The sequence below is a fragment of the Marmota flaviventris genome, chromosome 11 (assembly GCF_047511675.1).
Source record: "Marmota flaviventris isolate mMarFla1 chromosome 11, mMarFla1.hap1, whole genome shotgun sequence".
In the NCBI taxonomy this organism is placed as follows: Eukaryota; Metazoa; Chordata; class Mammalia; order Rodentia; family Sciuridae; genus Marmota; species Marmota flaviventris.
In genome coordinates this window covers 3,483,766-3,554,521 of record NC_092508.1, presented here as the reverse complement: position 1 = coordinate 3,554,521, position 70,756 = coordinate 3,483,766, and the positions used below count along the sequence as shown (strand labels likewise).

General features: G+C 50.0%; 1 protein-coding gene across 2 annotated transcripts; it reads left to right on the top strand.

Annotated features, from left to right (window-relative positions):
- Positions 1-23,928: 23,928 nt before the first annotated feature.
- On the top strand, positions 23,929-35,269 carry Cops8 (COP9 signalosome subunit 8). 2 transcript variants are annotated; one of them, XM_027951723.2, is made up of 8 exons: positions 23,929-24,099; positions 24,966-25,036; positions 26,113-26,161; positions 27,122-27,254; positions 31,517-31,624; positions 32,598-32,660; positions 33,567-33,614; positions 34,289-35,269. In XM_027951723.2, exons 1-8 carry the CDS (start codon positions 24,022-24,024, stop codon positions 34,366-34,368), a joined length of 630 nt encoding a protein of 209 aa, XP_027807524.1. In that variant the 5' UTR covers positions 23,929-24,021; the 3' UTR covers positions 34,369-35,269. The 2 variants fall into 2 exon arrangements, with proteins under 2 accessions (XP_027807524.1, XP_071475616.1); XM_071619515.1 differs by lacking the exon at positions 23,929-24,099 and adding an exon at positions 24,654-24,673.
- Positions 35,270-70,756: the final 35,487 nt, after the last annotated feature.

Sequence of the window (70,756 nt, the reverse complement as noted above, 5' to 3'; positions counted from 1 at the left end):
TGTGCAGGTCACTCTGAGGATGCCAGCGTCCCCTATCAGCCACATTCACGTGCTGGACTGCACAATCACCTGGGGACAGCTTTACGAACCAAACTGGAAATACTAGAAAGAGGGAAGGACAGCGTGCCCCGGAAGTCCCACAGGCCTTTGTGTCAACTGGGTTAGGGAGAAGATGGCGTTCCTGGGGCAGGGTCCCTGGATTCTCTTGTGGTGAGCGCCACCTCGTGGCACCTCCTGGACTTCACAAGAGTACAAAGCCACCTTCCCAGGCTCCTGATAAATCTGGCTGTGGGAATCCTGGCGCCCTCCCCTCCTCTCCCCTGCCCCTGTACCTGCAGGACCAGGCACCTCCCACCTGACCACAGCCTCCCCACCCAGAGCTCGGCCACGTCAGACCTGCCCCAGGAGGCCAGGTGTCTGTTTAGGACTGCTGTGCTGCACCTGGACTCTCCCTTCACAGCACCCACCCACTCTGCCCTGTCTGCCCATTTCGTCTCGAAACTCCTTTCTCCCCCTCCAACAGCCCTTTTGGTCATTTGGTGGGTGGCTTGGTTTCGTTTGTCTGTTTGTCTGCTTTGCATAGCAGTGCGTCTGTCCCTCCCCAGCAGCCTGCCGGCCCTTTGACTCCAGGCACCGTCTACCCCAAAGACACTCAGAACAAAGGGCCCAGCACCCCGTCTGACACTCACAAGGTCCTGCTCCTGGGGCAGCCGAGGTGCCTCAGTGAGGACGAGCTGGAAGTGCCCACGGAGCTGCACGGCGCACAGCTCAGGGGCGTCCTGCAGCTCCCTGGGGATCTCTGGGGATCTCAGCTGAGCCAGAGCAGAGCTGTGGATCTTCTCAGAACACAGCAGTCAGGGAACCTGGGGAGGAGCAGGGGAGGGAACTGGGCGAGTGGCTGCAAGGCCAGGCATGGGCAGGGGCTCCTCAGCTTACCTAAGTCATCCCCAGCGGGCATCCCTGGGGTCCCCACCTGAGCTGTCCTCACTAACACCTGTGCACACCGTGCTGTGGCGACCAGCCTCTTCCATCACTGCCCGGGGTGTGTTTGGGGACAGCAGCCTGGACAGACGCAGCAGGCTGGTCTGCTGGGCTCCTCCAGCCTCCTCTATGGGCCTCACTGTGTGGGCAAAAGGTCCTGACACCCCTGGGCGTCACACCTGGGGGGCAGGTCACAGCTGGAACCTGCTCTCTCACGCTCCTCCTGCAGCCTGTCACCTGGGACGTGGACCTGATCACAGACCCAGCTCTGCCCCTCACCTGTGCGCTCCACCAAGGGCTGCTGGGGCCGGTCGCCACACTGCCAGTCCTTCTGCAGGCCCCAGCTTGCCGGGAGCTCGCAGGACTGACGCCTTGGGGTCGCGGCTGTCTGCCTTCCTGGGGCTCCAGGAGAACCACTTCCTGCTCTTTCGGGTGGTTGGGCTCACTGGCTGACTCTGATGACCGTCCCAGTCTCTGGACAACCTGTGTCTTGGCCCCTGGCCCCTCCCTTCCCTCCTCAAGGCGGGCATCTGTGGCCCATCCTTCTCCTGCGGCGTCCCTCTGTACCCTGCTCTGCCTCCTCCCCCTTCTAAGGCCCATGCAGAAAATCCAGGGCAACCTCTCTTTTTAGGGCCACCGTGAGAAACACACCGCCATCTGAAACCTTCATTCCTCTCTCATGAAGGGCACCATGACCATGGGTTCTGGACAGTGGGACATGCACGTTTGGGGCCACCATGCTGCCCACCACACCTGGCCTCTGCCCCTGGGCACTGGGACTAAGTCCACCCCTCCCTGCAGACACTGCTCCAGCCAGGCCCACCCCACAGCTCCCGCTGCCTCAGTCGGGCCTGAGTCCTGGCCAGGGTGGCCCTCACGAGGCATCTCCCCAGGGGCCTCCCTCAGGGAAGAGCAGGCAGGGGCCCGCGTGGCAGAGGGTGTGCTCGGGAGGACGGTGGTCCAAGGCTGGGGTGCACACGGCACATCTCTGGCTCCTGGCCCTCTGCTGCGTCCCTGCTGCTCAAGAGGGCTTCTCCCCACTATGAGAGGGGGCTGCTGCAGGGAGGTCAATTCTGCTGGAATCCAGGTGATGCCCAGAGTCCAGATTAACAGGGTGGACGGGACGGCTGCTAGTGAGGATGGAAGTCAGGGCGGAGCTGGAAGAGCTGACGATGGAGAGACGCGGCAGGCACCCAGGGGCAACACAGAGCTGGCGGCAAGGGCGGGGCCAGCAGCAGGACGGCCCTGGGTCGCCCGGGGTGAGAGCTGCTGTTGGGGTTGAGGGGACAGGAGAGAGGCCCTGCCGCCCCGGGCCTCACCCTGCGGGGCTGGGAGGGGAGGCTGCAGGCTTCCACAGAGCATGTCTGGCCACCTCCTCTCAGAGTCCCTGGGACCGTGGTGCTCCAAGGAGGACGACTCTGTCCTGGACAGGTCCATGTTGGCTGTCCAGACACGAGGCAGATTTCCACCCAAAATGCCAAGAGAAAAGAATCCGAATCAGAGAAATGTCACAAAAGTCATAGAAATGACACTGTGACCACACAGGGCGTGATTCTGATGGGATCGTGGTGTGGTGAGGACTGGGGCAGAACAATGAGACCAGCAGCTCCCCGGGGGAGACTTAAGAGGGCTTCGTGCCAAGTGAGGCGCACACCAGGACGCACCCCAGCTCCTCGATGACACCTCAGACGGGGTGGGGGGGGGCGGCATGGGCACGGTGGCTCCAGTGAGAGCTGGCCTCAGGACGAAGGCTGCTGTGGGTCAAGTGGCTTGAATTCAACCCAACAGAGCGAGACCCCAAAACTGCAGACATAAGTTACTCGTTGTCACTGAGACACTTCGATGGATGGTAGTAGCCAGGTGGTCAGCATCCTGCTCCCATCTGGCCAGCTATCTGAGCAGACGGAGGAGGACACAGACTTGGCCTGTCACTGCTCAATGCTCTGGTTTTGAAGGGTGCCCAGAACATGACCTTCTTCCAGAAGCACACCTGGGCACACCTGGGCACACCTGGGACGTCTCTGAAATGCCAGGCAAAGACGGCAGCGCCTACGCTATCCTCACGGAGCCCGGAGTGACCAGTTCCTTCAGCTTCTGCTTAGATGGTGCTATGGCTTGGATATACGGTTTGTCCCCCAGGACTCCCCCGTCCTGCTGGCCTCCTCGTGAGAGCAGCTTCTCACCATCTGCCCATGATCACAGGCCGGTGGCTCAGGCACAGGACCACAGGAGAGAGACGTGTGGATACAGTCACTGGACTGCAGAGTTCGGCTTTCTCCTGTGACCCCGGCCTCAGCGGAGGCTGCTGAGTGTCATTTATTCTTCTTACCAGAGCAACTTTCTGTGGGAATCCGTCCAGGCTCCAGGTACCCCCAGAGAGCCCTCTCTCCACACGGTTCTCCCACCTGAAGGTAGCTCTGGAAGCTACGTTAACTCTGTGGCTGATGAAATGCTGTTCGTGCTTATGTTCCTGAATGACAGCTCGAAATACAAACGCAGCTTAATGGCGCCTCTGAGTTAAAACCAGGCATCCAGGCCACTGAGAGAATCTAAATAGACCATCTGGATGCTGTAGGTATATGCTCACCTAGCTTCCTGCCATTGGCTGTGGCCATATGTATGCAGCAGGCATCCCTCTTGAAGCAGCATTGTAGAGTGAGCACTAAACTCCAAAGTCAAACTAGCCTGCTTCATGCCTCCACGCCTTCTCTCACCAGCTGTGTGATCTCTGGCAAGTTACATAACCTCTTTGAGCCTTGGTTTCCTCATTTGTCAAATGGAGAAACTAACCACTTCTTGCTGCTGCTGCTGCAGTGAGCACGGTTCCTGGCACCTGCTGGCAGTGGCTGGGTGGCAGGTGCTGTTCCCAGTGCTCTGCCTGCGTTGACTCACTGAGGTTTAACCTCTGCCCCTCTGAGGTTCAACACCACTTTAGGAAGTAACCACTCAACAATGTTGGCCATTTTCCACTGATCTGACACCTAGCATCCTCCCGCTACTTCAGGTGACTCTAACAAGACTTCAGTTGGCAAAGCCCCACCACCACCACCTAGAAGCCACGGGGCTGTGGGCAGCACTGGTCAGGTGACAGTCTAAGCCAACCAAAGCTTCTTGCTGGCATTGCCACATGGCTGGCTGACAGTGCACACGTGACCCGCCAGACCTCTGGGAACAAGACTGTCACTCCTTCGTGCTGGACAAGCCTACAAGGGCAGGTGGCTGGTTCAGCTGCTGCAGGCAAGGGGCTAAGTGAGTGGATAGACCACCACCCATCACTCGAGTCCTGCCCCCTCTCCCCAGAGGGTGGGGCATCCTACCATGGTCAGTCCTTCTGCATGACCAGCACCCATCCTGGTCAGTCATCTCATTAGCATCAAACGTCTAGGGACTCCCATGAGTCCCCTTGTTAGCATAAACTCAGTGTGGTCCCCGGCCACCCGACCACAAAGCCTCTCCTACCACTTGGGGCATTCCCTCCGGGGCCAGGAGAGCCCACTGGGGTCTGAGGTGGGGCGCTTGCCCTGAACCCTGCCTCCAGATGGCGCTTAACCACACGGCAGCATCACCCAATCCAGAATGGCAGGCAGGGCCACTGCCGCCCACCACCCGCTGTGGGGACAGCTTCCCCCGTCCCGGGGCCATATCCCCATCTGGATTAGGGAAGCGGAGCAAAGTGTCAAGGGTCACCCAGCTGGCACACACCGAGCCGCAGGGTTTGCTGGTGGACACCAGGAGAGTCGTCTACCGCGGAGTCCCGCTGGGGGTTTCAACTCCAGCTCTGAAGGGACCACGGTGTTTGTGACAGTGTGAACGCTTCCTCTTCTGCTGCCCGTGACAGCTGGGACAGTGATCTGCTCCCCACCCCAACCGTGTCATCAGGAGGCGAACTTTGCCAAGGATTAGACCACATGGAATGTCCCCAGCACTCCCTGGGAAGGCGGGTGGCATCTGAATGTTGGAGGTTGGAGGTGGTGCGTGGTGGGCCCGATGCCAGCCGAGGGGCAGCTCAGGCCGGGTCACAGCTGTGTGGGGCAGAGAGCCCACGTTGCTGGAGCTCAGAACGACCAGAGCAAAGTGACCCTAAGCAGAGCCTCAAGAAGCTGACGTGGCATCTAAAACACTAACTTTAAAATGAAACGTCGGGTCTCGGGGGGCCAGACGGCTGCCCCGTCCACTCTGTACCTGAGGGGGTTCTGAGAACCACACTCCACCACAAGGTCCCCTCTGGTGGTAAAGTGGGAACACAGGCTTGGGTGACTTTCAAAGTCCCCACCACGTCCTTCGGCCAGAACATCGGGGTCTTCGTGTCTTCCCCAGGTTACACTTGTTGGTAGAGAGGCCCTGGCTACACGGTTCTTTTTTTTTTTTTTTTTTCTTTTTCTCTTGCCTTTGTCCTTAGAGTCACTGGGATAATAGGTGTGCACCACTGCACCTGGCTCCTGCCTGAGTTATTACCACAATGATTATAAAATGGTGATTTTCTAATTCTAAAATTTCTTCAACACTTATTAATTTATTTTTTTTTTTTGTTTTATTGTTGGCTGTTCAAAACATTACATAGTTCTTGATATATCATATTTCACAATTTGATTCAAGTGGGTTATGAGCTCCCATTTTTACCCCATATACAGATTGCAGAATCACATCAGTTACACATCCATTGATTTACATATTGCCATACTAGTGTCTGTTGTATTCTGCTGTCTTTCCTATCCTCTACTATCCCCCCTCCCCTCCCCTCCCCTCCCCTCCCCTCCCCTCCCCTCCCCTCCCCTCCCCTCTTCTCTCTCTGCCCCCTTTACTGACATTCGTTTGTCCCCCTTGTATTATTTTTCCCCTTCCCCTCACTTCCTCTTGTATGTACTTTTGTATACCTCTGAGGGTCTCCTTCCATTTCCATGCATTTTCCCTTCTCTCTCCCTTTCCCTCCCACCTCTCATCCCTGTTTAATGTTAATCTTCTTCTCATGCTCTTCGACCCTACTCTGTTCTTAGCTACTCTCCTTATATCAAAGAAGACATTTGACATTTGTTTTTTAGGGATTGGCTAGCTTCACTTAGCATAATCTGCTCTAATGCCATCCATTTCCCTGTAAATTCTATGATTTTGTCATTTTTTAATGCAGAGTAATACTCCATTGTGTATAAATGCCACATTTTTTTTATCCATTCATCCATTGAAGGGCATCTAGGTTGGTTCCACAGTCTAGCTATTGTGAATTGTGCTGCTATGAACATCGATGTAGCAGTGTCCCTGTAGCATGCTCTTTTTAGGTCTTTAGGGAATAGACCGAGAAGGGGAATAGCTGGGTCAAATGGTGGCTCCATTCCCAGCTTTCCAAGAAATCTCCATACTGCTTTCCAAATTGGCTGCACCAATTTGCAGTCCCACCAGCAATGTACAAGTGTACCCTTTTCCCCACATCCTCGCCAGCACTTGTTGTTGTTTGACTTCATAATGGCTGCCAATCTAACTGGAGTGAGATGGTATCTTAGGGTGGTTTTGATTTGCATTTCTCTGACTGCTAGAGATGGTGAGCATTTTTTCATGTACTTGTTGATTGACTGTATGTCCTCCTCTGAGAAGTGTCTGTTCAGGTCCTTGGCCCATTTGTTGATTGGGTTGTTTGTTCTCTTATTGTCTAATTTTTTGAGCTCTTTGTATACTCTGGATATTAGGGCTCTATCTGAAGTGTGAGGAGTAAAGATTTGTTCCCAGGTTGTAGGCTCTCTATTTACCTCTCTTATTGTATCTTTTGCTGAGAAAAAACTTTTTAGTTTGAGTAAGTCCCATTTGTTGATTCTAGTTATTAACTTTTGTGCTATGGGTGTCCTATTGAGGAATTTGGAGCCCGACCCCACCGACTGTAGATCGTAGCCAACTTTTTCTTCTATCAGACGGCGCGTCTCTGATTTGATATCAAGCTCCTTGATCCATTTTGAATTAACTTTTGTGCATGGCGAGAGAAAGGGATTCAGTTTCATTTTGTTGCATATGGATTTCCAGTTTTCCCAGCACCATTTGTTGAAGATGCTATCCTTCCTCCATTGCATGCTTTTAGACCCTTTATCAAATATAAGATAGTTGTAGTTTTGTGGATTGGTTTCTGTGTCCTCTATTCTGTACCATTGGTCCACCCGCCTGTTTTGGTACCAGTACCATGCTGTTTTTGTTACTATTGCTCTGTAATATAGTTTGAAGTCTGGTATCGCTATACCGCCTGATTCACACTTCCTGCTTAGCATTGTTTTTGCTATTCTGGGTCTTTTATTTTTCCATATGAATTTCATGATTGCTTTCTCTATTTCTACAAGAAATGCCGTTGGGATTTTGATTGGCATTGCATTAAACCTATAGAGAACTTTTGGTAATATCGCCATTTTGATGATGTTAGTTCTGCCTATCCATGAACAGGGTATATTTTTCCATCTTCTAAGATCTTCTTCTATTTCTCTCTTTAGGGTTCTGTAGTTTTCATTGTATAAGTCTTTCACCTCTTTTGTTAGGTTGATTCCTAAGTATTTTATTTTTTTTGAAGATATTGTGAATGGAGTGGTTGTCCTCATTTCCATTTCAGAGGATTTGTCGCTGATATACAGGAATGCCTTTGATTTATGCGTGTTGATTTTATATCCTGCCACTTTGCTGAATTCATTTATTAGCTCTAATAGTTTCTTTGTAGACCCTTTTGGGTCTGCTAGGTATAGAATCATGTCATCTGCAAATAGTGATAATTTAAGTTCTTCTTTTCCTATTTTGATGCCTTTAATTTCTTTCGTCTGTCTAATTGCTCTGGCCAGTGTTTCGAGAACTATGTTGAACAGAAGTGGTGAGAGAGGGCATCCCTGTCTTGTTCCAGATTTTAGAGGGAATGCCTTCAATTTTTCTCCATTCAGAATGATGCTAGCCTGAGGCTTAGCATAGATTGCTTTTACAATATTGAGGTATGTTCCTGTTATCCCTAGTTTTTCTAGAGTTTTGAACATAAAGGGATGCTGTACTTTGTCGAATGCTTTTTCCGCATCTATCGAGATGATCATATGGTTCTTATTTTTAAGTCTATTGATGTGGTGAATAACATTTATTGATTTCCTTATATTGAACCAGCCTTGCATCCCAGGGATGAATCCTACTTGATCATGGTGCACAATTTTTTTGATGTGCCTTTGTATCCGAGTGGCCAGAATTTTATTGAGGATTTTTGCATCCAAGTTCATTAGAGATATTGGTCTGTAGTTTTCTTTCTTTGAAGTGTCTTTGTCTGGTTTAGGTATCAGGGTGATGTTGGCCTCGTAGAATGAATTTGGAAGTTCTCCCTCTTTTTCTATTTCCCGAAGTAGCTTGAAAAGTATTGGTATTAGTTCCTCTTTAAAGGTTTTGTAAAACTCTGCTGTATACCCATCCGGTCCTGGGCTTTTCTTAGTTGGTAGTCTTTTGATGGTTTCTTCTATTTCCTCAATTGATATTGGTCTGTTTAGGTTGTCTATATCCTCCTGACTCAATCTGGGCAGATCATATGACTTAAGAAATTTATCTATGCCTTCACTATCTTCTAATTTATTGGAGTATAAGGATTCAAAATAATTTTTGATTATCTTCTGTATTTCTGAAGTGTCTGTTGTGATATTGCCTCTTTCATCCCGTATGTTAGTGATTTGAGTTCTCTCTCTTCTTCTCTTCGCTAGCATGGCTAAGGGTCTGTCGATTTTGTTTATTTTTTCAAAGAACCAACTTTTAGTTTTGTCAATTTTTTCAATTGTTTCTTTTGTTTCGATTTCATTGATTTCAGCTCTGATTTTAATTATTTCTTGCCTTCTACTTCTTTTGCTGTTGTTTTGCTCTTCTTTTTCTAGGATTTTGAGATGAAGTATGAGATCATTTATTTGTTGGTTTTTTCTTTTTTTAAGGAATGAACTCCAAGCAATGAATTTTCCTCTTAGAACTGCTTTCAATGTGTCCCATAGATTCCGATATGTTGTGTCTGTGTTTTCATTAATCTCTAAGAATTTTTTAATTTCCTCCTTGATGTCTTCTATAACCCATTGATCATTCAGTAACCTATTGTTCATTCTCCAAGTGATATATTCTTTTTCCTTCCTTCTTTTATCGTTGATTTTCAGTTCCATTCCATTATGATCAGATAGGATGCATGGTATTATCTCTACTCCTTTGTATTGTCTAAGAGTTTCCCTGTGACATAATATATGATCTATTTTTGAGAAGGATCCATGTGCTGCTGAGAAAAAAGTGTAACTGTTTGATGTTGGGTGGTATATTCTATATATGTCAATTAAGTCTAGGTTATTAATTGTGTTATTGAGTTCTATAGTTTCCTTATTCAACTTTTGTTTGGAAGATCTGTCCAGTGGTGAGAGAGGTGTGTTGAAGTCTCCCACGATTATTGTATGGTGGTCTATTAGACTCTTGAACTTGAGAAGAGTTTGTTTGATGAACATAGCTGCACCATTGTTTGGGGCATATATATTTATGATTGTTATGTCTTGTTGGTGTATGGTTCCCTTGAGCAGTATGTAGTGTCCCTCTTTATCCCTTTTGATTAACTTTGGCTTAAAATCTATTTTATTTGATATGAGTATGGATACTCCTGCTTGTTTCCGAAGTCCATATGAGTGATATGATTTTCCCCAACCTTTCACCTTCAGCCTATGTATGTCTTTTCCTATCAAATGCGTCTCCTGTAGGCAGCATATTGTTGGGTCTTGTTTTGTGATCCATTCTACTAGCCTGTGTCTCTTGATTGGTGAGTTTAAGCCATTAACATTTAGGGTTATTATTGAGATATGGGTTGTTCTTCCAGCCATATTTGTTTATTTATGTTACTAAACATGGTTTGTTTTCCACTTTGATTATTTTCCCCCCTTTAGTGTCCTACCTCCCACTGTTGGTTTTCATTGTTATTTTCCATTTCCTCTTCCTGTAATGTTTTGCCAAGGATGTTTTGAAGAAATGGTTTTCTAGCTGCAAATTCTTTTAACTTTTGTTTATCGTGGAAGGTTTTAATTTCATCTTCCATCCTGAAGCTTAATTTCGCTGGAAACACAATTCTTGGTTGGAACCCATTTTCTTTCAGTGTTTGAAATATGTTATTCCAGGATCTTCTAGCTTTCAGAGTCTGTGTTGAAAGATCAGCTGTTATCCTGATTGGCTTACCCCTAAATGTGATCTGTTTCCTTTCTCTTGTAGCTTTTAAAATTCTCTCCTTGTTCTGTATGTTGGGCATCTTCATTATAATGTGTCTAGGTGTGGGTCTCTTATGATTTTGCACATTCGGCGTCCTGTAGGCTTCTAGGATTTGGGGTTCTGTCTCATTCTTCAAGTCTGGGAAGTTTTCTCGAATTATTTCATTGAATAGATTGCTCATTCCTTTGGTTTGAAACTCTGTTCCTTCCTGTATCCCAATGACTCTTAAATTTGGTCTCTTGATGTTATCCCATATTTCTTGGATGTTCTGCTCATGGTTTCTTAACAGTCTTGCTGAGCTGTCTATGTTCTTTTCAAGTTGAAATACTTTATCTTCATTGTCTGATGTTCTGTCTTCTAAGTGTTCTACTCTGCTGGTAGTATTCTCAATTGAGTTTTTAAGTTGGCTTATTGCTTCCTGCATTTCTAGGATTTCTGTTTGTTTGTTTTTTATAACCTCTATTTCCCTGTATAGTTGATCTTTTGCTTCTTGGATTTGTTTATGTAATTCATTGTTGAAGTGATCTTTCATTGTCTGATTTTGCTGTCTGATGTCTTCCTTGAGACTCCAGATCATCTGAAGCATGTATATCCTGAATTCTTTATCTGACATTCCATCAGCTGCAGCTATTACCTCTTCTAAAGTTGAGTTGACCTGCAATGCTTGTGGTCCTTTCTTTCCTTGTCTCTTCATACTGTTCGCGTTCCTTTCTTCTTGGTGAAACTGTTGTGCTATTGAATTTTCCCCCTATATATTTATATTGGTCTTGTATAGTTGCAAAGTCTCCCTCGCAGGCACGGGCGGCGGCTCTGCCCCTCCGCCAATTGGGGCAATGTGCCTACCACGCCGGCAGGCCGCTGGGCCTGCTCTGCCAGTCGGTAGCAGGTCCGCCGTCCTTGCAGGCGCGGGCGGCGGCTCTGTCCCTCTGCGGGCCGCTAGGCTTGTTCTGTCGGTGGTCGCCGTTCTGCCTAGTTTGCAGGCGCAGGCAGCGGCACTGCCCCTCTGCAGGCCTCTGGGGCTGTACTGCCAGTGGGTCGCAGGTCCGCCTACTTTGCAGGCGTGGGGGGGGGGCGGCTCTACCCTTCCTCAGGCCACTGGGCCTGTTCTGTCTCTCGGTTGCAGGTCTGACCTGTTCTGATGGTGGTCTCAGTTCCGATTACCTTGCAGGCGCGGGGGGGAGGGGGCGGCTCTGCCTCTCAGCAGGCCGCTGCTCCTCTTCTGCCGGTGGGTCGCAGGCCCGCCTACCTTGCAGGAGTGATTGGAAGCTCTGTCCCGCCGCGGGCCACTGGGCCTTTTCTGTCGGTGGTCACCCTTCCCCTACCTGGCAGGCGAGGGGGGTGGGGGGCGGCTCTGCCCCTCAGCAGGCCGCTGGGCCTGCTCTGTCTTTGGTCCCAGTTCCCTCTACTATGCCAGCGCAGGGGGAGGGGGCGGCTCAGCCTCTCAGCAGGCGGCTGCTCCTCTTCTGCCGGTGGGTCGCAGGCCCGCCTACCTTGCAGGAGTGATTGGAAGCTCTGTCCCGCCGCGGGCCACTGGGCCTTTTCTGTCTGTGGTCACCCTTCCCCTACCTGGCAGGCGAGGGGGGTGGGGGGCGGCTCTGCCCCTCAGCAGGCCGCTGGGCCCGCTCTGTGTTTGGTCCCAGTTCCCTCTACTATGCCGGCGCAGGGGGAGGGGGCGGCTCAGCCTCTCAGCAGGCGGCTGCTCCTCTTCTGCCAGTGGGTCGCAGGCCCGCCTACCTTGCAGGAGTGATTGGAAGCTCTGTCCCGCCGCGGGCCACTGGGCCTTTTCTGTCGGTGGTCACCCTTCCCCTACCTGGCAGGCGAGGGGGGTGGGGGGCGGCTCTGCCCCTCAGCAGGCCGCTGGGCCTGCTCTGTGATTGGTCCCAGTTCCGTCTACTATGCCAGCGCAGGGGGAGGGGGCGGCTCAGCCTCTCAGCAGGCGGCTGCTCCTCTTCTGCCGGTGGGTCGCAGGCCCGCCTACCTTGCAGGAGTGATTGGAAGCTCTGTCCCGCCCTGGGCCACTGGGCCTTTTCTGTCGGTGGTCACCCTTCCCCTACCTGGCAGGCGAGGGGGGTGGGGGGCGGCTCTGCCCCTCAGCAGGCTGCTGGGCCTGCTCTGTGTTTGGTCCCAGTTCTCTCTACTATGCCGGCGCAGGGGGAGGGGGCGGCTCAGCCTCTCAGCAGGCGACTGCTCCTCTTCTGCCGGTGGGTCGCAGGCCCACCTACCTTGCAGGAGTGATTGGAAGCTCTCGGCTACACGGTTCTTGACCGTGACACCCCAACATTATTGTCGCGCTAGTCATATTGCCTGTCTGTCCCAACCGTGGCACGCACCCAGGAGAGGCGCCCCAGGGGCCAGTCGCCTTGAAGACCAGTTCTCTCAAAGGACCGGACTTCACTTCTACAGGCACAAGGCCAGCCCAGACCTGTGGCCAGCCGTGTGTGCACCGGGGAGCAGGAGCCACGGGCACGACCTCCGCCATCAGCCTCCACAGCTCAGAGGACATTCCTCTTCCTCCAGAGCTGAGACCGCGCCACCTTCGCTCAGCTGGTCCTCAGCACCCAGACCGCCCGCGGTCACGCACAAGTGCCGAGTGAGTCAGGCTGCAGTGCCACCTCTCTAGAAGAGGCCATTGGTCAAGGACAAGTAGGTGCATCTGTTTTCTGAGTTTTGTGCTTCAAAAGAACAGACGGCTCCCCACAGTCCTAGGGGCTGAAATCCCCGATCCAGGGGCCAGCAGGGTCCTGCCTCGGGAGGCTCTGGAGAGGACGCCCTCCGCGGTTCCCCTGGCTGGCTGGGGCTCCCTCCAGCTCTGCTTGCCAGCATGCAGCCCTCCGAGACTCTGCCTCCTCTCCTTAAGGGGCACCCGTCACAGTGGGTCTGGGGCCCATCCAGTCCTCCCCAGACCCGACTTCCAGCGAGGTCACATTCACAGCTCATGGGGGACAGGAACGTGGGGCAGGCTCTTCAACCTCCAATCTCCAGCAGTCAGTGTCCCCATAGGGTGCTCACCTGGTGTCAGTTCCCCTGCGGAGCTGCCCTGAATCGCAGCGAGTAGCCGCAGCCTAGCCTGGACATGCAGCCTGGAGCCTGCCCAGCGGCCGTGGGGAAATCAGCATCTTCTTGGCCTCAGTCTTCACGAAGGTCAAGGGCTGTTTTCTCGTGTCTGTATTCTTGGGGGCCTGGCCAGGCCTTCTCCTGCTTCTCTGGTTCTTCTTCTCCTGGTCTTCTCCCCTTGGCTTTTCACCTAGAACTTGCTCGGTGTCCACCCTCAGTTTCCGCTGCGGCTTTCTGGACCTTCTCCTCCCGCCGCGCAGGGCGCCCTCTGCAGGCCGGGCCGGGAAGTGTTCAGCAGTAGGCAGCCTGGCCCCAGAGATCCCCGGGGAATGCTCCTCTGCTCGGAGTTCCCGGATTTCTCGCTGTTTCCCAGTTGCCCCTTTCCTTCAAATTCCTTATCCCAGCACTTCCTCCAGGGCATGGGTAATATTGAGTCCAGAGGGTCCAGACCACCCCAGCCCTTTCGCCTTAACCAGGGACAATGGCAGCGGCGGCCACTGGGGTCCCACAGCCTTTGCTGCTGTGCTCTCACCATCCTGTGGCTCCCTGGGCTCCTCTCCTGGGTTCCAGCAGCTGCTCCGGGGCTTCTCCCTGCTTCTTCCTGCACAGACGCACAGTGGTCAGGCCGCGGACGGCTTGTTCCCATCTGCCCGCAGTCTGAAGTTCCCGAGAGGCCCGTGGCCCAGCCTCACTGTTCGTGGGGCCCGTGGCTGTCCGCTCCTCTGCCCGCTGTGCCTGTCTGCAGAGGGATCCAGAGACTCAGACTCCACCGCCCACAGGCCTTCTCACCTGCCCTTCCTGGGCCTCCGTGACTTCTCTGTGTGCCGGTGAAGGTGCCCCGGGTTTCAGGAGCATAGTGCCAGGTAGCTTCTGCCAGGGCTTTTTAAAAAACAAAACTAAATTGTTTGTGCACATAGATTTCTTTCCCCTATTTTTCCAGTTTTCTTTCATTCATGGCATCTGGATTTTTAAGTCACAATAAAAATGTTCCTCCCTACAGAAGAACTCAGCCTTCTAGAACGCGCATTGCTTCGCTTTCTGTTTACATTCCTGATTCATGGGGTGCCCAGTGATCATCTGCTTGTCACAGTCTGTTTATTAGAAAGCCAATTGTTTTGCCAGCATTTGAAGTGCCACTTTTTTCATATTCTAAATCTCCATATGGACTTGGGCCATTTCTGAACTTTCTATTCTGTCCCGTTGAGCTGTCTGTGTGGTCATTTTTTTTTTTAACACTCATTATGAAATATTGAAAGGAACACAGAAGATTCAAACAGCAGCACCCTGACCTTGCAGGCCCCACCCGGTCCAGGAGAGGCTTGTTACAGTGCCGTGGAACCCCGGCCACCAGCAGTCTCTGCCAGCTTGAACCAGAAGGCACAGGGGTGACAGGAAAGGCAGCACGGCAGCCAGCAGGAGCGCAGCGCCAAGCGGGTGGAACCCACCTCAGGCTGGGACACCCGGCCAGGGCTCCGGGCCTTTGCCTGCAGAGCATCAGCGGCCCCAGGGCTGCCTCTGCCCTTGAACAGGTGTCCTACACCCCTGTCCTACCTGTGGGGAGGGGAGCGAGGTGGACAGGAGCTCCGTCTCCACCAGGCCCACTGACTGGGGGAGTCAGGCTTGCGGGGTACCCTGGAGCACCTTCAGACCCAGGCCTGACGGGGACACAAGGCCTCGACTTGAGTGACTCCATGATGACGGAGCCTGGACCCGGGAGGAGGTGCGAGGACTGTGCACTTGAGAGACGTGGATCTTTGGGGGCCTCGAGGCTGGCCCCCGCGACCCCCAGCTTCTGGCCTTTGTGATGTGTCTGGAGTCCGCAGCTCTTCCACTCAGTGTGGACCAGATCCAGTGACTTGTTCTAAAAACCCCAAGAGAGTGACAGTGGCCAGTGTCACCTCCACGCTGGGAGAGAGACTGCCCGCACACGTCCTCCTTCTCGCTGAGTTCTGCCAGCTGACCTGCCCAGGGCGCTGCTCCATGGAGAGACGCACCCCAGGAGCGCCCCAGAGGTCCTGCAGCAGCTGCCAGGAGCCGAGTCCCTCTGTGAGGGAGGGAGGGATGGGGAAGGGCGACTTTCCCAGTTGAGCCCTGAGACAAGACCACAGCCCCAGCCAGTGCCCTCCCTGTGCCCCCTGAGAGACCTGGAGACCAGCCCAGCCCAGCTGCCCCAGGACTGCGAGCACAGAGCACGAGACGGCGGGTCTGCTGCAGCCACCTTCTGCGCTGTGGGTCCCTTGCCAGGGACCTCCACTACTACAGAAATGGACGGGTAAACTCCAGAGAGCCAGAGAAGCAGAGGAACTCCTCCAGGGCACAGGGAGGGCCTGAGGATAGGGACAGATCTGTTGCCACTGTGTCCCCACGGTTAGTGCAGAGCAGGGCACACAGTAGGTGCTTAAAGATCATGGCTCCAGGAGAGAGAGGAGCTGAGTGGGTGGGAGTGAATGGGTCTGGAAATGGCAATGGGCGATGGGCAGAGAGGACCCGGGTGTGGAGGTGGCTTGTGAGTGAGGGAGGTGTCAGGAAGGACAAGGACTCAACGTGTGGCCTCAAAAATCCAGCTGTGAGCAGGGCAGACAGCGTTTCCAGCCGTCTCCACCACCCATCTCCAGGACTTTGCAGTCCACACTCACTGGTGCTGAGGGGCCCTCAGTCTCTGTGCCATGCTACAGAGGCAGGGGGTCTAGGAGCAGATAGCCCTGGGTTCAAATCCTGACACTTGCTAGCTGTGTGACTGGGGGTATTCAACCTCTCTGAGCCTGAGTTGTTCATCTGATGGTTGTGAGAACGGCAGGAGATGATACCGTGTAGTAGCTAAATAAATGACTGTTCAAATCCCAGCCAACGCCGGTTTAAAACTTCCCCTCCACTCCATCAGACAAGACCTCCAAAGACGCCTAATGGGCATTCCAAGCCTCAGCAGCTTCATGCCGGTCAACTCCCCTCGGCCAAGGACTAGACTCCCAAGGCCTCTGGCACTCTGAGTTGCTCGTGGCAGTCGGGAAAGTCAAGATGGACAAGCGGTCCTGCTTCCCAGGAGGGCACAAGAGCCCCGCCTTGGGGTGCTTCTGAGCAGAGACTGGGCTCTGTTCCCTGGAGAATCCCCTCCCTCACAGGGACCAAGGAACCCCTTCCCTCCGCTCTCCCAGAAACTCTGCCCGGTCAGATGCCCAGGCCGCTGGACCTCGCCTGCAGCGTCCCTCCCCCGGGCAGGGACTTGACCATCCTGAGGGACCTGGAACAGGTAGAGATAAGGGTAGCCCATGGGAAGGGCTTCTCAACAGCCCAGGGCCCCAGATTTAGACTTGGAAAGTCATTTTGAGAAGAAATTAACCGCCCCAAGCTGAAAAGACAGAATGAGCAATTGGCCTCCCCCCAGGCCTGCGGGCTCCTCCTCAGGAAGAAGGCACCCCTCCTCGGTGGGGACGCAGCGCCTCCTGGTGGTGGAGCCTGGCATTGCTCCGACTTCTCTGGATGCCCCTTGCCTTGCTGGCAGCAGGTAGGCTCTGGAGGGGAAGACTGGAAATTGGCCCCCGCCCAGGACTGCACCCTCCCCAGAAAAGTTAACAGAGGCTTGTTGCCCACTATCAGGGTCAGAATACGATTCTTAAAATACTGGGAATAAGATTACGGACAGCCGGGGCTGCATTCGCCCGGCGGCTTCCACAGCGTTAACATCTGTTTGCCCAGGCCCTGGGCGCAGGCTATTTGCCATAGAGGGCGTCCTAGCCGTTGCCCTAGGTCTACGGGGCCACGGATGGGGCCACGGATCTCGCCCGAGGTCATGCGGGCAGCACTAGGACTCTTAGGCTCCTCTATGAGCTGCATGGGAAACAGGACGGTTTCTGCTTTGGTTTTTCCAAACACACCATGAATTCTCTCTGACTTCCAGAATGGCTACGCTTCTGGTCTTACTGAGTCTTGACTCTCTACTTAGCAACTCCAGGCCCTCGCTTGTTTCTAGGCAAGTAAGAGTCTTGCCTTCAAGCACGTGTATCGGCCAGGGCGCTGGGCTGGCACTGGGAACAGGCAGCTGGCAGGGGGCCCTTCTCCACCCAAGGCGACTCCAGTGACGTGCCTGCAAGGCTACGTGAGACACCCAGAGCTGAGACATCAAATAGAACCAGTGTGGACGCTGGAGGTAGGCCTGGGCCAGGGTCACCGTGACATACGGAGTACATTGGGAGCTGGGAGCCTAGAGCAGGCAGAAGGCAGGAGAGAAAGAGGGAGGGGGAGAGCCGTCTCCAGAGCCAAAGCCATCTTGCTTCTGCCCTGGAAATGCCTGAGAAAGATGCTGACACGGCAACTCCAAGAAATCCACAGCAACAGTGAGCTGAGCTTGGTGCTTCTGGTCCAGGAGAGCTGCCCGTCCCCAGGACCTCCGTCCACAGGCTGGGCATGCAGGGGATGAGCTGATGCCAGGAGGGAGAACTCAAGAGGACAGAGAGTGCCAGAGCCCCCACCGGTGGACACAGACAGGGTGCGGGGTGCTCCTGGCGAGAGCCAAGAGGACAGAGCTCACCAGAGGACCAGGGAGGACGTGCTGCAGGGCACGGAGCCGAGACAGCGCTGGCCAGCAGGAGCCCACCCCTCCTGGGGAGCAGGAGCACTGTCCAGATGCCCCTTGTCCTTAGAAGCATCCTTGTCCTCAGAATCGCCTCTGGCCCTAGAAGCAGCAGCACCTCCAGCTGCTGGAGTCCAGGAGGGAAAAGCAAGAAAAGACGCAGCGAGGTCCCGTCTCAGGCCAGGAGGCGCTTTGGTCAGCGTCCAGTACCGTGTTGGTGTTCCCAGCACAGCAAGCTCCGTGGAACCCTGCTGAGGTGTTCTGTCCCCCACTCGGGCCAACAGTCCAAGGGCCTCTTCACTGGGAGTAGATGAGCATGAGAGGGGCCTTGAGATGCCCTCCTGGGGCCGGAGGCCCTGCCCTCTGTGCCCCAGGCCTTGGCTCTTCCTCTACGCTCTTTGTAACCCTGCGCCTCACCATCGCCAGAAGTCGTCACAGCTTGTCTGTATTACACCACACTTTCCTGGACGCCTGTCTGCTCTTACTCCAGGGCCTTTCTGAAGTTTTTCAAAGCTGATCTCATTTCTCATTTGCAAACACAAGCATTAGCACAAAAGAGGAAAAAATAATTGCCCTATTTTTAAAGTTTGATGTTTGAGTTGTCCAAGATCTGGGAGAAAAATCACTAATTTTGCAATATTTAAAGAAATCATACCAGAAATAATCTTCCACCCATAATTCAGCCCCCAAAAGCTGTGACAATCATCACTGGTTCCCTGCCAACATTTATGCATAAATGTGGCAAAAAAACCAAAAAGTGTAGATATTATTTTGCTGTTTTTTTTTTTTTTTCTCTCAAAGTTAGGTCAGAAGGCTACTTCTACCTGGATGTTCCACTTACAAACTTAGTTGCTTTGAAGTGCTCCCTTCAGCTGGCCACCACATGATGGTCAGCCATGTGTCTGGGTCATGAAGCTGGCTCTCAGGGGCTGGCCATGCCCTTCCTGCTGCTCGGCCATGCTTAGCCCTACCTGATTTCCTCCTTTGTATCAACACCCCACCTCCTGCTCTCCACTCATCAGTGAATGGGCCTTTGGGAGGTCTCCCCTCCCTGTTGTTGTGAATAACGCAGTGGTGACATCCACATACCGTGTGCCCGTGGCCATGCTGTCCTTTCTCGGGGTATAGCCGAGAGGTGGAATTGCTACATCATGTGGCAGCACTGATCTTGGGAGGGCCTCCCAAAACAGCCAGATCAGTCGGCCTCCTCACAGGGTCTCCAGCAGTTAGCTCCCCCACAGCCCACCAACACTCTCCGCTGCCCGTCTTGCTATAAACACCCTAGTGGGTGTGGAATAGTATCTTCTTGGTTTTGATTGGCATTTGCCTGACGACTAAGGCTGTCCTGGGTGCTTTCATATACTTACTGGACATTTGTATATCTTTCTTGGGAGAAACTTCTATTCAAATCCTTAGACCATTTTTAATTATTTGCCTTTGATTTTTGGATTTTAAAGGCCATTAGTATATTCTTAATACAAGCCAGTAATGTGGTATTCAATTTGCAAACGTTTCTCCCATTCTGTGGTTGTCTTTCCACTTTCTGGTGGTGTTCTTTGAAGAACAAAGGTTCTTAATTTTGATGATGTCCAGTTTATCTATTTTTTTTCCTTTTGTTCCATACACCTTGTATCCTGTCTAAAAAACAGGTTCCCAATCCCATCCCTGATCACGAAAATTTACTGTATGTTTTCTTCTAATAGTATTATAGCTTTAACTCTTCCATTTAGGTCTTTGGCCTATTTTGAGTTAATTTTTGTGTATGTGAGATGAGACCCAGCTTTATTTTTTTGCGTGAGGATATCCAGCTGGCCCAGTGTTGCTTGTTGAAAAGATTACAATTTCCCCCGCTGGTAGAAAACCAAGTGGCCTTCAGTGCAAGGTGCACGCGACTCTCCTCACTCTGTTTTCTTGCTATACATTGAGCTACTTATCTGCCCCATGTTCATAATTGTGCCTTTGTATTATGTTCTGACTCAGCAAACGTTGAGCCCTCTTTGTTCTTTGTTTTAAGATTGTCCTCAGTATTGTGTTCCCTGAATTTCTGTATGAATTTCGGGATCACCTTGTCAATTGCAGCAGAGAAGCCAGCTATCACTTTGATGAGGATTTCACTGAATCTGTAAAATTTATGTAATATGGAGTAATATGAAGTCTTCCATCCATTTAGGTCTTCTTTGATTTCTTTCAACACTGTTGTATAGTTGTCAGAATGTACTTTTTGCACTTGTTTCATTATATCTATTTCTTAAGTATTCCATTCTTGTTGCTGCTAGTATTAGAGAATTTTTTATTTCATTTTTGGTTTGCGATTGCTACTGTATAGAAATGAAATTTATTTTTGCACACTGTTCTTGTGTCCTGCGACCTTGCTGGACTCATTATCAGCTCCTGTGATTTGCTTACCACCAACAGCTCCACCTTGGGCTCCGTCTTCCCAAACTCTGTTTCAAATAAACCCAGTTGTTCTAGGAGAAGCTTTGGATCTCTGGGTTCTTGTAGACAACCTTCCTGGCTCAAACTAAATGTCGGAACCACTTCTGTAGCACAGGGAAGAGGTGGTGGTCCTTGGTCTTCTTGGCTTCCCTACTGAACATGGAACTCCCGTCCTGAAGCAAAGGTGTGCAGTGATGAGGGCCCAGTACTCTTGGCTGTGCTGCCTGGTCCCTCCTGAGTGGGAGCTGGTGGAGGAGGGGAGCCTCTGACTCTAGGCCATGCCAACTGGAATAGAGGCTCTTCAGCCTGCTGTGGGCAAGAATGAGAAATGCTTCCCCCAGACAGATGCTGTAGAGAAGGGAGAGGGAGCCCCACCTTTCTGACCACACACCTCTGCCTGGAGCTTCTACTCGGCTGAGCTGTGGGAGGAGGGCAGGAGCAGCACGTGGCTTCCACACCCAGCCGCTGCACAGTCTTGCCAAGTCTTAGCCCATTTTCTTGAATAGATTTCTGTTCAGTGTGGTGTGCCTTTAAGACAATTCCCAGAGACGAAGTTTTCTTAAAAATAGTTATCACAGTTATGACTGTCCACTGAGGAGTGGGTCTGCGGAGCTCCTTGTGCTTCCATCCCAGAAGCGGAACCCCTTCCTGCATGGTGTGGCATCAGGGCCGATTCTCCGTGCTGTGTCTTGCAGTTCCCACCATCCTGCCCACAAGTCTGCACACAGGTCTTTCACCAGATTCTCTTCAAGTCGCCCAGTGAGTGTCCTCATGCTTCCTGCTACACTCCAAACTCATGAAACAGAGTGTCCTGAGGGCAGAGACGACACAGCTCACCATCCCGCCTCTCCAACTGTCCCACAGGGGCCATTGCGTCCACCCCAGAGCCTTCTAGTGGGTTCATGGCAGGAGACCCACAGGCAGAGGCAGGATGCTCAGTGACTGCTCCTTGTGGCTTCCTCTTGATGTGGATCACACCACTCCTGTGGCAGCAGATGCAGCTGTGGCAACTGTGGTCATGAAGCAAACGGGCAGCTGGGGTGGGGCTGGTGGGAGGAACCCAGCCCTCAGTGCGCAGCTCCCTTAGGCCTTATTAGTTGTAAAGGACTCCAGCTCCCAGGAACAAATGGAGCAAAAGATCTTAAAGGATGAGAAACAGAGAAGGAAACAAACCCACACAGGAGAAACTTCAGAGTTCTCAGTTAACCACCCGGGTACAGTCTCCAACTCCTCAGTGACTGTGCTGCTCCCCCAGGAGAGTGGAGGAAGGCAGGAAGCTATACAAGAGGCAGACCCAGGAGAAACGGGTAGGAAACCCACAAGCTCCAGCCTTAGGAGCCCACGCCACACCCGGGGCAGTGGAAAGCACAGCCCTCGCCACCCAGGCAGCACCTCCAGGGAGCTGCTTCCCGTCAGGGTTCTTCCTTCTGCTGAGCCTGGATTTCTTCTGAGTCCTCCTCCTGAGATTGCTGCCCTTGCCATACCCCTTCACGTCTCACTTCTGTTATTAAAAGTCTGGAAACAAAAGGTGGCTTCAGCACAGACATTTAGCACTACTGAAAAACATCAGCCATCCCAGTCCTGGGCCATCACTCATCAGCCCTTCACTGTCACTGGCTAGGTCTTGCCTTGGGCGCAACTGTTCCATCCCCCCAGAGCCCTGTTTCTCTGTCTCCCCAAACTCTCCCTTTCCTCCCATTTTCAGCTCCCAGTCTTCTGTACCTATATTTAAAAAACAAAACAAAACAACAACAAAACTGTCCTAGTCTGTTTTCTGTTGCTATAACAAAATACCCAGAACTGGGTAATTTATAAAGAAATTCATTTGGCTCAGTTTTGGAGACTGAGAAGTTCAAGAGCAGGTACTCAGCATTTGGTGAGGGACTTTTGCTGCATCATAATGTGGCAGAGGGCATCAGGTGGTGAGACAGCAGGTGAGTAGCTCAGGTCCCACTTCCTCTTCTTATAAAGCCAGGGATGCCAGGAGGGGGCTCATGCTCTCCTCTAATCCTAATCACCTCCCAGAGGCTCCACTTCCAAATAACATGAATTTGTGGGTTGTTTCCAACATACAAACTGTGGGAGTGCATTCAAACCACCACCAAAACAGGCTGGCTCTTCAAATGGCTCCCCAAACTCTGCTTCAAACTTGTGATCATATAAAGCCCCACAGATTTTTGTATTCAGCACAGAGCTGTCTACTTTGGTCTCCACTTGTAACATCCTAAGTCACCTGAAAAGCTTTAAATTATAGTTTTTTTTCTTTCTGATCAAATTGCCAGCCAGGGCTTCCAGTGAATGATTGCCTCAAAACAGGCTGGGCTCATCATTACATATTAAAACTTTAAATCTTGCTCCTCTGATTTATGTCAGATGATCTGAAAATCATGTTTACCCCAGTCCTTCTCTTCTGCGTAGCTACTGATGAAATCTGGGTGAACTTTAGCCATCCAAAATACCTCTAGCTTGTTACTTATGTACCTTTGCATTGTACTCTTGCACGTTACCAAGTTTTCCATTTATGATAGAAAATACCTCAGATAACCAACTTATGAAGGGGAGATTTATTTTGGATCCCAGTTTTGCAAGTTTCAGCTCATGGTCAGGAGCCCATTGCTTTGGGGCCTGTGGAGGCACATTACTGCAGAAGCATGTGGCAGGGCAAAGCTAGGATGCAAAAGAGAAGAGGAAGGCCCTGGGTCCCAATATCTGCTTCAAGGAAACCTCTCAAGACACATCCTCAGTGACCTACTTCATCCCACTAGGCCCACAACCCTACAAGTCCCTCTACATGCAACAGCACCCTCAGCTGGGGACCACACCTTCAACTCGTGGCCTTTGGGGATATTCCAGATCCAACCCACAAGGGGCCCTGCATTTTAAATTTGCTCTGAGCCCACGGAATACATAGCTTGTGGTGCAGCAGGAAACAAAGTCTCTTCCCCAGGGTTCTTTTGCGGGTCAGGAAAAACAATGTGAACCTACATAACACACAACACAGTGTTCGCTCTAGAGCAAGTTACAAGACCTGGGATTAGATTATGTAAGCGTTGACAGATAGTAAGGACTATGGATTTCAGGAGTTGGAAGCGTAATGAAATGTCACTTGTTTCAGAAATCCGTGCTTCGGCTGCGGAGCAGAAAGCCCAGAAAGAGGGAGGGGCGGGAGCGGTGGGCGGACACGCGGGTCAGCACGTGGGGGTGCAGGTGTGAGCGGGCGCCCGCCCAGGAGGGAGGCGTCCCAGGCCGGTCGGCAGCTTTCCTTGGCACGCGTATTGGGTGTCAGAGTGCGCGCAGCAAACAGGCTTTCGCCACCTTGGAACTCAGACCGCTTCTCCTACCTCCCGGGGCATAGCATCGGAGCCCGGGAAACTGCCTTGGCCAGAAACAGGAAGGCTCAAAAGAAAGGCCTCCCTGTCGTCCATGACGGCTTTCCTTACTGAAAGCGTAACTCTGCCACTCTTTCTCTCCGCCGTGCGCCTGAGCACCAGCAGTCCACACGCGCCAACCCCGCCTTCGGCTGGCCGCGCCTTCCGGGAGCAGCTTCCGGCTCCCCGAGCTGGTCCTCCAGGACACCGAGAGCGTCGGCCAGAGCGCCGGCGCCCTCTTCCCCATTGCGGCGTCGTCTGACGACGTGCCGGAATCAACATCGCGCCTGCGCCTGCGCCTGCGCCTTCCGCGGCGACGGTGGCTCTGTGCGTACGTCATCGCGGGCGCGACGCCCCGAGGGACAGTCAGGGGTCTGGCGGTCCAGAGGTGCGGCTGTAAGACCGCCCGGGAAGATGCCAGTGGCGGTGATGGCGGAAGGCGCCTTCAGTTTCAAAAAGTTGCTGGATCAGTGCGAGAACCAGGAGCTCGAGGTCGTCGTCTGCGCCTCGCGGGGAGGACTGGGGCGGCGCGGGTTTCCAGGGTAACGGGGCCGGGCCTGGGGCTCGGGCGCGCGCCCGCCGGGAGGGACGCGCTGGCAGCTTCTGGTGGTCTGTGCTTGGTTTTGCGCCCGGAGCCGCCTCGCGTCTTTTCTCCGGAGCCCAGGGACGCGCTTCCCGTGGTGGGGACCGCACGTCTCGCGGGCCGTGTCGGGGCGGGCAGCCGCCGCAGGACGAGGCCACCGTTTCTCGTGGCCCCAAGCCCTCTTAGTCCCGCGTCGTCGTTACCAAGTGAACCTGCCCTTTCCTCTAGTGGGACGCGTGACAGCGCTGTCGTGCCTTGGTGACAAGTTTCCACATTTCTTAGAAAGGCACCCGGCGGGCGCTCACGATGTGGGTGTGAGTTACTTACTAAAGGAGAGCGGCCACGAGCAATAGGCGCTTCGTGGCTCTTTTGTAAAGAAACTAAGTTGAACCCGGAGAGCGGCGTTGGTCGGCCCCTCGCCCCCTTAAACTCCCAGCGTGTTCCATATAAAGGACAGTCATACTGCTTAGGAGCCTTTAGACGGTATTTGTTTCTCATAAGAGTATTTAAATAAAAATTTGAGAACTGGGAAAAGGACTAGCTTAAATATTCTTGTGTGTATAAAATAGCAGACCCAAAAGAAGATAAATACCAGCTGATGACAAATCTAATCTTAGTACTGTGGGGTTTAGTGCTTAGTATTTCTCTGATCTGTGTCTACATTTATGATAGTACCGTAAGATGGGCTTCATTTTTAAATTAGTGTTAACGAGCCTTTTATCTTTATGAAAGCATAAGAGTAAATGAGGTTTTTCTCCTATTTTTGACTTTAAAGGCTCCTGGAGGAATTGCTACACCCCCAGTGTATGGTCAGCTTTTAGCTTTATATTTGCTTCACAATGACATGTAAGTTCCTTTTACCTGAAACTAACAGTAGCTGCTTCTTCACGGTTACACGGGAATTAGTTTTGCCTTTAAGTAGACCATGTAACTCAGGCACAATGGGCTGTATTTCCTATTATGATACCTATTATACCTATTTCCTTTTCAATCAAAGCATAATGAATTATGTTTAGATGGTTGTGTTAAGATAGATTTGTTTTACAAATGCCTTTCAAAAAGCATTTTAATTTATTATGAGAAACTACAGTGTAGTGAATTCCTTTCTTCCATTGAACTTTTTTTAAATCTTTTGATCTCTCTGTTCTTAACTTCACATATAATCAGTAGATCAAAAGAAGCTTAAAGGGAAGATTGAGAAAGCCAAAAATTCATTATCAACATGTATGAGATTTCCTAGATTTTTTTTTTTAATTTCTATTCACATTTCTTAGGAAAATAAGCATAGCTGTGCTAAAGAATAATAGTGTCCTGTGATTCTGACCCATCCTGATAAAATTTTGCTTGAAATTCTTCCAAACTCTTTGATATCTTTTTAAAAAACTAAACTGAGGTTTTCATTACACATACATAAATTATTTGCTTCATTTTTTTATAATACCATTATTTTGTATTTGTTTCAACCCCTTAAAAATTCTTGCATTGAAATTTTAGAGACTTTGTTTCCACTGCCAAGAGAGGTCTTAATGAGAAGAGCATTGTGTATCTTATTGTCAGGAAATGCCAGAGCTGTTGAAATATATAAATTGTTTATTTTTATTTGAGTAAATTATATGGGCAGTTCTGTGTATGTCTGTAATTTTAGTGTGCTTTGTTTTAGGATCTGTATCATTAATTTTAAAAATTCAAAAATGACAAAACATTATTTTGATGAAAATGTTTCATGTGTTTTTATCTGGAAAATCACTCCTATTTCTCCATGACAAATTCATATAAAACTAAATTTTACTCTGTATTGTGTGTAGTATTTTAAAGTGTACTTCTTTTTGTTTGCATTGGAGCCCAGTGATTTTAAGTACTTATTGAGCTGATGTTTAATTCGTTTTTATTTATTAATTCATTTTGTTCTTTGTGTAACTTAGGAATAATGCAAGATATCTTTGGAAAAGAATACCACCTGCTATAAAATCTGTAAGTATTCTTTTCAAAATAATTTAATTTCTTTAATATAGTAGTGGCATTCACTTAAGTGGCAGTCTCTTAAAACTTCTTGTTTTCATTTCCATGTCACAGAAATAGTTAAACCAACTTTGAAGTTAAAAATAGATCTTTAGATTCCTCTGAGAAATTTAAATTTCCATGGACTGGTACAGAAATCAGTGTTCCCCTCCTACTGGTTAAACTTCCTGAGGTGGGGCTTTTGAGTGTGCTTCACCAGTTAACAGCTGAGCCACTTTGCATATATGATAGCAGAGGCTGAGGCGGTGGTGATTTCCAGCTGCTGTGTGCAGTTTTCTATAATGGTACTCACACATTTTTTAAACTGTTATTGTTTATAAAAGTATTCAAAAAGTGACTATTCACAGCATTAAAATTAATTTCAAGTGATAACTCTCTTTTCCTTTTTAGTAGATTGGAACATTCCTGAGCTTTTTTGGCTAATAAATAAGAACTATAAATTAAACACATAGTTTCTGTAATATTAGTGGAAACTTTGATGTTAGGTTACGGTGAATGGCTCTTTGATTGACAGTCTGTTAATAGCCAGTTCACTATTACTCTTTGTCCTAAATTTATATGTATTTGCATAAGTATAAAATATTTATATGAGAAAAATTAATGGAACCGTCTTTAAAAATAACAATGCTTAAGATAATTCACCTGCAGGCTTAATTCTGAAATATTTTTTAACTACTTTCTCTTGCTTTAATTTGCTGTTGTATTAAAAATTGTGTATTAAATGTACAAATATTTTCCACAGTTTATAAAAACCTTGGCAGTAGAAAAAATAATTGCATCTCTTAAAAGAAATGTTGAATTATGTCTTAATATAACAACTCAAAGAGTTTTATGTCATTTCTGGTATTTTAAGGTACAGTTATAAGTACATTGCAGAATGAATACCTTCAAAGGCAATAATATATATTGCAGGCAAATTCTGAACTTGGGGGAATTTGGTCAGTAGGACAGAGAATCTGGCAGCGGGATTTCCCTGGTATCTACATGACCATCAGCGCCCACCAGTGGTCTGAGACAGTACAGCCAATCATGGACGCACTTAGAGGTAACATTTCTTTCAGAACCTATGTTGGACTAAGTGCATCTCCCTAGGTGCTGCAGGGTGGAAGTAAATCAGTGTGTTTTAAAAGTAGATATTTTCTCATAGGCAAGTGAGCTGGTCTTCAAAATTCAGTGTTAATATTTGTTCTACTCTTCTTCATTGTATGTTGCTTGAGACTATATCAGCAGCTAAGGGCTTCATTGTCTTTTTATTCTAGATAAAATTGCTTTTGTTAGTAACAGAGTTTTTACTATTAAATCTGGTATTACTGTCACTCATGGTATGGATGGGTAAATCTGGGCTTCAGATTTTGTTAGCCTCAGACTTTGATAACTGTTGTCTCCAATTTCTGGATTTTTAACTAATCAGTTGAATGCATAGATGCTCAAATGTGTTTTTAATTTCTTTGAAAGGTTGTAAGCCTGGCTTCACATAGCACTATCCCATGACAAAAATCATGTCTCAGCCTCTCTCCATTCAGCCACCACTAGCGTTTGCTTCTGGTCTTCTTGGCTCACTGTTTGATAAGTGTATACAATAATTGCATTACATTGTTGTCTTCTTTACAGATGGTAAAGATTGTTTTTGAGATATATATAATTACCTTGAGATGGTAAAACAGAACAATGTAAATTATAAAACTGGACACATCTACGTTAAATATGAATGAAAATGAGCAGAATTTCAGGGCAGGCAGCTGGGTGAGAAGGGAGCAGAGTGGAATCAAGTTGTACAAGTACAGTGGGCTCGTTTTGAAAACTGCCTTCTGAAGAATTCAGATATGCCTCAAGGAATTATTGTAGTAACGGACTTTCTTAGCTAGGGGCTCATTCTGTTAATGGCAGTATCGAGGACCCAGGATGAGGCTTGAGACTCCCAACTTAGTCAGCAAGTGTTCTGTGGCATGCCTTTGGTCTCTGGTTTCATTTCTTCCGAGCACCTTTTCTCACCATGGAGTCTCTGTTAGAGTTAAGAATTGAAGCAGCTCGCAGACCATTTAAGAACTGTATAGCACTACTTGTGGGGCTTGCTCTCTGGAGCCTGGCTTCCTGGTGTTTACTTCTGGTTTGGTCACTTGTTGAAGATGACCTCGCAGTGCTTCATTTTTGTCGTTTGTGGAACAGAATTAGAAATAGTACTTTCCTCAGGTTGTTAGGATGAATTAATATGTTTAAACACCTGTGTTCTAAAGCATTCATCTCTTTACCTACAATATGCATGAACATACTCTTGAGACTTTTACAACTCCCCAAATTCATAAATAGTAGCATGTTTTCCCCCATAAATTGCAGCCTGTTGAGAGTAGTGTCATAGCAGATTTGAGTTACTGCTGAGTGTAATAGTTTGCTTTTCAATGCATTACACATTTGTTCTCTAGTTAAGAACAATGACTAAATTAATTAATTTTCTGTTGTTACAACAAAGTGCCTGAGGTTAGGTACTTTATAAAGAAAATAAGTTTATTTAACTCACAGATTTGGAGGCCATAAGTCCAGGATTGGACAGTCGTGTCTGTGTGACCTCTGGTGAGAGTTTCGTGGTGGATGGCATCACAGTGGCAAAAACACCAGTGGAAAAGATCACATGGTCAGGCAGGAAGCCAGAGATGTTCAGGGGCCAGGCTTGCTCTTTTGGTAAAAATCTGTTCTCGTGTAGCTGGGGTCCACAAGAGCTATAAATCTCCTCCAAAGGCAGTGCCCCAGTGGTCTAACTACCTTCCATTAGGCCACGCCTCTTAAGGGTTTAGGTGACATTATTACACGGAATACAAAGTTTCCAACACATAACCCTTGGGCAACACGCTGAAACAGTATCCAAACCACAAGTCACTTTCTTAGATTTCTTTCAGTTCTGTTCTAAATTAGTCATAGTCCTGTGCGGAAGGTTGAAGAAGGCTTAACAGAGACTCATGAAAACCTTGCATTCACCAGCAAGAGCTACTGAAGCTCCCGGGACTGAGGCCTGGAGGGACAGGACAGGGTACTGGTAACTGTGGGAAGGGGGCTGCCTAGCAGGAGCTGTGGATTCAGATCAGTTGGAGAAAGTCAGGGAGGGAGCAGAGGATGTTCCCTGACCTTTGCCTCTGGCCTGTGATGCCTGATGGAGCCCCCACTCGCCAAGCCAAGAAGCTCAGATGCTCCAGTCATTTGGCAGCCATCTTCCCTGCACACAGCAGGGTAGAGAGGGAGAGTGGGTTAGAGGGTGGCACCCTGACCAGCTCATCTGCCCTCTGTCTCTAGCACTGGCAGAGGCAGTCCTTGGGGGTGATGGGCACCCCAGTATTGGTTGAACACTGAATGGGCATTCCTGTGAGGGACCTCTGCTTCCACTAAGAACATGTCCCATGTTTGGTCACCACAGTGTTGGGTGCTGGCTCAGTTCCGTCCACTAGCATGTGTCATTGGTATGCATACCTTCATGATGTGACAAACTGCACAGCTCCTGAGGGTCACAGAGTGACTGGTCAGAATGTGTTGTGTCAATCATTTATGCCAAGTGGAAAGTAGCCGAATGCCGCATCCTCTGCTGGTGCTGGGATTGCCGAGCCTTTGTTTTGCTTCCCTCGGCAACCTGCTTCTGTCCCCCAGCATGTTCAGTTTCCCAGTTATACCTCTTGCTGCTTCTCGCCTCCCCTTCAGCTGTCCTCTTCACACTCTATTTCTGTTCTGCTCCCTACCCAAAAGCCTGATCAGAATATTTGAAGGAGACAATATTTTTAAAACACCGTAGGCTTGCCAGGCCAATGTAGCTGTGTGGCATACACTTGTATTTTCCCAAGGAGGCAAATATGTGTCCCTTGTCCATTGCTGCCTCAGTTCTTTCAACTGAATGTCTGTAGCCTTCAACAGAAAAAGTCCCAGTATCTCTGAATTGTTTTAAAAGTCTGTTTAGTTAGGTTGTCTGTGGGTTGGTAGAAAGAAAGAAGGAGCCAAGTGCAGGACAGTGGCAGTGAAGGAACAGCTGAGTGTCAGTGATTTCCAAGGATTATGAGAAAGCAAGGCCTTAACCTGGGGACCTGAGGTCATGCACCATTGGGTCCTGGTGACACGGCCCACAAGCTTGTGCTCATCACATGCCTCACTGGAGGTACTGGCCACGTTGGGGATATAAAGACAAAATCGACAGCATTGTTTTGTCCGGAATTTTGAAATATAATTGAGAAGCTGGAGGTGGGCGGAACAATGTGTACCTTAGATGGTTAAAAAAAAGCTTATTAAATTAGAAACGTAAACAGTAATGCTATGAATTTAGAGAGGGATGGAGATTGTCCAGAATCGCAGTGCTGTAGGAGGAGTTTATAAACACATCTCGGAAGATTTGCAGAGAGGAGGCTGTTGCAGGCCATGGAGCAGTATCACCCAAAAGCCCAGGGGTCGGAAGGAGTAAGACTGAGAGCTACGGGACTAGTTTGGAGCAAAGGATGTCTGAGGGAGTTGCTATCATCGTGTTGACAGTGGCCTAGGAATGGAGAGAGGACTTCAGTATGTTATGGGTTTGTTTTATATGTGCACTTACCTATCAAGTATGGAAAGTAAAATCCAAAATGTTTCTAAGCATGTCTGCAGCCAGATGGAGGAGCCCTCGTGTCACCAAAAGTATTGGACAGGAGGAAGGTAGGCCAACTGGATGGGACAGCTCTCTCATTTGTGTGTTTAATGTGGACATGTAAGCCTGAGAAACATCCCCAAGACCATCTGAAGAGTCGATGTGGCTGGTGTCTAGACCCCCTTCTCATTAGATGCAGTCATTCAGTGTTGGCATTTAGAATTTTGAACCTAAATGAAGTTAAGAATTTGATGCAGACTTGGAAGTTAGGACTCATGCTCCATTACAAGGTTTATTCCACAACTCAGGTGTGATCATATGTTAGGGACCCTGCTGAGGTTTTCTTATTGTTCACTCCAGTGTTTATAAGGAAATACAAGAAGAATAAGAGAAACTTAAGATGTATATTTGAAGTACATAAATGTGTTTCAGTTAAATTTTTATTAGAGTTTGAGTCTTGTGTATATTAACTGTTTTCCATCTTTATAACTGTCATTGCCGTCAGATCTAAAAGGAAATGTAAGAAAAGTTTGTTTTTTATCAGCAGTATTTGAACCCTTATATGTGCTTGGCAGGCACGTGCATATGCTAAGCACAGACATCTTTGGGTTGATCTGGTGTTGCTCATGAGGACTGGGCAAGGGCAGCGGTGCATGGTAACTGCTGTTAAAATGCCTGCTCTGTTGGTTCCCTCACCACCCTCCCCACTTCCACAATAGATGCCACAAGGAGACGCGCCTTTGCCCTGGTCTCTCAAGCATACACCTCGATAATCGCTGATGATTTTGCAGCTTTTGTTGGACTTCCTGTAGAAGAGGCTGTGAAAGGTACTTGAGTTTACTTTTTACTGAAAAGGAAAATAGAAGAGAGGTGTAAATTACAGGTTCACAGTGCCTTCTCTGGACCGTGAGAACAGGGTGTGTTTGGGAATTGAGGTTGTGCTGGCTTTTTAGGAACGTGATATGAAACATGTATTGCACACCACCCCCAGTGGGGCTTTGGACAACAAGCACAAATTTGCTCATTGCTCACACTTAGAAATCTGTGTTTCATTCATGCTTGGTAAAGTTAGTCTCATCCTATAGCCCTGTTTAGCCCATGTTTTCCCCACATTTCCCACCTGGGCCCTGAGTGCCTATTGCCCGCTCTGCCCATTCCTGGAATATTGCATGCACTTTGTTGCATTGTTATATAATGATTGACATTTCTGCTATCCAACTAAAGTAGACGCTCCATCAAGTACCACATCTTTTCTTTTGCTTAAATTTCCAGGGCCTAGCACAGTTCTAGACACATAAAGGACAAGGTGTTTGAAGTTCCTTTTTTTCTCAGTGCTGGGAACTTAGGGCTTTATGCATTCTTAGTATGTGCTCTACCACTGAGCTACATCTCTAGCCTAGATGTATGTGGTTACTCTCATACAAACATGAATCTATGTCTTTTCTCTTAAAATTGTTCTGTGATTTATCTAATGTGTATTATATTCCAGAGCCCATACTCTTAGCTGACAGCCTGGGCATGAATCCTGGTCCCCAATATGATTATAAAAGACATCATACATTTTGCTATGCCTGTCATTAATAATATAACACTCTATATAGAACAAACCATCTGTTAGTGATTAAAGCAGCCTGGTAGAGTAGCATGAGATGCTTTGCTATGTTTCCGAAATAAGTTAACATGCAAGTAACAGGTTGATTGAAACATGTCATCTCCTGTACAAGTAGAATAGTGGATGGGTGTGGGTCTGGTGAATGTTTGGGTTACATCTTAACCTGTGTGTGAAATGTGCATTTCCAGGTATACTAGAACAAGGATGGCAAGCCGACTCCACCACCAGAATGGTTCTGCCCAGAAAGCCAGGTAGGCTGAGCTCTGTACCCATTCCTTCAGCACTAAACTCCAAGACCGCTTCAGGGTTTCAGGCCTTGAGTTTGGATAATTTGATATAAAATGCTAACATGATGGAAATAACTCACATTCTAAATATAGATAGGAGTGTTGGCACTTAAGGTAGAAAGGATCTTAAAGGTCATCTAGTCTTTAATTTTTAAAAAGGTTTTCTTGTGTACATGAGTTGTATGTAGGCATCTCATGGTCATGCGTCGTGGTTTGTGTTGACAGTTAATATCCCATCCTTTTATCTGTGGAGCCATTTCTAACTGCTCACCCTCAGTATCTGAACTTTCATCCTGTTAAGTTCCTCTCTCCTCCTTGTACTTGAGCCATACAGATTCTTCTCCTATGGCTTCGCTTTCTCTGGACTATTGTTGTCGCCTGCCTTTCAAGGCCTGAAATCCCACAAGCCTTCCCCGTCACCTTAGTCTGAGTCCACAGCCCCTCCATGTTGCTCTGCAATGAGCCACACTTGTTCCTGCTGCTGGCTTCTCTCCCTCCTGCCACCACAAGTGCTCTTATCTGCCAGCTCTTAAGAGCCAGGCTTAATGTCCACCTTCACAAACCCTTTGACATCAACCCCAGTTTCCTTCACCTGCTCTGAACACCTGCTGTTTACATACTGCTGACCACAGGCAGGTGGTACACCATGTCAGTGTGCCAAGCTATGTGAGGGTGCAGAACGGCAAGCTATGTCCCAGCCACTCTGGAGGCGAGGGAAGACTAATGAAATAGAGTCTGTCATCATCCCTGACTGAGACTCAATGGCTGTAAATGTGTATTTTATGAAAAATGGTATATTCTATGAAAGGTCTTGACAATGACTTCTGTAAATTGGGCTATGATTTTTTTTTTTTTTTTTTTTTAATTTAGTTGCAGGGGCCCTGGATGTTTCCTTTAACAGGTTTATTCCTTTATCAGGTATGTGTTTTCATATGCTCTTTTTAAAATGTTTCATTGTGCTTAGCATCGTTTTTGTAATATGTATGCATTTTTCTTAGTTCTTAAGAAACAGGTTCAATTCTATAAATTTGTCGTGATACACCTGATAGAAGGGTGAGACTGGGCTCGCCTGGTGCAGCGGCGCCCTATAGGTAGTGCGCCTCCTTACCCCACCTGGGCCCCACAGCTCCTCACTGTTGATCCAGAAGCATTCTAAATGCTGAACGCAGCTCCTCCAGGGTGGGCTCCTGTGTCATTTTGTTCACTGACAGTGTCATATTCTCCTGGAATGGAACCTAGCACCTGAGAGGCCCTCAGTAATTATTCCTGGATTAATGTCCCTGGGTAGAGGCTTTCCATGAAATGCTGTTATCTCCTAAGAGATGCTGGGCATTAAACACGCTTTGAGCCTTGGCCTAGAGAGTGTCAGTAACGGCTATAGCTGCAGTGCCGCTGTGCCTCTAGGCCAGCTGGGGAGACCATGTCTTGGAAGTGTGCAGGCCCCTTGGAGGCACAATTTTGTCTAAAAGCAGGTAGCTCCAAGAAAGTTACTTTTGGGTTAAAATTAAAGACATGAATGGGGTGGGTGGCAGAACCAAAGCGTTGTCACACTGGTATCTAACTTGAAATGTGTTTCTGTCTTCAACATGCAGAGCCTGCCCCAGTTCCACCAATCCCCAATGAACAGCAATTGGCAAGATTGACCGATTATGTGGCTTTCCTTGAAAATTGATGTACCATTCTGAATTCAGCATCCACTTCAGAATCCTGTACACTGACAAATACAGAAATGTAAAATTTTTATTTTCAATTTACTGGATGGATTATACGCACCTCAGCATTCCTTACTGAGTATGTGATAAAATACATATATAATATAAAAATATTATATATATTTTGTCCTTAAACATTATGCTAAATAGATGTTAAAGCAATTCTCATTTTGTAATATTTAACAATCTGGTTGGAGCCCATCAGTATTAAGCGGTTAGTTTATAGTTCCTGGAGATCCGCAACGCGAGCTCCCTGCCTGGTGTAGAGCACAGCTGTCACTGCCATCCCTGCCTGGTGCACACCTCTGTCTGCACCACTGGTGGAGAGGCACAGCTAGAGCAGGACGATGCTCGGGGCAGAACCTGAATTGCTGGGATTGTGATTCACCCTCCTTGGAGAAAATGTTCCCTTTTCTCCCACCTCTGGGGAAATCACTAATAGGTACAGAAATATAGCTAAGGAGCAAGTAGACCATTTTCCTGAATAAACCAGTTTGTTAGTGTTAGTTTTTTCCCAATACTGGGAGTGCATTCATTGCTGGCAGTGGAGGGCTTGCCGGGCACATGCCATGTTCCCACGTGTTCAGTTCAGAGGGGAAGGTTGAGTGCACAGTGCCTTGTGTGGCAGAGAAGCGTTACGGTGAGTGAGGCGCTCCATGCAACTCTCCTGCGTCCAGTTGGTTGCTGACATTTACCCTGAGGTTCAAGTTCTGCCTTTTGAAGAATTGCTGAACACCTCTTCATTCTTTATGTGACAGCCCTCCACATATTTTGAGTTTGTTTATTGTATCTTTAGGTTAAAATACCCCTTAGTTCATTTATTCTGCATTTGTTCAATAAATATTTAATTGAATTCTTCAACTGTTCCATCTGAGCTAGTTTCTAGAGTTTTCACTGTCTTGGTCTTCTGTGGATACTTTCTAGTTTGTCATTGCCTCTCAAAATAAGAATGTCTTAATTAAATAGAAAAGACCTCTATATTGAATCTGTGGTAATAATTACATAATTCATGTTTTCATTCATTTTATTGGGTATTTCAGTTTTTCTTAACATATATGGAAATATCTTTTATTTGCAATTATATTTAATCTGGATAGGAACATCATGTTGTTAAAATGTGTTTTACAACTGAGGAAATGGAAATGTGAGAAGTCTTCCAGATGTTAAGTACACATCATGTCCGTGAGCTTTGTTTTTCATGGCAGATTGGAACCAACCAACAGTTCATTGATGGGATTTTTGGAATTAGCAGTGCTGTAGAGCGTGGACCGTAGTTCTAAAAGGCGTAGAGGTACTCTCTGAGCTAACATGGAGTGACCTCCAGCTGAAAACAGAATAAAAATAAAAAAGAATTAAAAATGAATAGTGCTTCAAGGACCTGTAGAATAATATCAGGACATCTAATATAAGTGTGATCAAAATCCCCACAAGAGGAAAATTAAGTCTTTTAATCGTTTTGAAAAATATGCAAAACTTTTTCAAATTTGATGAAAAGTATACAACTCAGATTAATGAAGCTTAACCAATCTCGACCAAGATAAACACACACAATACAAAAGTATGTAATAAAAAAAAGTTAAAGCAAATGGGCATCATCTAGACAGATATGAAAGATAAGAATTCATAAACACAGAAACTAGGCAAGCAATCAGAAAATGGAGTTACATCTTTAACAGCCTGAAAGGAAAAGAAGGAATTTTTTCTTTCAGGCCTGTAAAATAGAAACTTTAAAACTATAGTTCTAAATCCAGTCAAAATGTCCTTAAAAATTAAAATCAGAAAAAAACTTTTTTAGACCAAAGAAAAATTGGAGAGTTCAACAGCAGAAAAACTTCACTGAAGTAAATATTAAAGTTCTTTCAGCAGAATAAAATTATATTAGACCCACACAGAGGAATGAGGGGTTAAAAATGATAACTATCTGGGTGTATATGAAATTAATTTAATGGCTTTAAAAGACATTTTTAAAGCAAAATAGTGTATTGGAGGATTTTTAACACGTAACATTATATGTATATAAAGCATATGGCAAAATACGATAAAGAATTAGGGGGAAATTAATATGTACTTTTATAGCATTATATGTATATAAAAGCATATGGCAAAATACAATAAAGAATTAGGGGGAAATTAATATGTACTTTCAACAATTTAATATAAAGTTAAATCATGATAAGGAGACAATCCATATAGTTAAGTCTAGAGTTGCAGTGTTCAATATGGTAGCCACTGGCTGCAGGGGGTTAAATTTAAATTAGTGAAAATGAAATGAAATTTAAAAATCAGCTCCTCAGTTGCACCAGATGCATATCAAATACTTAATAGCCACATGTGGCTACCGTATTTGAGGACACAAGTATAGAGTATTTTCAGCATTACAAAAAGTCCCAGTGGATCTTGCTGCTCTAGAATGACCACAATAACACAGGTGCAACAAGTCAATCGTGGGCATAAGAGAAGATAATAAGTTTAAAAATACTCCATTCCAAATATGGCAGGAATCAAGAAGAGGAACCAAAAATAGATGGGGCAGATGGGAAATAAATACCTTGAGGATGGATTTAAGCCTGTTTAACATAAATAATTGTAAACACTCCAGTTTTGAAAGAGTCGTCAGTGAGTTAAGATGAAAGATCTAGCTACACTATGTGTACAAGAAACCTATCAGGGGCTGGGGTTGTGGCTCAGTGATAGAGCGCTTGCCAGGCACATGTGAGGCACTGGGTTTGTTTCTTAGCACCACATAAAAATAAGTAAATAAGATAAAATTATATTAAAAAAACCCTAGAAAGTCAGCTAAAAGTAAAAGAAATGATGTATCATTGCAAACACAAAACTGCTATGGCTATGTTAACAGATGATGTAAATTTTAGAAGGAATATTTCAAGGGATAAAGAAGGACCTTTCAACAAACATGATAAAGCAGTTTGTTCATTATGAATCCATTAAGCACCCAACAGTAGAACTTCAGAAGTACAGGAAGCCAAAACCGATAGAACTGAAAGGAGAAAAAGAAGAATCTACAATTTAGCTGGAGATTTCAATACTCATCCCATAGTAACTAATGGACCATTAGAGCATGTGAACATCACCACCAGCTCGTGGACCTGAGTGATGACCCATGGAACTAGAACTAGCCACCACCAGCAGAACCAGCCCTCACCAGACAACCGTCCTTGGCCACAGTGCAAGTCTTATGACCCTAATAGGTCCAAGCTCTGACCATAACAGTATCAAGTTAGAAACCAATAGCAGAAAATAGATGGAAGAGCTCCCCAAACTTAGTAATTTTAAAAATGTGCTTCTAAACAATCCATGGAGCAAAGAAGAAGTTAGAAGAGAAACTGAGAAATATTTCAAAATGAATGAAATTCAGAATAGGCATAATAAATTTGAGGGATAACATTAAAGCCCTACTGAGAGTGCAAGTTATATTTTTAAGTATTTATAAAAGTCTAAAATCAATTATTTAAGTTTTCTACCTTAAGAACTTAGAAGAGCAAATCAAGCCCCAGATAAATAGAAGGAAGACAACAATGAAGATGAGAAATGACATAGAAATCATACAAATAATGGGGGGAAAAAATCAATGAAACCAAAACCTATTTCTTTCAAAGGAGTCGGCTTCTTGAGGGAAATAGTTGGTTCCAGTTTTAAAAGAAGAGAATGTCTTTGAATATCTTGTGGCAGAAAGCAGGGAGGCCAAAGGACAGAGGAGCCAGCTTGGATATGAGAGTAAGTCATGATGGTCAAGAACCGTAGCTATTAAACAAGACCCCCGGTTCTGAACTGATACAGCACCCAGGAGTGGAGGGCAGGTCCAGCCAGTGGTGCGGAGTGAATGAGGAACTTAGAATATTTGGAAACTGCTGTGATCTGGTTGCTGAGTGTCCCCAAAGACACATGCTGCATGCTTGGTCCCAGAGTGAGGCTCTTGGGAAGTTGGTGGAGCCTTTAGCCTGTGAGGCCTAGCGGGAGGTCACCGGGGGAATGCCCTCAGGAGGACTTCATAGGACACCTCTTGGTGGCTCTCATGCCACCCCTGACGTTCTCCTGAGGGTTGTTATAAAAGGAGCCAGCTGGTCCCACCTGCTCTCTTCTCTCTGCTCCTGTTGGCGACGTGACTGTTTCTTTACATTCCTGCCATGGAGTTCTGCCATCCCATGCTGTCACCAGAAGGTAAAGCAGTGAGGCCACACATTGTTGGCTTTGAACCTCCAAACTATGGCCCTAAATAAACTCTGTATTTTGTTGTCGTAACGCAAAGCTAACTAACACAGAAATCACCATCATAGTTGGCAATAGGTGAGGTTCATAAATGGATAGTCAATTAGTGGATAAAAGCTTGGGAATTAAGAATATTTACAGATCCAAACGTCCTTCCTACAACGTTGACCAAAGGGAAGTATGTGAGCATTTTAGTGAATGAAACTGAGCTCCGTAACAAAGTGACCTTTATCAGTAGAGGGTCACCTCAGCACCAGGGGCCTCTGGGTACAAATGCTGAGGAGAGCACCTCAGTTCTGTGGTGTCCAAAATGTAAATGCTTCATTAATAATAAAGAAGCATAACGTTAACCCAAGATGAAGAACCTTTTACAGAATAACTGGATCTCCTTCAAAAATGTAAATTTCATAAAAACAAAAATTGAAAACTGTTCCATGTCAAAGGGAACTAAAGGCATAACCACCATAAATGCACTGCTGTGAAGCACATTCTTTGCAGTTGGTGAAATCTGGATAAACTGTAGGGTTAGCAAATCACAGCCTGTGAGTCAACATTGGGCTGATGAATATTTTTGTAAATAAGGTTTTTTTGGAATCCAACCACATGCATTTATGTCTATATTGCCTGTGGCTGCTTCATACAGTGATGGCAGAATTGAGTAGTTGAGACAGAGACTGTCAGCCTGTAAAGGCGAAAACTTTCACCCTCCTGACTATAGAAAAAGTTTTCTGATCCTTGGATTCGATAAATTTGTATCAAACATTAATTTTCTTGATTCTGTTGATTTTATAGCATTTATGAAAGAGAATGGCCTTTTAAGAAAATAAACCTACTTATATCAGTAATAAATAAACTAATTTTATAAGATGATATCATCAGTGAGAACATCAAATTCACAAAGTTGTGGTGCTTCCAGATTGTTACCGTGCGCAGTACATCCACACAGGTAGATACTTGAAAAGTCTCCTGGAAGTTTGGTAACTCTCACCCTGGATTAGTAAGTATTAAGTTACAGCCATCTGAAAGCAAAATACCTCCATACTAAAAAGCTACTATTGCCCAGTACATTGAGTCTGAATCTTTGAGATACTCAGCAAGGGGAAAGACACCGATTAATTTTAGACTCCAAGTTAAATGTGCATGTGAAAATACAGGGTTGGCATCTGCTTCCACCAATGGTTAAAAGAATGGAAGAATGCCCTCAGTCTAGAAAAACTAAAATGCTGCTAAAAGTAGTGTTTAAGTTATTTATAATTTATGGACAGAAAAGTAAGGATACCTTTGAAGACCAGCAAGCACTCCACCCTAGCACTGGGGCCTGCATGTGTTCTGGGGACACCTGCCCATCTTGATGACCTAGAACCTGAGTACTCTGGGCCTCTGATGGGGAAGGAAGCAGAAAACAAACCCGAAGTTTGATCAGGTAGCAGGATCAGTCAACTCAAAGTAGGACAACTTATAGATCCCACTCTGGGAGGCTGAAGGAGAGAAAACCTGCAGCCCCTCCCCGGCCCTGCCCCATAGGAGCAAGCCTCACTCACCCAAGCCTATTTTCAGCATTTTACGGTTTCTCCCAGAAGTTCCGCAGAAGCAAAAACTCACACTTGGGGAAATGTATTTAGCTCAAGACTTAAATCCATTGCCACAGATAGGGCTGCAAGAAAGAAGCGTTCCCAATAAAAACAATGCACAATAAATAAGCCACTGTGAAAGAATCAGCATCAACTGAGAACTAGAGAATTAAAGCCTCAAAGACACTGTAAAAAAAAAAAAACCCAAAATGTTCAATATGTATCAGTATTTAATATATTTAAGCATTTTAATGTGTGCTTATTTTACTAAACTTTATTAAATTTTTTAAATATGTGTAAGGAGATCAAGGGTTAAGTATGTGAATAATGACCAAAGAGACTTCAAAAGTATCTGTGACATCGAAAAGAACTAACTAGGATTTCTTAAAAAGAAAAGATTAGAATCTCGATGGACAGGCTGGACTGTGACTGGCTACTGGTCCGCCTCATCCCATCGCCCAGAGAAGATGGACTTTCGAGTAGGTGCACAGGTGATCTGCACAAGCAGTGACCCAACATGCCAGTCAGCCTGTTGTCACTGTGACAGACACTGATAAGTATGACTCAGAGAAGGGAAGGGTCATTTGGGCTCAGGTTCAGAGGTTTCAGTCCATGGGTGACCAGCTCCATCGCTTTGGGCCTGAGATGAGGCAGAGCACCATGGCACAGGAAAGTTGCTCAGTTCATGGCAACCAGGAAGCAGAGCTGGGGGTGGGGGGAAGGGCCAGGGCCCACCCCCAGTGACCTGTGTCCTCCAAGTAGGTCCCCCTCCCAGAGCCGCCTCCGGGTCTCAGTAGTCCTTCAGCTAACAATGGGTTAATCTGGTGAGGTCAAAACACTCATGATCCAATCACTTCCCCAAAGTCCTACCTCTGAACATTGCTGCATTGGAGACTGTCACATCCACAGCCCAGTTGTACCAAGGCAGTGGGATAGGTTGCTGAAAGGCCAAAGAAGGTACCCAGAGATGGAGTGGGAGACATATGACTTCCTGCGGAAAGCATTCAAGAAATCAGAGAGTGCTCCAAGAATTCAGTGGTGTCAGGCTGAGCCAGTATCACCTCCATCCCCCGGTGATTTGCCAAGCAGTGTCCCCTGTCCATCATAGAGTCTTGTCTTTAGCAGCCTGCTGGATGGATGAGTGACACATCCTTCCCACAGTTCCCTCAGTTCCGCACAGGTCCCTATTCCGAGAGGGGTTTATATGTGTATTAGGCTACAGAAGCACTGAAGTCATCAGCATTAGCTTGCTAAGTTTGTGTAATCAGCATTCCAAGGAGCAGAGAGAGAGAGAGAGAGGGGGCAGAAGAAGCCAGGGACAATAGAAAACCCCTGATGCACTCCCCCAGCGACCTGCTTCCTCCAGCCATGCCCCACATGTCTACAGCTACCACCTCGTAGTCCATTCAAATCGTTAATCCAGCAAATGGATGAGTCCCTGATGAAATCAGTGTCCAAAACCCATCATTTTGTTCTGAACACTGCTGTAAGCTGTCTCCAAAACATCAACTTTCAGGGGACACTTTATATCCAAATCATAACAACAAGTTAAGTTTTGCTTTTTATATCAGCCAAGCTCTTTCAGTCACCCCAGTGCTATCCCATAAATAGAGTGACTGTGGCAGTGGCAAGAATGGGGTCGTGTGTGGGCCACACAGCGTGGGTCTCCCTCACCAAGGCTGATGTCGCAGTTTCCTCTTCTGCCCTGGCATCTGCAGAGAGTGAGGTGGACACTCAATATGGCAGCATCTTGAGGAAGTCAGATGATTACTCATCAGCCAGTGATGCTGGCTCTCTGCCCTGGAAGGATTCTGTTGCACCCTTCCTGGAATGGCATCTGCTCCGTGTGGCTTGCCTACCGTGGGGCTTCCTCCAGCATGACTGTCTAAGGACACTTAAAATGTAGGACTTATTGGCAAGGAATCCTAGGGCATCTTGCCTCAGTTCAAGGAACCAGTTTTCAGGGGACGGTGGGTGCATGACCACAGGGTCCCTTGAATCTAAGTTCCTCTAAGTATCTCAACTAACAGAACAGTGGAATGGACTCTTCAGAGCAAGGTGAGTGTGCCAGCATGGGACAACTGCACGGGCGGAGATGCTCCCCTCCACTGGGCGGAAGTGTGTCCCCAGCAGCCAGAATGTGGGAGGTGACAACAAAACCCAACATGTTGGACACCCTCACCATAAACCCGCATAACTATGCCTAAAGTGTTGCTTTTCCTCTCTGTTGTGAGAACATGACTTGTTTTCTAGCTTTTGCAAGTTGAACTTTTAACTGTCCACAACTGATAAGGGACCAGATGTTTTACAACCCTGTAAATTCCCGGAGAGCCAATAAAAGTCAACTAGGCTTATTAAACACAGAGTCCAGCAAGATAGCAGTAATCAGTCTTGCTTTTGCTACGTTTCGGATAAATAATCTTTAACACATGTCCTAAAAAGAAGGCTTGTGAGAAGGGCAGGCTTTTCAGCATGGGAAGAAAGGATGGGTGGGGATGAGGGTTGTTTTCAAATATTGGACCGACTTGTCATGTGCAGGAATTTTGTTTATTCATCAGAGGGCAAAATCAAGAAGGTCCAAAAAGGCCAGTTTCAACTTAATACCAAGAAAGGCTTTTAACTATCTAACCCACTGCTGTCCAGTGAAAGAGAAGACCAGCCTGTCTAGAATTTTAATTTTCTAGTAGCCACAATAAAAAAGGGAAGAACAAATGAAATTAATTTTAACAACATATTTTATTGAGCCCAATGTAGAATAGTATTAACCAACATGTCATCAATATAAAAATATTGACATATTTTACATGCTTCCTACTAATTCTGTGAATCTGTGTGCATCATGCACAGCCTGTTGGGGTCAGCCACACTCCAAGCCCTGGGGACCACCTGCGGTGAGTACTGGAAACAGGAATCTAGTTGTCTCAGATGTTACAAGAATCTCACCACCCAGCAGTACCAAGGTCAAGGTACCAAGCAACCCCTGATGGAGATGCCTGCAGGGACATCCCACCCTGATTGTGTTCCAGGCAATTTCCTGGTCCCCTCTCCCCTAACTTGATCTTCTGTTTCAGTAGCAAAAGCAGGAAGTGTAGTCCACCTGATAGACTCCTGCTCCTCTGCCCTGTCCCTACAGGACATCTGCTGGGGAGGAGCCTTCGGGCAAAAGGGTGTCTTTCCCACCACCTGCAAGGAGACTCTGCCTTGCGAAATTGGCTCTCCTGAATTGAAGGACGAGCCCCTCCTTAGCAAACTCTCTCCTTCCCTTCCCCGTGAGCACACTTGGGAACACTGCGGTATGAGGAGTTGGGGTTTTTCATTTCGAGGGAGTTAGCAACCTTGGGTAATCTGATCACATTTTTGTGGTTAAGCAAAGCAATAAATTTGCTCCTAATTTGTACCATCTGTAAGTAAAGGACACTTTCTAAATGTAGTGGGAAATAGTGTATAAGCTTTAAATACTTAAATAAAGACAAGCTAAGAGTAGGGTGACGATTTTCTTGATTAAATGATTTTTAACATTCTCTCTGGTCACAAGCGATAGTGGGAATACAGGGTGTGGGGTATTTTTGTTTTGTTCTGCTTGACATCTCTTCTTCAGGGAGGAGTGGACTTCAGTGATGCTGGGTGCAGCCACCTGACGAGAGCATGTGCATCTTGGATCTAAGTCAGGCTTCCTCTGATGGGTGGAGCTGTAGGAAAAGCTTCATCCTGCTGAACAGAGGAGCCAGGCCAGTCCCCATGTGCGAGTCCCATGATGAGAGGAACTGCCAAAGCAGTCTTGATTTAATAAAGTCCTCCAGATCATACGCCTGCCCCTGGGCCCCAAGGAGGGCAGTTCAGGACAGAGGGGAAGGGCTCTGTTGCCTGATAATGCCTCAGGTGACCCAACCTTGTTTTGGTCAGCCTTTCACTGCTGGGACTAAAAGATCTGACCAGAACCACTGTGGAGAAGGAAAAGTTTATTTGAGGGCTCACCGTTTCAGACCTCTGAGTCCATAGAAGGCAGGCTCCACTCCTCTGACAGACCTCATGGCTGGAGAGTGTGGTGGAGGGAAGCAGCTCACAACACGGTGATCAGGAAGCAGAGAGAGACTCCACTCTCCACATACGAAATACATACCCCACAGCCACGCCCGCAGTGAGCCACCTCCTCCAGCCGCACTCCACCTGCCTCCAGTTCCACTCAGTTAATCCCCATCAGAGGATCAATTCACAGGTTGGGTTAAGGCTCTCACAACCCAATCATTTCTCCTCTGAGCCTTCTTTCATTGTCATAAGTGAGCTTTTGGGGGACACCTCTCATCCAAACCATAATAGACCTGACCATAGGTATCCTGTGTCAGTGAAACAACTCAATCAATTTAACAGCTGGAGTAGGTTGTATGTAAGTTCGGACACTAAACGATGTCAAAGGAGATGGTCCAAGAACCCCCAGTCCATCCGGCAGCCTTAACCTGCTGTAAGCCACACCTTATGATCCCGATTTCCGTCGAACTGGTTCACAAAGGACATGGATAGAAATAAAGGAACGTGCCCTCTGTCACTCTGGTTTTGCCCAAGGCAATGTAATATGGACCAATGTCAAAGGTTAGGAGGGGCTAGTGTTCAGCATTGCCAGCGTTACCTTGGCTAAGTGTCTAATACTGTGTCTGATGTCCCTCATGTGAGCAGAGATGCTGGTCTCTTGTGGGACTCTATGCAGGGAGCTTTTCAGCATCCCCACCCGACCCCTCCTCTGGGTCACAAAAGCACTCTGATAAGAAAAACCCAACCCACAAGGCAGGCTCCATGTCCTAACCCCCTGGTGTTGAGCATCCATAGCAAGCAGCTCAGCAGAAAGAGGCCCCGGCTTGGTCCTTACCCCTGTGCAACACGTGCCACCAGATTCGCTGGCTTCCAGGCCATTCCATCACTCGTCCTCTACCCTCAGACCACCGGCACTGCCGGCTAAGCAGAGCCCCCCAGGAAAGCGGGTCTTTCTGCAGCTGGAGGATGCTCGAATTACTCAATAGTTTTGAAGGGAGGCTTTATTTGCTTTATTTTCCTAGATATCTTTGATGGCCCCTTGAGACATCACTCCTTTTGTCGTAGAGTTGGAACAGATGAGTTTATGAGGCTCCGTGAGATAGAAAAATCCATGGTGAACTTGTAGCTGAATTTCTAGGAACAAAGGCAAGAATGATTTGACAGTCCAGCCAGGCGCTACCTGGGGGGCTTTGTCATTCATTCATAATTCATCAGTTTAGAAGAGCAAATCGAAATGTGTGCTAACGAAAAACTTAAATAGAAAAAGCCCGATTGCTGTGGTGTGGACATGGAGCGTCCTCCGAGGACTCCTGTGCTCAAGGGCAGGACTCCTGTCCCCATGGCAGCCGTGCTCCTGTGACTGAACCACGAGTGCCCTGACCTCATGGTGGACTCACTGTGGATGGGTTAATGACTTGGTGGCAGTGTGCAGTTGCTGACAGTGTGGGAGGTGGTGGCAGTGTGCAGGTGGTGGCAGTGTGGGAGGTGGTGGCAGTGTAGGAGGTGGTGGCAGTGTGGGAGGTGGTGGCAGTGTGCAGGTGGTGGCAGTGTGGGAGGTGGTGGAAGTGTGGGAGGTGGTGGCAGTGTGGGAGGTGGTGGCAGTGTGCAGGTGGTGGCAGTGTGGGAGATGCTGCCTAACGGAGGAAGTAGATCCCCGGACGCGCCATGGAAGAGCGCAGCTTACCCTTGACACCTACCCCCCTTCCTTTCTCTCTTTCCTTCTTGGGCACCAGGAGGTGACAACCCCACTCTGCCACACCTGCAGCCCAGTGTGTAGAGCCAGCCGACCATGGACTGAAAAGTCTAAACCATAATCCAAAATAAATGTTTTCTCCTTTAAGTTGATTTTTTTTCAAATATTTTCTTCAATGACAAAAAGCTGAAGAACATGCTGACAAAATTATCCTGGACATGTGTCGTTGGCCTAAGGAATCTCCAGCTGAGGGCTGTTGGATGGCACGCCCCTCCCTTGGAGAAGTGCAGCGGCTCTAGCTGCAGGCCCCAGTCCTGGTCTAGCCGGTCTTGGTCCTCAGGGACAGTCAAGGTGGGCCTGCACATTCAGAGTGTGTGGCCTGTCTGTGGTAGGAACGATCCCAACTCTTACCAGGAAGTCCACCCCAGCATTTGCTTTCCAGATTTCATCAAAATTATTGGCAAAAACAATTTTGGTGTAAAGCTCCCTAGAGCCCTGATTCTCAAAGTGTGCTCCCTGGACCACAGCTGGGCCTCTCCCAGGAACCTACTCAACAGAAATCTGGACTCACCAAGACCCAGGGGATTCTTGGGCTCTCGGCAGCTAGGGAGGCTCTCTAAGTACTGGCAGTGTCCCCTCCACCACCATGCTGTGTGCTTCTTCAGGGCTGGCGCCACAGAGGGCGAGGGATGAGAAGGGACCTTAGGAGACCATATTGTCCTAGTCAAGGGCAGCTTCCTAGACCACCGGACTGCGCTTCACAGGGACCCCACGGTGAGGCATTCCCTGGGGCCTCGGCATGAGTGTCCTGTGGCACTGTATGCTAATGAGTGATTGTGTCTCTGCCATTTTGCTCAAAGCCAGTGTCGGTCTGCGTCTGCTTCCACACGATGGCTTTCCTTCCCCTCTGCTAACTTGCTGCACCCTCTGCCTTTGTACTCAATTCTCTTTATCCCCAATGTCTTTCTATAAATACCCTCCAGATTTTTTTCTTGAACAAGAAGGGAAATACATTAATAAATTTATGCCTTCAATGAGACTAATAGTCTTCTTTAATGTCAATGAGTTCTTAAATAAAGGAAGCGTTTGTGATATTTTTCAGAGATTCACTTGCTAAATTTCTCACTTCAAGCATTTGGCTATCATATCCACTGTGGCAGGGCTACTGGGCATGAATGCTCCATGTGGCACAGTGTGAATGTACCATTTGGCACAGGTGGGAATGCACCAGTGATTCCTAGGACTTGAGACTCCAACTCTGAGAATGAGTCCTCCCTGTGTGACCTCTTGCTGCTGCTACCCTGGCCTTAGCAGGGGATTCTGGTCCACTAGCCTCATCCCTAAATCCCTCAGGGCACGTGATAGGAGCTTGGGATAATGGCAGAACACACCAGAGTCCACCTGACTTGCAGTAAAGCCCTTCCTCTGGGCCCTCTGAAGGCTGCCTGGCCTCCAGACACAGGTGCCACTGTCTCAGCCGTTCATAGTTCCGCATCAGCCCACCTGGGAGCCTCTCCATACTGGTGTTTCCCAGCCCCGCAATGCTCTACAAGTCTTGGTGCAGTCTCTCAGTCATTCTACACCTTGAGAGGCCTGTACAGAAACAGAAAGCCCTAGAACATTCTCTCTGCCCTTCTGCCATCTCCTGGATGGGCTGTCAGGAAACCTGGGCCATGCACTAATTAGGCATACAGTGACCGCAGGACACTCATGCTGAGACCCGAAGGGAATGCCTCACAGTGGGGGCCCTGTGTGAAGCATGAGCTGGTGGTCTAGGAAGCAGCCTTCTCCTAGGACACTACGGTTTCCTAAGGTTCCTTCTCATGGTGGGAAAGCTACTGGCTGCAGTAAGTCACCTGCATGCTCACCAAGAGGCGTGTCTGTCTCCTCCCATGCTTTCAGCTGAGAGGACATGTAGTGGGAATCCTGTTGGGCTGGAAGAGGCCCCAGGCAGTTCTGCCGACTGTCACCAGCCTCTCAGGGCCAGTCCAGCACCCTGTCCCCAGCACTGAGCCTGTGGGTGCGGCCTGGCTGCAGAGGCAGCAGGGCCAGGCTGCTGCTCCCACAGAGCCAGGCAGCTCATCTTCCTCTCTTGCCTGCGGGGCAGCCAGGACTGGGTTGAAAGCTGGTTGTAAATGACATGTTGGCTCTTTCTGGGCCCTGCCTCCTCAGACCCTCATCTGAGGCCAGCAAAGCCACAGCTGGGGCTCCCTTGCCTGGACATGGTGAGGACGGAGGTTCAGCTTGGAGACATCCCTTCAGAGGGTCACCAACAGCCCAGGATGGCTGCAAGCACTCCTGACTCTCTTGGCATCTGGCCACCACATGGGGCCTTGGTGGCCGGCACACTTGCCTGCCCCAAAGCTTGCGTCACCCATAGACCCCAGAGAAAGTGGGCACCTGCCTGGAGGGACAAGGTGCATTTTGTCTGCTGAGTAGAATGTCATGGTGCCGTGTGTCCATGTTCCTATGTGGACAGAGCTTCTCAAGACAGAGCCCAGGCACGCTTGGCCGGTGAGGGAGAAGGCCTCTCCTGTCTCCAGGGCCCACAGTCAACGGAGTCTGGGCTGAACCAACCTAAACATGACCCAGCATGTCGAGCTACAGCACTTTCGCTCCCTTTCCCTTGGTGTCCCAGGTAGATGCCCTTCTATAAGAGAAACCAGAACCTGGTGATCCTGAGAACGATGACTCTGGGGGGACCCAGCTTTTGTCACACCCAAGTGACAGCCCTCGCCCTCCCTGTGGCTCTTCTCTGCCGGAGGAGCAAATGATTTATCAGAGGAATTAATCTTTGAATTAACTTCAAAATAGGTCTAGAAGGGCCTGGGATGTAGCTCAGTGGTCCAAGCACTGGCTTAGCTCAGACAAGCTCCTGTTTCCATCCCCAAACCAAAAAAAAATGTGTGTAGGATCTTTGGTATTTATGACTCCTCCTGTAATTGAAAACACAAATAACCAAAGGTTTGTTTTTGTTGTCCAGAAGCATTGTCTTAGACTAATTATTTTGTTGTTCTTTCTTTGTGTCTAGTTTAGTCTAGACAAACGTTGGGAGGCACACTAGCCTGTTTTCTGACATCATTGTAGGACCGAAGAACCTCCCACATGTAGATTCTAACACATCCTCAATGTCAGTGCCCGGGAAGGAACTCGCAACACTTTGAATATTGACAATCGAAAATGCCCAGGTCCAGAAATGGATTTGCTAGCATTACAAGAAAAAGATAGAACTAGGATTTTTGCTGCTGTGTAATTGGCTAAATTTTCTATAACCAAGACTTGGTTTCCTTGAAGCTTTAAGCATAAACTTTGAGCCATTCTGATATCACCAAAATTGAATGTTTTTCATACTCAGAATGAATAAAGGAGAAGTACACATAGACATGCCCGCGTGCGCGCGCGCGCACACACACACACACACACACACACACCCCAAAAGTATGGCAGAAATAATGAACCAAGACTCGTTTCTCTCACTTGTCTCCTGTCTCTCCTGAAGGTCTTCTTTGGGTCACTCTTATTCTCTGCCCATGGCACACCCTGCCCTGCACCCCCTCTCTGCCGCAGAGCCCCTTGGTGTAGGCAGGAGCAGGTGTGGGGAGCCCAGCCTGCGGCACCCCTCACACGGTCACCTCCACCTTCTCTCCTGGGTCCACCCAGGAGCCCCGGGGCTCAGCTTCATTTGGGAGGCTGACAGATGACTCCTGTGTGGACCAGGCCTGGAACGAGGGCCCACTTGTGGGCTGCAGGGGGCCGGAAAGGCCCTGAAGTTTTGAGCAAGAGAGGGCCAGGACTCGTGACTTCCCTCTGAGTTTGAAGGGGCAGAGGTGTAGAGCACCTGGCTCCAGGCTGGCCCTGGGCAGAGGCCAACCCTCAGCAGGGCCCGGCTGGGACCCTTCCCAGGACCCAGCCTGGGGCCTCCTGGATTCCCCCCACCCTCCCCCCTGCTCCACCAGGCCCGAGCCCGGTCTGCAGACCTCCCTGGTCTGAGGTGAGAGCCAGGCCCACCTCAGGGCCAGGCTCCTCCTGGCCACACACGCTCCCCTTCACACTCACACTCGGCTCCCGCCCCTGCTCGGACGTGCTGTTGGCCCCCGCTGTCCTGCCATGGCTTCCTTTCTCGCTCTCCATGTCCTTTGGGGACAGCCCGTGATGTGGCGCTCAGTAGAAGGCACTTTCTGGAAATCTTCGTCCCCCCCCACCCCGCCGTACCCGGGCAGGGCCACAGAGGCTTCCCCTTCACGTCCACTGCTTCCTGAGCAGCGTGTTGTCCCTCCAGTGACGGGAGCTTTCCCATCCCCAGGAGCTTCCTGATGGGGAGGCCAGCTGCGTGGGCTGGACTTGGGCCTGACCCCGGCCGGGTTCACACCTTGAGCTGACCATGTCCCCAACAGCTTGGGCTGCTCCTCTCAGTTCTCGGGAGAAAGCAAAGCTGCTGAGAGGCCCAAGGCCCTCCTCCAGGACAGCCCTCCTCCCCCTGGCCTTCTGGCAGGGCCCAGCCTTCCCTCCACGCTGAAGGCCCGTTGGCACTAACCAGCGGTCCTCCCCTTTCTTCAGAGCCTCTCAAGGTAGGACAGTCGGTCTTGTCACAAGAAAGGTTTCCAGTTGGTTGCTGTGGGGCCTCTGTTCAGCCAGGATTTAAATTCCTTTGAGAAACTGTGAAAACCAGTCTCCCAGTTTTGTGCTTTTCTGGCAGTCAAAATGTTCTGCTTTCCCCGGAGCCTTGAAAGAGACATTCACAAACACCCCGAGGAGCAAACTCCGACGTTAGCCTCCGTCTGCGTCCCAGCAGCAGCCCTCACGCACAGGCCCGCCCAGAGACTCAGGGAGGTGGCTCCGTCTCCTGCCACCCCCTGTTCCCGGGATTCGGAGATGCCACCCCAGGCGAATCCAAACAGCACGAAGTGCCACTGTGACACTCCGCCTGTGTCATGGGCGAGGCCACACAGGTTCCTGTCTCCTTTGGGGTTGGACACCCTCACAGGATTATTTGTGGGCGGCAGTGGCCACCCGGGTTGTGGCCTGGACCCCTGTCCAGTTTGGAGCCCCCACTTTGGACCTGGGGAGCGGGCCTCTGCTGCCTCTGGCCTGGAGGTCAGAGGACATGCTGGCCTCTAGCCACGGCCCCCCACCCTCCCCTCTAAAGGGCCTTCTAGAATTCCCCGCTTTCCCTTCCCACCCCTTCCCACGGCGCGGCCTCCACTGCCAAGGAGGCTCCTGGAGCGAGGCCAGCTTCTTGAAGTGGCTGAGCCAACAAGAGGCTGGTGACTCATGAAAGGATGGGGTGGCGGGAAGACATGGAGCCTGCCAGGGCTGCCTCCTCTTCTGGGCCTGAGTCATGGGGGGCAGAGGAGGCAGAGCGGGCACTCCTGAGGGCAGAGAGCAGAGTGTGTGTATGAGACAGAGGGTGCAAGTGCCAGTCTGCACATGAGTGTGAGCAAGTGTGAGAATCTCTCCATGCACAAGTGTGTGGGGGCGTCGTGCACACGCGCGTGTGTGTGTATGAAGAGTGGGGGGAGTCAGTCTGCACGTATGCGCGGTGAGAGCCCAGGCGCCAGCCCTCACAAACATGCTTCCTGCTGCCTCCCTTGATCCTCTGTACCTTCCCTAAATCGCCTCCTCAGGGAGAAACTCTGAAACAAGCCTCCTCCCCACCAACCTGGGCGGGTGGGCGACTCCACATGGCCTCCTTCTGCAGGCCACCCCATCGGCTTCCGGGGCGACTCTCCGTTAATTCAGGAGACCTATCTAACAGTCCCACTCAGGTTCTCTTCTCAGTGGGCGAGGCTGCCCGCTCTGCCCGGTTCATGGGGACAAGAGGGAGCACGGGGTATGCGGAGAGCGGGCACCAAGGCAGGGGGAGGGAAGGCACCCTGAAGCAGGAGGAGTGCCAGGCAGGGGCGCTGCAGGGTCTCCACAAGGTGGAGCAGCCCCGTGGGTGGTCAGACTGCTCTCCATCTGAGGACGCTGCCCCCGCCCCGCTGGGCCTTGACCTCACAGCTGGAAGCCAGGCCAAGTACCCTCAAGGATCCTAAAAGGTAAGAAGGAAACACAGCTCGGCCCTTTTCACAAATGTCACAGGAAAACGGGTCTTCAGGGCTGGCGCTGGCCTGCAGGAGCTCTGAAGTGGCCTTGCTGGCCTTCCCTGCTGCCCGGCAGGAGAGCAGCCCTCAGGCCACGGCAAGTCCACTGAAGTGTAGCCGCAGAACTAACCGGCCTCTGTCCGCCTTTGATCTCTCCCCTCCGAGGACATGCCTCTAAGCCAGTGCTCCTCACTGGCCTTTTGTCCTCCAAAGGACGTCTGATCACGTCTGGGCACTTTCACATTGTCGGGGTCAGTGACTGGGAGCCAGTGGCACCTAGATGGCAGAGACCAACCATGAACTTCCCACAGTGCCCAGGACTGTCCCCCCACGAGGAAGTAGTCAGCTCAGAGGAGCAACTCCCGTCTTGACCTGCGGAGCACTGGCCCACAGAGCCTCAAGCAAGGTGGCCTCAGCTTTGCTGGGGCTCTCACAGTGCCTGGTGGACGCAGCGCCTTGATCTAGCGGAGCCACCGCCACAGCTCTCCTCAGATGGGACGTGCCACCCCTAGGGCTGGCGATGGGGAGGGCGGGTGAGGACACAGAACTGGATCTCTTGACCCCTAATGGTCAAGCCTGAGTGTCCTGTATCTTCTGGGGACCACAATGGACATTACCCCATCCTCTGGCAGAGCAATTTCCAATGCATGGGGCCCAGAGGACAATTCTGGTAAACAGGACCTAAAACCTGATTCCAGACCTGGACCCTGGGCCACCCTCCTGGGGCTTCTGGTTTATATCCATGGATTCAAGAATTGTGTGTTTTCCTTTTCCCTAGATTCTTCTCTTTTTGCAGGGGCTCTTTCCCCGGGACAGATATGCAGGAAGCAGCACTCTTATTTCCTCCGCGTTGACTTTGCCCTCATGACTGATGGTGGAGGTTAGGTGGCTACATATGCTTTAGGATTCCCTCCACCTCCCCTGCCCCAGACGGCCTCAGTGAAATAGTTATGAGAAAAGAATAAGGTCTCCTTGAATCCCATTTAGAATATGTATTTCAAATTTCTTAACCTTGATCCCTTTTAGAAAAGCTCCCTGTTTGCTGAAGTTCCTGTTTCACAGCCTTCCCCTTCTGCACATGGGTCCACTCTTGGCCATCTCTCCATCTGAGGCCTGGTGAGTGTTCACTGTCATTTGTAGCCTCCGGGGGGATGTCCAGCCCTGGCTTCTCCTCTGTGCAGACTTGACGTGCTAGGAGGGAAGACCCAGGAGTGAGGAAGCCCAGCGCGGGACACCTCCTGTTGGCCACCGGCTGTGGCCGTCTATGGCCACTGGGGGCACTGAGCCTCCGCCCCCCATGACTCAGCAGGCGCACACAGCCCATTCCTGGCTCCACCCAGAGCCCCCTCCCCCTCCCTCTGCAGGCTGAGTTGCTGCGGAGCCCCCACAGGGTAAGGTGCCACCTGAGCCACTTTAACCTGCAGTGCTCCTGGGTGTGTCTGTCCTCTCTCGGGGCCACTTTGTTTTCCGGCACCCTTCTCACTGCAAGTCACCAAGGACGTAGAATTTGGTTGCTGGGGGGTTTCCCTTATTATTCTGCTAGGTCATCCAGTGGGGATCTGGTGGTGTAAGGGACATAAAAACTACAAAAGGTTAGGGTGGCATCTTGGACGAGAAGCTTAATGGCAGCCCGTGACGGGACTCGTCTGTAGCTATGAGCACACGCCAAACCGTAAGTTCAGAGACCATGTGATTAACATCAACTTGACATCAGGCTCTGCCCTAGTTTCACTTGATGGTAAAGCCCACAGCCAAGTGGAGGGCCTCCCTATTAGCTCATTCTCACATTGTCAGGGATGCGAGTTCACTCAAGCCTCCCAAGGGCCTGGCCGGATGGTGCTCGGGAGGGAAGCTGGCCCTCAGCTGGGAGGCGCCTGGCTCGCTCGCGGGCTCAGGGCAGGAGCCCCGGGGACACCTCTGGAGACGTCTGGGGATATTCTGAGTCTGTGGGAATCAAGGCCCTCTGTGCTCAGCACTCCTCAAATGCCAGCTTGACCTCTTTAAAACCCAGGCAGTCCCCCGAGGACTGTGACTAGTGGTCCCCACCCTGTCTTAGTCCCAGTAACGGTGACAGTCACAGTTGGTCAACGTGGTGTCCACCAAGCACGGCCATGGCCTGTCTCTGTTTTTCTCTTTGAAACCAGGAAGTTCCTGGTAGAGACAGAAGTAATGTCTGTCTTCGCACTTTCACTAGGTGATTTAGCTTCTATCAAATGATTTGGCTGCAGCAATTACTACCATGGTGTTTGCTAAAAAATAGTTCTGTTTCCATCGTTCCTCATACGTGCACGAGCTAGAATTGTACTGTGAGAAGGGCCGTCCTTTCCCTCCCGTCTACGTGTTCAGTCATTTACTTGGACCAGCACGGCTGCGGGGTGCTCGCTACGTCCCAGCGGTGATAACCCATTACTATACTCAGCTATCTTGTTCTTCACCTTAATCCCCATTCCGTCATGGAGAGGCCTTCATTTCCGGCACCACAGACTGTTCCTGGCTGGTTTTGCGTGTGCCCCGAGGCCGGCTGTGTCAGCTCTCTCTCCAGGGAGCCCGGGCCCTTCACTGGAGACTTCCCAGGCCTGGGAATGAGTGCATTCATTGCTGCGGGTGTCCATAGCTGTTTCTCGGCCTCTCATTTTTTCTTCTCCATTTTGGGAGCAAATTTCTGCCACACGCATGTCAGATAGAGCACTAGGCTCCAGGATATATAAAGAACTCAAAAACTTAACACCAAAACCCCTAACAACCCAACTGGCCTCTCATTTGTCACCGTTTGTGTCCCATTTGGGATTCTCCGCTCTCTGTGTGTTGGGGGGGGGGGGGCTGAAATGGCCTCAGTACCTCTGCAGAGGCTGTCTCTCCAGCCCAGGGGAAGTCAGAGCCCAGCACTCCCACCTGCCTCCCAGGGCCCTGTCCCTGCGGCATCCTGCGTCTCCTGGGCAAAGGTGAGGAATGCCATCAGCTCCCAACAGAGCCCAGTGGGTCAGACCTGGGGCCGACAGGAGCCCAGCACATGGCCCTCTGCCCTCCTAAGTGCACTGGGCTGGCCCTGTCCCCCAGACAGGCCCCCGTGGAGGGAGGACTGACCTCACCACGGGATTTCAGGTAGCCCGGTGCCTCTTCAACCTGAGCTTGTCTTTTTTTCTGTTTGCTTCACTTCACTTGATTGAAAAGAGCCAGTGGAACATTTCTCACCTGAAAATCCCAAATCAGAAATGTTCCCAAATCTGAAACCTGTGAGCACAGACATCGCACCTCAAGGGCAAAAGCCACATCCAATGTCATGTGACTGGTCACGGGGAGACTCAGGCACACTGCACAGATCACAGGACGTCCGGTGTGTGTGGCCCAGCACAGGTGGCTCTCCAAACGGGAATCCATCCCAGGTCACGAGAACCCCCCGGGGGCCAAGACTCCACAGTCTGAAACCTCTGGCCCTGGCCGAGCTTTCCCCACAAGGAATCGCCACCCTGCAGGGGACCTGTGGCCTGGGAGGGAGGCTTCCCTTTGAAGTATGCGGATGGATATTCCTATCACAAGGGACACCCTATTGCAGGTGGACTTGTTTCAAAGTAGCAAGACTCTTTTCTTTTCTCTTCTCTTGTTCCCCTACTTCAGTGAGATTGCTCAGAGCTCAGGAGGGTAGGTAAGAGTGGGGACTTTCACACACTGCGCAGGCAAGATCAATCAAACAACCAAAATATGAAAACAATAAAATAGGCAAGGATTTATTTCAGCACTGTTATAACAATAATCCTGAGGGGGAAAGGCCCCCGAAATAGTTAATCATAGAAAAGGTGAAAAAAAATTACTGTGACTGTCCTGACAGGATGCTGCAGCGTCACTGAACAGTTTTCCCAATAAGTCATATTAGCACCATGGAAGCTACTCACAATGCTGTGGGGAGCCCACTAGTGGAGGACAGCAAGCCGCACTCGGAGGGGAGGGGACTCCAAACTTTATTTACGCAGGCCCAGAGGGGATCACTCCAAATTCTGAGGCCCACCACCAGTTTTTACAACAGTTACAGGCTACTGAGTGCCCGGAATTTTCCAGTCTAAAGGACACCTAGTTGTCAGTGGGGCTTCAAGTGGGAAGCATAGAGTGTGATAAGGGGAAGAACTGGTACCTTTTAGGAGGCCTTGGGCCCGGAGCCTCCACAGAGGCATTTACCCTTCAAAGGGAAGTCCTTAGATCCTCAGAAAGTTACAATCCAAACCTCAGGAGTGGAGGGGCTAATCAGGTTCAGAAGAGGAGCTTCCTGGAGAGGTGAGGAGGGGCGCTCCCTTCCCAGGCTCCAATGCTCCACAGGGCTCCCAGCTGGTTGGCACCCGGGGCCTGGGTCAGCGCCCACACAGTGTACAGTATGAAGCTGAAAAAGGAAGTTACAGTGCTGGGCTGGCTGGCCTTCGGACACCGCACACGCACATGCACACACACACACACACACACACACACTCTTTATGAATATTTAAAGGAAAGGGGGGAAATGTACAAAGTGTCCCTAGTGGTTATATAATGGTACTTTGTGTAATTTTCTTTTCATTCTTATTTTTATATCTTTTTTATCTTCCTGAAGGAGCCCCGAATGCTATTTCTGGTGAGAATAATAGCTCTGTGGGCTGAGCAGTATATTTGGTCTTAGTGGGTCAATGACTAGATTTAGTGGGGATTTTTTTAAATCATGATTCTCAATTACCATGGGGTCTGACTGGCAGAGCTATCTGGGAAAAAAAAAAAAAAACTTTTCCAGAATACACGCACTCATCTAGCCCCGCCCCCGTCCACACAAGCAGCTGTGTGCACCCCCCACACACTCTAGCTTAGTCCATTTTATGTCGCTGTAACAGAATACTTGGTACTAGGTACTTGGTACTAGGTACTAGGTACTAGGTAAAGGAAAGAAGTTTATTTTAGCTCATGGTTTGGAGGCTGAGAAGTCAAGTTCAGGCAGCCACCTCTGGTGAGGGCCTCTGGCGGCTTCAGCTCACGGCAGAAGGCAGAAGGGCGAGTAGCCATGTGAGGAAGGCGCCAACCAGCCTTCTCCTGAGGTGTTTAGTGAGGTCCTGGACAGCGAGGTCTCACTTGCACCAGAAGGGCATCGACCCCTCTTAACACCCTGCCCCTCCAAAGGCCACCTCACCACTGAGGCCACAGCAGATCCCAGCGTGAGTCCGGGGGGCTCATATCAGGCCGTAGCACACACAAACACATGGACACAGAGTCACGGACACTAAGACCGCCCCCTTGCTTGTCCTGCACCACCAAGACTTGGGACACCTGCTGCAAGGAGTGCCACTCTCCCAGGGGCAGAGTGTGGACCAGGGCTCACTCAATCCTACCAGCTGTAGTTTCAAAACATAAAGGAACACTTGGAAACCAAAGAAAGCATTACAATCCTGTCTCTTTTGAGGGGCAAGTTTAAATTATTGGACTTCATACTGGGGCTTTGGGGAAATCCATTTTAACTTTCAGGATGAGACCCCTGCCCAGGCTCTCCTGGCTCACGGGGTGGTGCAGGGGGCTGGAGCTGCCCGCTGGGACCCGCCCTGGCGCTTTTAGGTACAGTGCCTTGAACACATTCCTCAACCTCCTTGAGGCCGTTTGTCTTGAGTTTTCAGAATCACTATGAGGATGATAATGGTTTCTTCCAAGCTCATGGTACCATAGTGAAACTGAAAAGAGATCCCCACAAAAGACACTTAGAAGGGTGCTTGGCTAACGGTGGGTACTCAGTACTTTCAGTGTTACCACCGACATTATCGCCTGCCATATTGCTATTCTGCTTGGTCCATAGCAGAGGTCACCAGTGGTGGTCCATGGGAAAGTCTGGGTCTGCAGATGTGCTTTGGCTGCACGGCACAGTCTTTTAAAACATGAGTTAATCAACATGAAGAAAGTGTGAGATTTTATGCAAAGGGCCAGGTTCCTCACTTCTCTCGGGACAGTCTGGCATCTGGAGGTCCGTCTTCCTGCCGAGTGGAAACCTCAGGAGCTGGTGGCTGCTTCCCCTCCTGGGACCCATGACCCGTTAGTTCCGGGCCCATTTCACTCATTCTTGTCAATGTCCCTGTCCCTCACCCATGGGCACTGGGCTTGAGATCTGTCTATCAATGCTTACCATCTTCCTCTACCGAATGATGCTGCTTGTTTGTCAGAACAAGGGGAGGTCAAAGGCCACGCAGACACAGGGTTGGGTGACTGGTGTGTGTGGACAGTCCACGGTGCCATGAGCTCGTGGACACAGACGATGGTTGAAAGCAGGTCTCAAACTGGGAGATGGTTGTAAGGAATCAGAGCTGGGACCAGGGCACAGGCCAAGGTCAGAGTAGGCCCAGAGCTGGGCATGCCAACCCAGTAGACCTGACATGCTGGGGCTCAGCACCCAACAGAGGTCCTGCAGGGGCCCCTGACCACCAGGATCCCTTACAAAAGCTCTGGAATCCCAAGTTCTGAGATAAGGCCAGGCCCCCAAATTGGCCATTTCTCCAAAATGATCAGAGCAAGACATGCTATGGTGAGGTGAGCCAAATGCCTCATTGAGCCAGAGAGCTAGCTGTGGGACCCACTGTGCCCACTGCACTGGCCCCGTGGGATGGGGTCTCCCTGCAGGGTTGAGAAGAGCATGGGGCAGGAGAAGAAGCGAGGGATGGGGCCAGGAGGGCACGGCCTTCAGAGCCTCAGTCACAGAGGGAGAGCTCAGGTCAGCCCCAGCACATTGACCAGCCTCAGCCAAGCGGAGACTGGTCTCCTTTTGCCGCAGTCCGGCTGGGCAAATGACCGGGAGGTGACAAGCAACTTGAAGGTTGAAGTGGGAACTGCTTTATTGTAGGGAAAACTCAGCGGGAACTGAGCGGGAACTCAAGGTGGCGGGCACCCAAGGTAGCAGGAGCCGCCTTATTGCGGGACAGCAGAGGTATATATACCTAACTGATGACACCCAGCTTGACTCAATCAGCATCATCTAGATACAGCAGTCAGCCCATAAGGAATCCCTCCATCTTAATGGCTCGGTGGCGTGGCCTCACAACCACTCCTCCTGGCAAACCGCCAGGCGCCATCTCGACTTGATGTGCGGTCCCCAACATCCGTTGTCCTGGGACTTCACAAATGAGCCTGCGACTCCCAGAATGTCACCCAGTTCAGGGCCTGCATTCATGGGCCCGCAGACCAGCTGGGTGCTCCACAAATGCTGCCTCTGGGTGGGCTTCGGACCCATGGATTCAGGCAGGAGTGAGGGAGGCTGAGTGACCCCAGCTGGCACCGGGGGGCTGCAGTCCTCGGGAGCCCAGGGCACTGGCTCATGTTCCCACAGCCTGGGCATCTTTTCCTTGTTCTGAGGGAGCTGCTCCTAGCCAGTCGCCCTCGCTGTGGTGGGAAAGTTCCATCTCTAGGGTTAGAGTACTCAGTCCTTGTCACTAACAGGCCTTTCTAGTCACAGCGAGAGGGCAGAGTCCTCTAGAGATCTGGAGTTTCCACCGTGGACACACCCCGCCCTCTGCCCCAGGTCCTGTGTTCCCTGGAGAAGTCCCCGCCCAGCCAAGAGTGTGGGGTGAGCGGGGCCAGGCCAGGGCGGCTCCCACACCTCTGTTCTCCCCAGGCCACCGGTCCCTGCTGCCACCACAAATCAACTCACTCAGCAGAGGAGAAAACTTCACCTAAAAAATCTCTGATCCATGGCTCAAGATGGCAGGGCCACAGGGCGGACTTTGGAGAGATGAGAGAATCACAGTGCGAGATGTGAGCTCACCCTGGAAGCAGGGACGGGCCATCCAGAGGCAAGGACCTTCAGGCAGCGTCCTCCAGGCACGGAGCTGACAGAGGGGCTGTAGGTCAGTGGCGGCGACTTAGTGGCCACTTAGAACAAAGCAGCCCGCATGGGAAAGGAACATCAATCAGATGCCGGCGGAAACGCCTGTCGTCAATCAGCAGGACCCCCCTGGCCGATCCTGGAGTTCAGCCAACTCCCCTGACCAACTCCAAAGGGACAAGGGACCCTAAAAACACCCTTTCCTGTCCCAAACCCTTCCCTTCCTGCTGTAAGCCCCATAAAAGTCCAGTCCGGTAGAGCTCCCACGGGGTTTCTCCTCAGACCCTTCCCCGTCCCCTCTGTGGGTCTGATGGAGTTCCGCCCGGGAGTGACATCTCAATAAAGCCTCGCTCAGCGGCCCTTTTAAATCTGCCTCCTTTGGTCGCGGCCCACCTCGCGGGATCTGACAGTGGCCGGTAAGTGCACTTGACTGTCTCTGGACAAAAGCTCTAGAATTACAAGTTTTGAGATAAGGGCAGGCCCCCAAATTGGCCATTTCTCCAAAATGATCACAGCAAGACATGCTATGGGGAGGTGAGCCAAATGCCTCATTGAGCCACGAGAGTTGGAGGTGGGGGACCCTGGCAGAGGCCCCAAAGATCCTCATGCTCAAAATTGCAGGGTCTGGAGGGCATGCTGTGGGGGTGCCGCAGGGGTCTGTGTGGGAGCTGCTGGAGGTCAGCAGATGCTCTGGTGGCCCCACTTACGTACGTGGCCTGAGACAAAGGTCACGAAGACAGATGGGGTGAACTTTCACTGCACCACGGTCTTCATCAGCACTGCCTGTTGTCACCACCTAGCAGGCCTACAGCAGACCCAGGGTCCCCACAGGCAGGGATGTCTGGGGGTGGGACAGCATCTGGCAGCTGGTGAGTGGTGAGCAGGGGAAATAGGAGGGACTGGAAAGTTAGCCAGACGCTCATGAGGTGGTCTCCCCTCGGCGGGTGACCGGGCTCCTTCACCTGTCACTCATGGAGGGCCAGATTGCAGGGGAGGGGCCTGAAGTCATGGAGGACACACGCCTGTCCTGGTGATATCTCAGGAGTGGCCTCAGAGACAGACTTGGTCCCAATCCCAGGGTGACCTGGAAGCTGTTTCCTTCTCTGTTAGCAGGTTTAATCTCACCTCCCGGGAGCTTTGGGTAAGGATTCTCTGTGGTGCTATGTGGCAAGCACCCTTCACACGGAGCCTTTAGGCTGGGTGCTCTAAACCACCCCCTGGCTGGCTTGGAAAACTCAGGCGGAAGAGGCAGATCTGCAGGGTGTCTGCAGATTACTGCTTCTGGCTTTAGTTGCCTGATGCTACGAGACCAGTGGCCCCCAAACTCAGTGGCTAAAAACAACAGTAACTAATCATCTCACAGTGGGCGGGGATCCAGGAGCAGCGTGGTGGGTGGTTCTGGCTGGACACTGCTCCGCGGAGGGCAGCCACTGCCATCCAGGGAGGGTCACAGGCACTGGAGGACCCTCCACGGGTCCCCTCCAAGGTGGCTCGTCCCACGGTTAGCAATTGTGCTGGCAGAAAGTCGCGCCCTCATCATGAGGCTCCTGCAACTGCCCGGGCTGCTTGGCTTCCTCACACCTGGCCCTCCTTGGTGGCCCTGCAGGTGAGCAAGCTAACTGCCAGAGAACGTCTACCACACTCTGGCCACGTCGGGTGGGTCGGCCTGGACCCGCCTCTCAGGGCTAGTGTCTCAATCACACCGTAAGAAGAGCACGTGGAACAAAATACATTCCATCCACACAACATGTGCCTTTGGAACATAAAATCAAACATAATTTTTTATTATAATTTGAGAGAGAAGCTTCAAAAATCGTCAAGGTTGCTGGCAGTCATTGCTGGTCCCGGCTGTGTGTGAACAGAGGTGGACCTTTCTTGCCAAGTTCCTGGTTTGATAAAGACAGTCTGGAAAAAAATCTTTCTTTTTAATGAAAAAATTGGCTGCACTAGTGAGGAGCAGAAAAAACAGAGTATTCAAGAATGATCAAGAATCCATCTAATTTATAACATACTGCAAAATTCTCACACTTCAGAAAAACAACAGCCTGGCTGTGGGGGTCCAGGGCAGTGTTGCCCATGAGACAAGGCTTTGAGGAGGACAGTGGGGAAGTGCTCACTGCAGAGAAGGCCTCCCTCATCCGAGCCCAGATCCGCTCAATCCTCTGACCCCGTTCAACGCCTGGCTCTCACAGGATCTCACTTCTCAGAGAAAATGGAAGCACCCAAGACTCCCCAACCTGCACCGCCCGGGTCTCCTTCCTCCCCCCGCACTCCCCTGGGATGATGAAGAGTGGCCCCAGCCCAGAGGGCCTGAGGCCAGCCAGCCTCTGCCCTCACACTGGACCCCACCCCACTCTCCACTTTGAAGGCTGGCGGCAGGTTGATTCCCACCCACAGGGAGTCCCCGACATCTGGCTCCATCAATTCCTGCCATTCCCATCTCTAGAAGCCTGCCCGGGTCACCGTCAGCACCACAGTCAAAACGACCAGCAGCAACTCTGCCCTGCCCACTCCTCCCTGCACCCCTGTCCTGTCTCCCTGCTCCCTTCACAGGTCAGTGTCCCCAGACAGAGGTCCTCAATGGCTGTCCCCACCGTCCAGCCTCACTTATTCCTCTGTTCACTTCCGTCTGGCTTCTGTCGACACAGCCTCATAGGTCTGCTCCTGCTGTGGGGGAGGGGCAGTCCTGCAGACCCACCCACCCCCTCAGCTCAGCCTGCAGGTGGCTGAAGGGAGGTGCTTGAAGTGAACATGGGGTGTGTTTTAGGGCTCCCCACTTAGGCACAGACTGGTCTCTTCAATAGTAAAGCTGACATTGTTCAGTTCTACTATCTAACACCAGTGCCTTGAGAGGACCAGAAATGGATACGATTTACAGTCATATTCAGACTCCAACATATATAGTAGCTCCTGGTTCCCCTGCCTGGGAGTTGACTCCCAAGGACAAGGCCCATCTCTGCATTGATCTCTCTGGTCCCCACCACCAGAACAGCCCTGAAACCCACTCAGGGAGGAGCAGTGCTACAGCGTAGCTCAGGGTTCAAAACACTCTTGCACAACCTTTGCACTTGACTTTTAGAATAATGGCATTCTGCACTCCCCACTCTTCAGCACTCCTGGGTCCAGGCGAAGCCAGGGAGTGTTGGACCAAAAGCCCAGAGCAGAGCTGTCCCACAGGTAGTTAGGGGTTAAAGACCCACAGGATCAACCAACAGGGATTCTGAGTACATGTTGCCAGTTATAAAGTGAAGTCTGCCTAAGCTTAACCTAACACCTTTTCTAAGTTTCAGTGCTGACATAGGTGTTATGAGATCCAGGTGTGTGACTGCGTCTACACAGAACGTTTTAGAAGAAACATGCAGGTAAGAGACTTGCCAGTGGGCCATACTTTTCAACTTTGTCACTTCCTTGATTTCCAGACTGGCAGACAGTAATGATAAAACTGGTCAAAATTATCAAAACCAATTGGAAATTTACCAAATCCAAATCTAACAACTTAGATTTGGATTTAGATTTAGATTGTATTTAGATTTAAATGGATATAGAAAAACATTTATTCAAGATAAAGTACAGAAGTAGGAAAAACCCAAACTTGTGCTGTTTTTTCCCTGGGGCTGCTCCATCCTCAGCCCGCAGCTCAGTCAAGGTGTCCTTTAGTGTTTACCAGCAAAGGAGGCTTGAAAACCCACAGCTTCCTGCCAGAGGGGATTTCCTTGATTCTAATCCTACACAGAAAATCCGAGCACTTGAGGTGTTATGAAGGATAACCAGCTATCTGAGTGGCAGATGAACAGGAGAGCAAATGCCTTGGCTAGCTTGGAGAAAGCAAGACTGATGGACTAGTGAGACATTTAGTGGGAAGATCAAGGTATGGGTTCCCAAAGCTTCCACTCTCCCTGAAAGTGTGAAAGGTTGAGCATACATGCAAAGGTGTGAGCATGTTCAGGGACAGACAGACCCTCCCTATATATACCTCCGTGGCTGTACATGAAATCTTAGACACATAGGGAGCAGACATGTAAATCTGTCAATCAAGAATTCCATACCCAGCAAAACTATCCTTTTCATTCTTGATAGAGTCTTTTGATGCACAATGTTTTTAATTTGGAGTTCAATTCATCATTGTCTGCTCTTTTGCTGTCATATCCCTTTCTTGTCCTGCAGAGGGCAAAAGCCAGGAAGACATGTAAACAGCCTGGACTTTGAATACATCCCCAACTCACAAGCAGCTGCAGCTGGACCTTACTGCCTCAGGATGTCTGAGCACAAACTCAGCCATCATTGCCTAATCAACACTGAGCTGGAGGCAATTCTGAGGAAGTCACATTTTAAAATTAAAGCAACAATAATCTTTTAAAAAAATGAGCAGAGAAATTAGATGAGATGGCTGAAGAAGAAAGAATAAGAAAGAATCAGCAAACTTGAAGAGGGATCAGTAGAAATGATCCAAGAAATAGAACAAAGAAAAATGAATGGGGTCTTAGAAAACTGGGAGATATCAAGTGTACCAACACACACATCATGGGAATTCTAGACAGAGCAGGAACATAGGTGGGCAAACACAGGCAGCCCTCGGTCTCAATGGATCCCTTGTCTGTGGGTTCAACCAGTTACAGATTAAAAGTATTGGGGAAAAATTGCATCTGTGCTGTACATTAATGTATATTTTTTTTCTTTTCATTGTGAACTATTTACATATTATCTACATTATATTCAGATTTTAAGTAATCTAGAGAGATTAAAAGCACATGGAAGGATATACTAGGTTATATGCAAATATCAAACAATTTTATAAAAGGGATTTGAGCATCCTCAGATGTTGGTATCTGGGAGGGTGAAATCCCAGAGCTCATCCCAATGCATACCAAGAGACAACTGTGCATTTGAAAAAACAATGTCCTAAAGCTTTCCCATTTAATGAAAAAAATCTAATCTACCAGTCCCAAAGCTCAATTACCTTCAAGTATGATAATACCAAGATTCACACCTAAACTATATAAATGTGAGAGACAAAGAGTATAATGACTCATCACAAGTAGAAAAATCGCAATAAGATTAACAACAGACTTCTCATTAGAAATAATGGAGACCTCAGGATAATGGGATGGCATTTTCAAAAGAATAAGGGAAAATCTGTCAACCAAGAATTTCGTATCCAGCAAAACTATCATTTTTCACTCTTGATAAGATGCACAACATTTTAAATTTTAATGGAGTCCAATTCATCTATTTTTTAATCTCGTCTGCTCTTTTGGTGTCGTATGCAAGAAATCCTTGCCAGTTCCAGGATCATGCAGCACCATGCAGCTTTCCCCTCATGCGTTCATCTAAGAGTTCAAGAGTCCTTGGTTAATGACTGTGAGGAATGCTGGGCCAAAGGGCTCCGCTGCCACGCTTCTTGGCACCGTTAGCACACACATTAGGACACGGGACTCTCAGAGAGGGTCTGTGTTAGCAGCTGACAACAGGGCCATTCTGTTATTGTGGGAGATGACAAAATCCATGCTCCACTGAATCCCAGTCAAGAAGCACATGCCGTGCTGCCTGATAGATTATTTCCACATTAAATCTGTACAACCACCTTGAGGGGAACTGCTGTCACCACCCCAGTTAGGAAGAGGAGCTGAACCTCCTGGTTCAGGGACTGGCAGCTCCCACCACCAAGAGCAGCAGCTTGGCTTCTAAGCCGGGTGCTCCCACATCCCTGTGGGTCCTCCCCCATACCTCTGTGCAGGCTCCTGGCCCTTCTGCCCCAAGGCCTCTGCTCAGCCTTCTCCAGGTGGCCCTAGGGAGCTGGCAGGGCTTCCTGTCTCCTCAGACATGCTGCCTCACCTGCAGCCATCTCTGAGACCTTTGGTCCACCCAATCTCTACAGGGTGGGAGACAGACCCAGTCACCAAGGACAAGGGAAAAGTCCCGTTTTGCACTGAGGTCTTGTTCTCACTAAGGGTTGATGTCAGTGAAGCACTTCCCGTGAGCTGGCAGGACGTTCCATCCTGTGGCTCATGACGTCAGTAGTTCTGCTGGGAGGCACGTGAGGTATGAGGGATGGCACAGTGACATCCACATGATGGCACAGTGTGTCACTCTCAGGTGACACAGTTCCTTGACCCTGCATGTCAAGAAGCAAGGCCCCAATCTTGCACAGCCAGGCCAGGCCAGCAGGCACTCTCTGACCCATGGGTGGCCTTCCTGGGGGCAGGCAGGAAGCCATCTTGCTCTTCCTGTATCTCACCCCTGCGCTTTGGTAACAGCTTCTCAGTTCTCCCTTGGGAAGCCTCCTCCCCAAGCGTCCTGGAGTACGGTCACTCTGCACTAGTGTACTTCCTGCCACGTTGCCAGGGTCCAGCTGGATTTTCCTTTCTGACAGATTGACATTAAGCCAAGTCAGTGTCAAGGCTGGGCCTGCAGAGCAGCTTCTAGAAAACCAGGTTTGGCTCCTGATGAGGCTACTTTTCATATTTCTATTATTATCTGTTAATTGGTCAATCTGAATGGCTCTTTAATACCCAGTGGCATCAAAGGAATGTTCTAGAATAAAGAAACATGAAATAGGTAATTGAGCTCACTGACTCAGTGGGGAAGGAGTTCCAGAACCCCTATCCCTAGCCTCTCCCTCCACACTGGCCTTCCATGGACAGCTCGCCCACCTGCCTAACCCTGGGGTGCAGAAGAGCTTCCCTGGTCGGCCCAGGGAGACGGGAGGGGAAGCCTCTGGGCTGGTGTCCACACCTCAGAACGCTGCCTCCCCCAGGAAGAGGACGGGGAGCAGATCCTTGGCAGTGCACTGCCCTTCAGAGAGGTCTGACTCAAACACACACACAGGTCAGGAGCGAGGAGGCGGCCAGGCCCCCTCGTGCCTTCTCAGCCATGCAGGAGAGGGCCGAGCGCCCTGGCTCGCCGCTGCTACCGAAAGGACCAGTCCACCCGGGGAGTTTTGGAAAGCAAACAGACTCCTCCAAGGTGTGCTGAAGTCAGTGCGGGAACTCCTGAGAGGAAGGAGCGTGCGGCCCTGGTGGGTTAGACTGGGGGCGTCTGGGGACGGTGGGTCAGAATGTCTGAGTCATACGGAGCCGCAGCCTGCCAGAAATAGTAGGGCCGGGTGCCAGGGCCCACCCTGTGCTGGCACCCAGGGGGCCCAGGGTGAGTGTGTGTGTGTGTGTGTGTGTGTGCGCACGTCTTCTCGGTGTTAGCATGTGAGTGGGGGTGTGTATGTGCATGTGTGAGTGTGTGTGTGTGTGTGTGCACGTCTTCTCGGTGTTAGCATGTGAGTGGGGGTGTGTATGTGCACGTGTGTGTGTGTGTGTGTGACATGTGCCTGTCCTACCTGCCCGCAGGAGTGAGGAGTCTCTCCCAGGGATGACTTCTCCCAGGCGTGGCCCTCCTCCTGGGCGCCGAGAGGGTGCTGCTATGGACGCAGGTCTGGCTGCGGAGGTGTCCTGCCGGGTTTATTTGGTACTGCTTCCTGAGCTGCTCACATTTCCAGGCGAACGTGTGTCCCAGGCACCCATCTGAGATCCTGTAACCAGCTGGGAACAGGAAGGGGAGTGACCCTGCCCCCACTGACCCAGGCTCCAGGGCTGTGTCACCTCACGGCCTCTTGCAGCCCTGGCCTGGGGGAGCGCCATGCTCACGGCCCCTCCTGCTGGGGCGGCTCCTGGAGGATGGGAGACAGGGCCAGGGAAGCCATCCAGCAACAGGCCATGACCTCAGCCCTGTCCATCCAGCTCCCTGACCCGAGCTGGCCCGGCCAACACTTCTCCAGAGATGTGAATCAGGGAGCACGAGGGGTGGAGCTGGGCAGGGGAACCCCCAAAAGAGAGTGGGGATCCAGGTCAGGAACGAGAGGAGTCCTGGGGAACGAAGACCACTTGGAAGGAAGAGGAGAGTGAAGGAGCAGTGTGGGGACAGGAGGCCAGACCGGGAGACCCGAGAGCCAGATGGACAGAGGGACAGCTGAGACTCCAGACCCAGCATCCAAGGATCCCGTCGGGAACATTAGGAAGCCACCTTGGTTAAATAACAGTGCTTCAGCGAATCCTCACCACCCCCCACCCCCCACCCCCCCGCAGGCAGCGCCAAGTGCTCCAGCTGTGCAGATGGGTAGGCTGAGTCCAGGGGAGTCAAAGGACCCTGCAGGATGCCACAGAGCCAGCAGATGGCACCATCTGGGAACTGACCCGCATTTGACAAACCCAAGCAGGAACCCTAATCCCGTCTTGCCATCCCCCATCCACGAGCCCCCTCTGCCACTGAATCTTGCTTTTGGAGTATGCTCAGACCATCTGGCGCTCCGGGGATCTGTAGGATTTCCCTGTCTCCTGTCCCTGGCTCCAGTGTTGGACACGTAGCCAGTGACTCCTCTGTCCTTAATCAAAACCACAGGCAGCAGTGTCCGGTACGCCTGCTGCTGTGAGCTTGGCCCATGCCTACTGTCCCAGGCAAGCAATAAACAAGTCAGCCACAGAGGTGACCTGCTCACGGAGCACCAGACTCCCAAACCAGCAGCCAGGGTAGTGGCACCCGCAAGAGCACCCAGTTTGGGGCAGAGGGGTGTGGGCACATCAGAGCAGGGCAGGACAGGGCTCCAACCACCCTCCATGGTGGGGGCACCTTCTTCTCTGGCAGAGCCAGGTGACCTGGCTAGACTCCAGGGATTCTCTATAAGGGAGGGAGGAAGGGAGAGAGAGAGAGAGAGAGAGAGAGCGCCAGCCAGCCTGGGGCTGGGATCACTAGATTTCTCTTCTCATCTCTTTTCTCCCTGAATGTGGCTCCTCTCAGGACCATGCCCTGTTTATTTAAGGAGACTGATTACATTGGTATTCTGTGCCAGCAACTCTAGGGTTCAAGGGGAGCCCCTTCCCCAGGACCTCCTCCCCCAGGTCCTCACAGTGCTGTGACACAGGCTGCCCACCCTCCTCTCTGCCCTCCTGTCCCCTCCCCCAGGTCCTCACAGTGCAGTGACACACTGCCCACCCTCCTCTCTGCCCTCCTGCCCCCCCAGGTCCTCACAGTGCAGTGACACACTGCCCACCCTCCTCTCTGCCCTCCTGTCCCCTCCCCCAGGTCCTCACAGTGCAGTGACACACTGCCCACCCTCCTCTCTGCCCTCCTGCCCCCCCCCCAGGTCCTCACAGTGCAGTGACACAGGCTGCCCACCCTCCTCTCTGCCCTCCTGCCCCCCCCAGGTCCTCACAGTGCAGTGACACACACTGCCCACCCTCCTCTCTGCCCTCCTGTCCCCTCCCCCAGGTCCTCACAGTGCAGTGACACGGGCTGCCCACCCTCCTATCTGCCCTCCAGCTCCTGGGCTCCTGGAAAACACTCCCTTCTCTCCAGTCCTCGTGTCCTGCCTGCAGTGTCTGCTCAGTCCCCCTTCTCCTGCTCCATTCTTTTTCCAATGAGACGCAGGTGGCCCTGGGTGAGCCCCTGGGCTCTGGAGCCCAACACCCCCATGCACCACCTGACTTCCCTGGGCTCCCAGGCTCTGAGCGTGGTCAAGTTGCCAGGATCAGCCTGCCCCAGGCTCCCTGTGACTCTGCAGGAAGGGCCTTCTGAAACCAAATGCTCTGACGCAGCCGTTTTGGAAGGAGAGCCAGGAGGGGGCCTGGGGAGGTCCAGAGAGCCGGACCTTTATTCTCCATCTGGACACTCCGTAGAAAGGTTGCGTGGACTTGGTGGTGGAGGGAGCACTGTATTTAGAAATACAAGGAGAGGGGCTGGGGATGTGGCTCAAGCGGTGGCGCGCTCTCCTGGCATGCGTGCGGCCCGGGTTCGATCCTCAGCACCACATACAAACAAAGATGTTGTGTCCGCCGAAAACTAAAAAATAAATATTAAAAATTCTCTCTCTCTCTCTCTCCCTCCCTCTCTCACTCTATCTTAAAAAAAAAAAAAAAAAGAAATACAAGGAGAAAGACAAGTGTTAAAGCTCCGGGTGAGAGGGTGACTGTGTTCCAGAGGCCTGGCATATTGCCAGAGGGAATGGTTGAAAGGTGACACCAGCAAACCATTGAGATGATGATTTGAGTTAAGCTGTATATAACTGCTGTGATGCTGGATTGATTGAGTTGTATATGGACCCTGCTCCGGGAATAGGGTGGCTCCGGGGAATCTGCCTTGGGCGCCGGCTACTTTGGAGTTCCGGGGGAGTTCTCGTGGGGGTTGGGAGATATTGGGCGCGAGAGCCTGGTGGAAGGTGTGTGTTCCCGAGGAGTCTGTGTGCAGTGGGGAATAAAGAGTTGCTGTTTGAACCTACAAGGCTTTGTGGCAGCTCGGTTATTTGTGCCCAGCCAGACTGCGGCACAGGTCCACGGCCATTTGCCCTGCAGGGTGTCCTCGTGCTGTGACTGCTCACCAGTTCTGTCCACAGGTCAGCCTGGGACCTCCTCATCTGTGTTTCCTGTGGCAGCAACAGATACCACAAACCTGGTGGCCCCAAACAGCACAGATCTGTGTGGAGGCCGGAGGTACGGAATCAGTTTCCCTGGGCTGTGTGGAGGCCGGAGGTACGGAATCAGTTTCCCTGGGCTGTGTGGAGGCCGGAGGTACGGAATCAGTTTCCCTGGGCTGCAGGAGAGCTGTGGGCAGCTGGATCTCCTCGGTGCTCTGCCTTTTCTAACCCCCAGAGCCCCTCCCTCCCCATGTCCTCTGACACTGACCCCACTGCCTTCCTCTTATTAGGACTGTTAGGTGCAGAACAGGCTGAACTATGTTATCTGCAGGGCAGGCTGAACAAATGTTAGCTGCAGGATGGCCCACGCACTCAAACCCCCCTCTGTCTGGTCCTTTATCACCTGTTTGCGTCAAAGCTGAACATTCAACCCCCACTCAAGGCTGAACACTCAACACCCCCTTGTGCCAACAAGGCAGCTTGCAGATCCAGAGCCTCGTTAGATTTGGGCTCTAAAAACTCCCTCCTGCTGGGCCCCCCTCTCTCTT

Excerpts from the sequence above, each read along its gene's own strand:
- Cops8 (XM_027951723.2), top strand. The coding sequence starts at position 24,022 with ATGCCAGTGGCGGTGATGGCGGAAGGCGCCTTCAGTTTCAAAAAGTTG. Across the intron at positions 24,100-24,965 it reads GCGAGAACCAGGAGCTCGAG|GCTCCTGGAGGAATTGCTAC; the intron begins GTCGTCGTCTGC and ends TTGACTTTAAAG. Across the intron at positions 32,661-33,566 it reads GGTTCTGCCCAGAAAGCCAG|TTGCAGGGGCCCTGGATGTT; the intron begins GTAGGCTGAGCT and ends TTTTTAATTTAG.